Genomic DNA, 72089 nt, shown 5'->3' on the forward strand with positions numbered 1-72089 from the left:
TTGGACCTGAGTAGGACTTAAAGTGTGTTCAGGGCTCCTATTTTTCATTTCACCTGTCTTTCTTTGAAGTCTACTTTCACTTTTTAAGTCTTCAAATGAAGGCAATTGGACTGTGACTTTGGGGCTTCGTCTGGCAGGGTCTGGTGCCCAGTTCCTTGTTCTGACTCCCTTTACCCCTCCTCGGGTGGTACAAGGTGCTGGGGCTGGACTACTGAGACAGGAGCTTTGCTTGGGCACCTGTGAGGCGAGAACCTTGAGTACCTTTCCGTGGTGGGATGTTCTTCAGTCCTACTAGTGCAGGGACATAACTGCGAACATTGACACAGTTAAGGTTCATGGTCTAATAGGAGCAGAAGGCACTTTAACGGCAATGACACCTTGCAAACTGGCATTCCCTCTGCCTCAGAACCACCCAGCCTCAGCACCATCCCTGGGCTTTCTGGGAGAGGCAGTGCTTTGCTCTCAGCTCACATGACTAGCATCATTGTTAAGTGCCCAGGGCCCGCAGCACCTGTCGCAAAGCCTGCTGAGGCAGGAGACAGAAAGCTGACGTTTCCAATTTCACCAAGGCAGGGAAGCCGGCTTGGCTCCAAGTTCATCTAGGGTGCAGTTTCTACTCTGCGAGTAAGGTGACTTTTTGGGCGGCAGCACCAATGTCTCAGGTCACTTAGTGGGCATCGATGTACTAATGATTTTACTGTTAACCTTGGCACGTTAGCTAACACGCCCAGGGTGCTTTGACCTCAGCCACTAGGCATCATTCACTATTCAAGTAACAGTTAACGCCCCACATGAATCACTAACTAGTGTCGCATGCTGAAATTGAACTTCCTGGAGGAATTTTTCTCCCAACTAAAACTGAGTGAGAAGAACTTCGTTGAGTGTAATTTCTATTTTGGAAAAGGATCTGGTTGCCAGGATGCCACTAAATACTCTTGGGTAATTCACCAGCAGACACCCTGAGGCCGGGAAGAGTTCATGTCCCTTTCACACTGAGCTAGAAGCCACTCTCCTGTCGCTGTGACTTGATAAATGACCGATTTTACTATCCACTTCCTAATGGGGAAACTACTGTCCGGATCTAGGAAGTGGTCAAACCCACACCATGAATCACATATTCAATAAAAAAGAAACTTGTTCTCATGAAGCACAGTTTCCAGACACAAGCAAGCAGTGGGGAGATGGGGTCTGAGAGTCAGGCTCAGGCGGAAGTGGAGTTGGACTCCAGACATCCGCTCGAAAGCCCCCTTCTCTTTTTTATCTTTCTTCCTTCCCTTTCTATAAAGGTCCATTTTCTTGCCTGGGACAAGTTCTTGAACATTTATTGTGTGACGCAAAGTGAGTTCCGTGTGAGGGGCCTGGAGTGGAGTTGAAGTGGAGGAAACACTGGGTATTCTGGGGGTTTAATCATATCACAGGTGGGGTGCTGAGATTTCAAATACGTGGCCAGCTGACCAGCGTTTCCATTGTGGGGCCTGTGACAATATGTGACCCAAAGGAGCCCTCCCAGTGTGGCCCAGGCAGACTTTGGGGGGCACATACTGCCGACGGGGGGCAGGTGTCAGGACACCCCCCTGTCGTCCCTCATCCCCCCAGGTTGGCTCCTAGCAGTGAGGCAACATCAACTGAGCTGTTGCTACAATGGCCACAAATGTAATTTTACCAAGAAAGAAAACATATCCTTGCTCTGAAACTAAATCTTCCCAAACAAAGACAACAAAACATCCTCTGGGCAAGTACGAGATGCTGTGTTTTTCATTTTGCGTCTTCCCCATAGTTTACTCTGAGGACACCCACAAACAGGAGATCCCAGGCCTATTAATCTGTGTAACAGCCATTTCGCTGAGCACCTGGGAACTGAGAGGACACAATGTGAATCAAACATAGTCCAGACCAGAGCCTCAAGGAGCAAATCATCTACCGAGGGACTTACAAACACTAATTTTAAAGCAAGACCCAAAGATCCAGATCGAGGGTGAATGGAGTCAAAAGAGCTAGTCGTAACTTCTAACTGGAGAGGTCTGGGGAGGGATGGGGAGAGGTAGCTGCTCCGCAGGGGTAGAGGGCCAGCCAGATGTGTATGTCAGGTGGGCACCATGCCAGAGGATCTGGCCAGACGAGCAGGCAGTCCAAGTCCATCCTGATCCACAGGGTTTCCATCCCCTTGATCAGGAGGAGCACAGGCCGTGAGGCAGAAATGTCACCACAGGCCATTGTCTGCGACACAGGCCTCCCCTGGTCCTCTGTCCTGACACAGTGAATGACGTTAGACTCTGCCCAAAATCCTCTCAAAGGAGGTTCAGTGAAGTTAAAGGTGCGCTCTTAGATGACTGCTCTCTGCCGTGGCAGTGCCTGAGCATGCAGACGGCGATAGCAGGCACACCGTGCTCGCTCTCTGGGCAGTATGCCACAGGCTTTGGGACAGGTGACAGGCTGGGAAGAACTTTCCAAAATGCGAACTAAGAAAGCTGGTTTTGAGGAGGGGGATGTCAGCAATCTCAGTTAAGTGCTTAAACACTTGTCTTTTAAGAAAATGCATACCTACGTGAGAAGGTTGGCCACCTTGCTTAAAGTTCTGTTTATGTTTATACTAAGGGGGATAAAGGGACTGAAACGCGCTCCCACAAGCACTGCTGGAGCCGTGCTTTCACATTGGTTCATGGCCATGAGATCGTCCTGACTACACTGGACTGGCTTCATTCAGATGGGACTGCTTCTTTTTTTTTTTTTTAAATCCTCACTCAAAGATATTCTTATTGATTTTAGAGAGAGAAGGGAGAGAGAGAGAGAGAGAGAGAGAGAGAGAGAGAGAGAGAGAGAGAGAAACATTAATTGGTTGCCTCCCTCCAGGACACACCCTGATCGGGGATCAAATCCACAACTCAGGCATGTGTCCTGCCCAGGAATTGAACCCACGACGTTTTGGTGTTCAGGATGACTCTCCAACCAACTGAGCCACCCAGGCAGGGCAGTACGTGCTTTTTAGGAGTTTTTGCTCTTTAATTTCCCTCATCTAGGGGAAGCATGTACCATGGTTTCAGCTCTTCAGCCCCATCAGCATTAGGTCCATGTTTCTCCCAGGATCCTTTTCTCTTGACTTTGATTCTAGCTGTACTTTCCCCATAAAGTCAGTCACAGATAAAGAGCAATGCATTGAGTACTATTTGTTTAGTTGTATTTCATTCTGCCTCAAAGTATCACTGCAGCACAAGGTTAGGCAGGCATCCTTGGAAACATTGCTCCCCCGTCCTGCTTGATGGATGCCCGCATACTCTCGGAGAAATATCATCATCTATTTGGAATTGCATTTTGCTATTGTTATAGCTAAGAATTTCTTCCTAATGCTCATACTAATCTTCTCTGCTGTGGTGACTCATAGAATTCTTTTTCCTCTACTTAGAGAAATGGACACCCACTACCACATAAATTAGCATCATGTCTATAAAGCCAGAGTCCGGCCTGAGAAAGAACCAGTGCATCTATCTCTGTTCTGGAGGCAGAGAACCCATCCCTAGGTACCACCTTATGGTGTATGGAGAATCACAAAGGGCCCTGCTCAAAAGTTCATGTGTGAATTTGCACAAATCCATCACTTTGTGCGGAAAGCCAACTCTAGCCAAACATTAAGTTATTAATCAAAATGACAGGTTCCATTGCCAATAATATCACCTGTTTGTGGAAATTATTACACAGCTTTTTAATATTTTCTTCTCTGGGTTAAATATCCCAAAGATTTTTACCCTTTCTATTTAGAATCAACTCTTAATTTTTCGGATCATTTTTTGCTTCTCACCTGATGTGTCTTTAAGTAGTTTCCTAAGCCCCGTTAGGGCTAAGGTTCAGTATCTATGACCAATGCTGAGGACTAGCCAATGCTGAGTGTGGTCAAGACACTTTTTTGGTCTCTCATTGTAGTGACCATATATTTTTGAATCTCAAATCAGGGAAAAAGGTGGAACAATGAATTTATGTACTATATTTGTATGTAAGAATCAGTCTAAAATACACAGGCTAGCTGCTCTTGTATTAGAATTTCTTGAACATTATAAGAATTTGTGAGACCTCTGCTTCCAATACTGTAATTGGAAATAGGACTGTACTGGAAATCCTGAAATATATGAGTTTCCTACTGTGTTTATGGATCTTATTGCTACATTTTCTTTTCGTTTTGAATCTTACTTCCTAGACAACAAGAGGATATTTTTTTCAATGTACAATTAAGCAACACCTTCCAAAATCATATGGCTGATATTCAACAAATATTTAGAAGCAAAACAAATGTCCTAAGTATATTCCATTGTACTTCGATTCTTTCCTTAGAGGATGAAGATTGTCTTAAGATTTAGGAATCCAGTTACCCAGACACACAGGGGGTTTACTGAACCCTTTACCCCCCAGGAGCTATACCAGGCGCCCCAGCCTCAGCTGCCATCTATCAACAGGCAAACAGACCTCTTCCATGACTAGGGCCCAACTGCCTGCTGTTTTCAATTACTCCATTTGACAAGTGCAGTGGGAGCCGCTTATATAGCTTCTGTGAACACCACCGTGTGCAGGAAGAACCTTCAGGGGTCTCCCCACTGTGAGGGGACTTTCAGAGGCATCTGTAGTGACTGCAGGGGAGGGGCCTGGGAAGACTTTTGATCTTAATGAAGATGTCTTATGAGAGGGTTTGCATTGGCGCCCTGAGTTTCTCCAGAGTGATTCCTATTTTTGGTTTTTCACTCTTCGTTACAAACAGGAAGACATGCATCAGGGATCTCCGATGAGAAACTCATGTTTTTCAAGCTTCTGCATCCTACAAGGAAAGTGGGTGAATGGCTCGTTGGAAGTGTTTGTCGAGGTTGTTTGCTGCTCTGTTTTGGCTCATTAAGCCTTGAACAACATGACGGAACATTTGTGTTGCCCCTTCTTGAGAAGGGACTGCCAAGTGGATAAAGAAAGCGGGGAAAATTGCATTAAATAACAAGGATATTGTGTTCTTCTGTGTTTACCATCTTTTGTTGTTGTTAGTTAGTTTTTGGAAACTAGTATGAGAGGATAGATATTCAACCTCAGTTATATGGTGTTGTGTTTTATTTATATTTATAGCATGGATATTATAAATGTGTGCACACACGCACACACATCCAGAAGGCAGTCTATTAGAAAGCCAGAGGCCCCTCCGCCTCTCTCCCACAGAATCCGAAGCAGGAATGACACTGACTGGCTTCTTCCTCCATGGAGCAGGGTCCGACCCCACCCACCCCATAACACCTCATCCGTCTAAAAGCAGCAGATACAGAATGCATTTCCCCATTCAGAATCACAGCACCCCAGAGTCGGAAAGATTCTTAAAGATCACATAAGGTACCTCTCTTGTTTTTCTTATAAATCAGGAGCTGGACCCAGGGCGGTGAAGACATTGGTCCGAGCACAGCACCCGATGGTTGGCTGAGTGAAAGATGGAGGTGGAAAGCCCTTACCCCTGGCTGGATGCTTTCTGCTCACTGCAGAATGGCGCTTCTTTGGTACTCAAGGGCAGCATGAGGCCTGCGGTCTGCTACCCTTGGCCCCCAGGCAACAAGATTGCTTCATGGAGAGGCCGAGTAGAATTGTCATGAATAAATGGTGATAATTATTGTTACCCTACTGATGGCTAAAACAGTATCAAGTACTTAGAATATTTATACACTGGGCCAATCACACGAATCGTCTATTTTAACTTTCATAACAACTTCATGAAATGAATACCCTTATTATTCCATTTTCAGATCAGGGGAACGAGCCTCTCAGGGTTGAACTTGCCTCAGTTTACACAGCTAGGCAGCAACAGTACAGAAATCCGAGTAGACATCATGTAGGCCTAGAGTAGCCTCTTCTGAATTCTTACATGTACAAATGGACAGAGAGGAGAAGGCAGGGGAGAATTTGTGGTGGAAGATACAGTGCATGCAGAGATGGTCGGGGGAGGAGAGCAAGTCCTGCTTGAGGTGCTGTCTGTATCCCATGAGGCCACAGCCCAGGTGTGCAGAGTGAACCAGGTGGGAGGTAGGGGTGGGGCCGGGAACATTGAGACCTTCAATAACAAGAGACAGATCATGAGGACTCAATAAATAGCATGCTTGGGAGTTAGAGTTGACCTTAGGCAGGAACACTGGGGTGATGGGAAAAGGACCAAGTCAAATATTTTGGAAATAAAGATAAAGAAGACCCGGTGATTTCCTGTCCATCCAAATTGCCTTCCCAAGTGAGACAATAGAAGTCATCTCACCCTTGTACACATTGAATATCTTTCACAGTAAAAAGACACCACAGTAAAAATATCAATAAAGATAAGTGACCAGCTATAGAAAATATATAGAAATAGTTTCTCAGTTTCAGTCTTGGTTACAGTGGTCTACTTCAAGTTTAACAAATCTTATTAGAACAAACACATATTCTCCAAGTCATGTTTCATTTTAACATTGATTAGATTGTGGGAGAGGGATTGTCTAAATGGAGAAACTAATGAGGCAGTTACAGTTAATAAGCTTCTAAACCTTGGAGCGGAGGTGTTGTACCCTCCAAGAGATGTTCTATTCTGATAGGGAGATAGCCTTTGCCATATTTTTCTTGATTACATTCTTTGCAACATGAACGTGAGCAATGGAAACGGAAGTTGGAATCGGTACACTGAGGACTGCTTATTATTTATGAGATGGGAATAAACTCCTATATAACCCAAGTCATTAAGGGTCACAGAAAGATTTTCCCATCTTCTGTGGACACAATACTGTAACAAGTAAATTACATGTTCCCTGAGCACATTCAACTCTGAACCCGGTTTATTATCCAGGAGTGTGTGGCATTATCCTGACCCAGGACCCCACCCACCCACCCCGACATCCCAGCAGTAGCGTCCCCAAACCTGCCTGCAGGGATCAATGTGTGGCAGGTGGCACTTGCAAGTTCGTGGACCTGGCCCAGTGCACTGGCAACTGTTTCTGTGCACAAGGACACCGCCAACCCCAAGGTCAGCTTCCACCTCTCCTTGGCTCCTGCCCATCCCACAGAGTCCCCTGTGTTCCAGCTCTCTCTGCCAGCCTTGGTGTCGTGAAGTGTTTCCTCCCAGCCTTGCAGGACAAACTCCAGCTACTAAGTTCATGGCTCCAAAATCCATCAGAACTGCATAGAGAATTGTGGATACAGATAGATATAGATATATAGATATACATACACATACATACATATATAGATGTGTGTGAGAAAAGGATCAGTTTCTCTTATCAGATTCATTAAGTGGTTCATGAACTAATAAAAATGATTAGGAATCATTGATCTAAGTTAAAAATAATTTTATTCTCAAAGAAAGCCAGTTTTTCTAACACTGCATGAAAACCCATCCTTTTCCCTAGTATTTAAAATGTTAACTTTAGCAACAGCTAGTCCTCTGATGCCAGAAAGACCTGCATTTGAGTCACAATTGGACCACCCACTAGCTCTGTGACTTCAGGCAACTTAACCTCTCAAGCATATGTATACTCACTCTCTTTGAGCATAATACAAACCTGGCTTTAGGATTAAATTAGGCAATACATGCAGAGTATTTAGAATTTGCAGACATTTGGTCCAAAATGTCTGTGCTTGGAAAACTTCTCTAGGTTCTAATAGGCCATAACATTTATTTATACTTTTGGTATATGGGTTAATATGAAAAAGTAATTGGTATCACTTTATTGGTCCAATAATTGCGTTGCCTTGGCAACCTAGCTGGTTGGGTCAGTGAGTTAGGGTTAGAATCTTGCAGAAGAATGGAATTTATGTTACCTGTGGGCCAAGTGTCTCCATGGACCTTTTGGCGTGGACCCGGCGTCTCAGTGGATGTTTAGGCACAAACCAAATACCCAGCAAGAGTAGAGCATCAACAAAAGTTAGCACTTATTAAGGTAATTGTCATATATAATTGGTTCTGGTTTTGAATTCTCTTTATCATCCACTGATGTGAATGTTTGCCTGTTATCCTAAGATCTGACTTCCAAGGGCCCTGGTGATATTGTTAAGTTGCTTTCAAAAAAACCTGTACCTCCCCATCTCCAAGGCAGTTTCCCAGGGTCACGTTTCACCCTCATCATATGCAGCATTAGCATTTTAAAGAAGTTCTGCTTATTTGAGGCGTGGAAAGTGTTCATCTGTGTTTTGTTGGTTGCTAACGGGGCTTACTGTTTCTCCATGCTTCCTGACAATGTGCGTGTCCTCTGTAGGGAATGGCAGAGGGGGCCGGTCTCTCCTTCATGAGAACAGTGAAGCTGCGCACAGGCCCACACAGCTTATCACCAAGAAGACAACAATCCAATCAAAAATGGGCAAAGGGCATGAATAGACACTTCTCCAAAGAAGACACACAGATGGCCCATAGGTATATGAAAAAATGCTCAACATCACAAGTCATCAGAGAAAAGCAAGTTAAAAACCATGGGGAGGTATCACCTCACAACTGTCAGAATGACTATCATCAATAAATCGACAAACAACAAGTGATGTGGATGTGGCGAGGATGCGGAGAAAGGGGAACACTCATGCACTGTTGGTGGGAATGCAGACTGGCCCAGCAACCGTGGAAAACAGTGTGGAGTTTCCTCAAAAAATTAAAAATGAAACTGCCTTTTGACCCAGTGATCCCACTTCTAGTAACATATCTTAAGAATCCTGAAACACCAACCAGAAAGAATATATGCACCCCTATGTTTATAGCAGTGTTATTTACAATAGCCAAAATCTGGAAACAGCCCAAGTGCCTGTTAGCAGATGAGTGGATTAAAAAGCTGTGGTACATTTACACAATGGAGTGCTACATGGTTGTAAAAAAAAAAAAAAAAAGAAGAAGAAGAAGAAGGAAATCTTACCTTTTGCAACAACATGGATGGACCTGGAGCTTATCATGCTAAGTGAAATAAGCCAGTGAGTGAAAGGCAAATACCACATCATCTCACTCATATGTAGAATCTAATAAAATAAACTGATGAAATAGAACCAGAGGCATGGATACAGGGAACAGACTGACAGATCTCAGAGGGGAGGGGGTTGGTGAGAGGGTCTGGATAAAAGAAGGGAAAGCCATTAGCCAAAGAACATATATGCGTAACCCAGGGCCACAGATGATAGTGTGGTGAAGGCCAGGGGAAGTGGGGCAGGGGCTGAGTGGAAGTGAACAAAGTCGGGGGAAATGGGAGACATCTGTAATAGTCTCAACAGTGAAAAAAGTCACAGAAGAGATGAATATATGTCCTTAAGCCTGGGATTAACCAAAACCACAGGGACAATTTTTTTTCTCTCATTTGGAAACCGTTTTCTCAAAATACTGAATCCCAGGAAGGTCAGACATATGAAGATAGACTGAGTCTTAACCTCTCAAGTGAGAAAACTTATGTCATGGGTAATGATGTTCCATTCGTTTTGTTAATTTCAATATCAACAGCTTCATCGAAGTTGTCACATTTCTTATCTGCTACAAAATCAGAAACTAAATCAGCTTTGACTGTTGAGTACCTTGTTGGGGGTGAACCATGAAGAAACCTCAGCTGCAGGGTACTTCATTTTCTTTTGATTACAGAATGCCTGGGAAGGTAACAAAATCTTCTTTCTAATTAAAAGAGTAGAATAACTAAATGTACTTTATTATAAGTGTAATATATACAAATACATGTGTAAGGGGGTTTGTGTATTCATTTTTTTCCAAACATTAAGGACCCCAATGCAACTCCCTCAATTACAGAGGAAGATACTAAGGTTAAGACTATAGTCTAAATAGTTTTTATTCCAACACGATATTAATAAAAATGGTCATATATCCTGAATCATATTCATGTACTATTAGTAACGTTTAATATACTTTGTAATATGCAATCCATGTACTAACAGTTTTAAATGATACGAAGAAAATCGATATAACTAGGTATTCTTATGTTGCCCTTCCCAACCCCAGTGGGTCATCCCGAGCACACGCACACACCCACCTTGAAACAACCACCTGAAAGTGTTCATTGCCTCGTGCGTGGTCACCTGAGGGGTGGAGCAGAACGAGAATTGTGGTCTTCTCCTTCCAACTTGCATTTGTGGCTGCTATATGGACCTGTTTCCTTCCAAATATATACTTGAGTGAGAACTGGGCCAAAATCGACTGGGTGAATAGTTCCCACTCCTGTAAACTCTGTCCTTTGAAATAGCATATTACCACAAATAACTGAACTTTAGATTTCAGACTACCGTTAAAGGCACACTTCTGCTAAACTTAGAAACCCTGAAAATGACTTTAAGGTTATATCAAAGGGAAAGCTCCCACTTATTAATATCCTGCATAACCCTGGCTTAAACCTCGGGTGTATTCTTAGAAATCACCCCCACCCACCCCACCCCTACCACCGGGCACTGGACCAACCTGGAAAATCCTGAAATTATAACACAAAAACATTTCTTTAGAAACAGAACTTGAACTTCTTGCTCTTTGGGTAAAAAAAAGTAGATGTGTTTTCCTAACCCACTTCCCCACAGTTGCAAATAGCTTTACAATTCCACAAACTGAATTTCTGAGCTATATCTAACTTGATATGAATAGAATTCCTCTAAATGAAATGTCCTAAGACTGGTGCGTTTGTACTTTAGCACAAGCTAAGAAAAACAAAGAAGCTATAAGATTCATGGACAGTTATTTTCTTGACACTTGGATGAGCCCAATTCAGTATCTTCACTGGAGCCTCAGGCACAGCATGTTCTGTTCCCACAGGCTCTGGGTTTCACAAGGCAGGTGTACAGTTAGAATCTTAGGTTCTGAGCTCTCCGTAAGGATTTTGTGGGTGCAGTGTGGGTGTGTGCATGTTTGCATGTGTGTGCACACACTTCCATGGGACGATCATCTGGGCTATGTTTGTGTGCTATGCATTTTTTGGATCATCTAAGAGTTCTCTCTCTTTTTTTCTTAGATTTTATTTATTTATTTTTAGAGAGAGAGGAAGGAATGGAGGGAGAAAGGGAGAGAGAGAAACATCAATGTGTGGTTGCCTCTTGCGCGCCCCCAACTGGGGACCTGGCCTGCAGCCCAGGTGTGTGCCCTGACTGGGCATCGAACTGGTGACCTTTTGGTTCACAGGCCAGTGCTCAATCCACTGAACCACACCAGGCAGGTGAACGGTCCTCTTAAACTTAAGTACTACCATGCAATCTGGGGGCTCGCCTTGGCATTTGGGTGTATGATTGGAGCAACGCTGAGTGGGCTGCTCTTGTTTAGGCTGAATGAGTCACGACTCCATTGCTCATGGTCAGAACTCATTCCAAACTAGCTGCCTTGCAGGAGAGACATGGACACCGTGGATATTGACACCACAGGTCTCGTGTCCATACAGTTAATTGCGGGGAAACTCTTCAAGTCAGAGCAGCGGAGTACGCACAGTGCCCCAACTTTTGTTCCTCCAAGAGATGCGCCTGGGTCAGGCAGTGCTGGACTTCCCTAAGCGTGAGGTTCCCACTAGGCAGAGCCCCCGCTCCTGTGAGGCTCTACACATCTCCAGCGGGACACCTATGTGGCTAGGTAACAGCGGAAGTGTCCCGCTAGAGAAATTGGTGTTGTCAGGAAGGAAGCAGCTCAGGGGCCCAGGGCCCAGTGAGAGCTGTTTGCTGGTGAGCTTGCTTAGACCTGGAAAGCCAGCTCTCTGCTGAGCTACCAAAAAGGCCCAAGAAAGAGATTCCGAGGCTCCCTGGATCTGTCGTCCTCACTAGTGTGAACTAACTGGTGGGTGATTGGCTTCCCTGACTTGGAAGATCAGGAGTCAGTCTCACTGCAGAGACCTCATCCATGTCATGGAGACTGTTCGCCTCTTTGTTCCGTTGCTTGTTGTCTGTGGACCATGCCAGCGAACAGGTGTTCTCAGGCAGAGTTGGGGGCAGATCCAGGGTGAGGTGTGGTAGGGATGGCCACATAGAGGAGCGGGCTTACCACAGCCATGTGAGAAGAGAGAAAGAACTTTGTTCTTACAGCCACCATGTGTAAAATACCAGGGTGGAGGTCTAGCTGGGCCTGCTTGAATCACTTGTCCATCCAAATGGCGGGACAGCATGAATCCTATGTGTGTCTGGGTCACATGGGCACTCCTTCAGAGGGCAAGTGACTATACTTTGCTGCTCATCGTCACGCAGGAGGTAGGGAAGAACAGTTATCTAAAAAGACGGATAGTAGGAAGAAAAGAATCAGCTGATGCTCTATACTTGGGCAAAGAAGAAGAGAACAGAGCAGGCAGTTCAGAAGTGATGCATTTGAACTAAATAAATGCCAGATGGCATTGCAGCCTGGCTTATGATGAAAGGTTTTGCAGTGGTTTGCACAGAAAGAAGTGGTAGCAAAATTAAGTGAACTCCTGGCACATGGTGACATACCAAGTTTATTTTTTTTAGATTTTATTTATTTATTCTTGAAAGAGGGGAAGGGAGGGAGAGAGAGAGGGAGGAAAACATAATGTGTGGTTGCCTCTCGAGTCCCCCCAATTGGGCACCTGGCCCACAACCCAGCCACGTGCCCTGACTGGGAATCGAACCAGTGACCCTTTGGTTTGCAAGCCAGTACTGGTTTTTTTGTTTTGTTTTGTTTTGTTTTTCCTATTGGCTTTTTGTATTTAATCAATAAATATTTTGTTTTATTTTTGTTTGGCCATTGTGTACCTGATTTATGTTTTATGTATTTTGCTAACATAATAGTACAAATAACTTCAGACATACTAGGCTTGAATATTCGTTCCTTATAACATCCATACATTACTTGATTCCACGAACAATTGCTAGCATATTGATTTCACCTGAGACCCCCTTGCTTCCCCTTTTCAGTCTAAACTCTAGAATTCCTTCAATCTTGTTTCATATGATGCGTTTTTGGGGTTCCTTTACAGGAGGGGTTCCTGAATAGAGAGTGGTATATTAAGATATTCTGGGAGGTCTATTAAACCATGTCAGGGGCTCTACCAATACCACAGGTGTCTCTAACATTCTGAAATGTTATGAGGGAGAATTCTCCATTTTTGAGAACCAATGTCAAGGTAATTCACTTTAGCAATGGAATCTCTAATGTGCCTCAGAGTACTGGAGTAGAAAAGAGGGCAAAAACCATGGCTTTAGGGTGCTAGTCTTCTTAAGGTTGGCACCCAGAACTTAACAGAATGGTCTGTGTATGGTCTACTTGCTAAAATGCAGAGAGAACACTTCTATTGAATCTATAACTCAATTAATTGCCTATCGGGTTCTCACTTTGTCTCTCCCTTGACTTTGAACCCCCAATTCTAATTATGGTAGACATAGCATGGGCTGCCTAGGTCTTCTTCCCAGGAAGGACTTCTGCCCAACTGCCAGCTTCTGTGGGGTCTGCCTGGCCCAGGCCCCTGGCCTTCCTGGACTTGCCTGCACCTAGTGACCATTCTGGCCAGCTAGGGACATTCTGATGGGCAGTCTTTGCTTTAGAGCTCCCCGCCAAGTTGGCCAAAGCTTCTCTGGGTCTGCATCGCAGTTCACTGTCTTCCTCTCCCACTCTTGCTTCCTCCCTGTTAGGCACTGAGGGCTTGTGTCTCCCCCAGATTCCTACATGGAATGTTAATTTCCAGTGCGGTGGAATTTGGAGGTGTGCCTTTGGGAAGCAATTACCCTCATGAATGGGATCAGCGCCCTTGTAGAAGACCCCAGAGAGCTCCCTCGCCCCTTCCACAGTGAGTAGACGGCCAGCTAGGAACCAGGAAATGGATCTCAACAGACATCGGCTGGCACCTTGATCCTGAACTTCCTGGTCTCCAGAACTATAAGAAATAAATGCCTGTTGTTTGTAAGCCGCTCACTCTATGGTGTTCCTTTATAGCAACTGGAGTGGGCCGACACCCCGCCCCCCACTTCCTCTCACACTGTCTTAAGCACTTTATGTGAATTAATTCATCACAACCACATTGTTGATACTAATATTACTCCAGGGTCTTAGGCAAGGAAACTGAGGCAAAGAACATCCCCCAGCTGGTGGGTAGGTAGAGCTAGGCTTTAAATTTGGGCGGTTTTATTTCCGAGCCCGTGGTATCAATCACCTTGCCGGTGGTTCTTAAACTTGGGCATGAACCAGCATCACCTGGATGACTTCTTGAAGCCCACGTGGTGGCCGCACTCCTAGGACATATGCAGAAGGTCCAAGGTGGGGCCCAAATACTTGCATTTCTAACAAGGGTCTGGGTGCTGCTGGTGCTGCTTGCCCCGCTCAGGCACCCTCTGTGCTAGACAACAGGGCCTCTCAATAAAATGACAGCTGCTTCGTGTGCAAGGCATGACATTTTCCACACAATAAATACGTTTCCAAATGCAAGGCGTTTGGGGGAGACTAGCTGGGTAAACGTGTCATGGGTTCTCCAATGTCACGCACTTCTCATCTTTGGGAGCTGGGTCCTTCTCTGGTGCCCATGTGTGGCCAAGTACATCTGGCAACAGCAGGCTGATCACAAAGCCGAGCATTGCTTCCCTTGGATGTTGGTATGAACCTATAGTCAGCAGGTAAAAGCTAACATACCTGAAGCATGCATATTACTTAGGCACCATAAACAGACTTTTAAGAAAACAATGGTTATTATTACCTCCGCTCATGATAAGGCCCCAAAAATGCACAGCATAATCTCAAATGTAGTATTTTAGAAAGTTGGCTTCATTAGGTTGTGTGAAAGCACATCTATTTAAAAAACGACAGTAAAAAATGTGATACTTTTGGATTTTGAAAACAACAAAGTAATCTATTAGACTATTTTTAACTGTGAATCTTTTATTTGCTCATTAATCCATTCAATTAATATTTAGTAAGTACCCAGAAGGCTATGATATTGCTTTTGCAGAATTATATATCACTAAAGTTTCTATCGTACTCATTTTCTCAGGAAACTTAAATCCTTCCCAAACTTTAGCTCATTGATTTTCACATCATCTATGTGAAGTGAGATGGCTCTCTGTGTTGCTGAGTCCAGTGTGCACCCCAGAAGGCTATGAACCCAAGAGTCAGTATGGCCCCAGGCAAACCCATGAGGGACCCGCAGTAGAAGTCACAACCCTAAACTCTGGCAAACAGTTTTCTGTCCCTGCAGAACTATCTGTTGTAGGTTTCTATGATAAAATACTTATCTCTAATTTTAATTTTTAAATAAAGAAAATAATTTTATTGGGAAGTTAAAAAATAAATATGGGTTGGGTCTCCTGTGATTCCACACAGGAAGTCTATTGCACGTACAAGCCTCAAGCAAGGAACTCTGCTTTGCCCTTTAAAGGATTCTGTAATTGATAGCCTTCAGAAAAGAATAGTCCAGAGAACAGTAAGGAGGTAGAGAGAGGAACCACATGCGTTCGTAGGGATATAATATTATTATTCTCTTTACTTAGTGTGCAGACAAGCTGGATGAAATTATCTTTGACTTTTTAAAAAGACTATGACTTCTTAAAAATCATTGTTATATAGCTACAATTTTCCATTTATTCACCATTTTACTGGAGACACTATCAAGTGCAGTAAGATAAAAAGTAAAAGGTATAAGATTTGGGAAGGAAGAAACAAAAATGTAAGTTTTACAGATGATATTTTATATATAATAAATAAAAATAAATTATTAGAATTAATAAGGGAGTTTAGCGAAGAGACTGGATATAAAATCAATATTCAAAAATCAATTGTCCTTCTACATATCAGCAACAGTTAAAAACATAGTTTATTAAAAAATGTCTTTTATCATAGGAAAAAATAAATAGAGTACCTAGAAATAATTTAAGGAAATCTGTTCAAGACATCTATGGAGAATTACTGAGACATTAAGAAAGCCTAACCAAATGCAGAGATGTGTCATGTTAATACAGAGATTTTCAACTGGTGTGCTGAGAGAGGGAGTGGGAAGTGGGGGGAGAGAAATATCGATGTGTTTTTCCATTTATTGATGCATCATTGTTTGGTTCTTGTGTGTGCCCTGACCGGGGATAGAACCCATAACCTTGGCGTTTTGGGACAATGCTTTAACCAACTGAGCTATCTGGTCAGGGCAAGAATTTTTAAAACATGCAATACCTGAATATTTAGTCATGGGCACTGACCTCTTTTCCCTTAGATTGTCAAATAAAAAGTATATATATGACAACAGTTAACACAAAATAGCTGTTCAGTGCAAATGAATCAAAATTATAGCTTTTTTTCTTTTTTGTCAGATCTGCAAAAGGTATTTTTTGGAATTTTTGGGATTAGTTCACATGTGCCATGAGAGGAAAAAGGTTGAAAGTCGCTGTGTTTATATATGAAAGATCTGATAATGTTGACATGTCTTGATTTTTCCCCACACTTATATTCTAATAAAAGTCTCAACAGTGCTTTTTCAGGAACTTAAATAAACAGTAAAATAAGTATCAGAGAGTAAAAGTCTAAGATTAGAGAAAGTATTTCTAAAAGGAAAAATAAGAGGGGATTTTTCTCTCCTGGATAGTAAGATTTTTTAGAAAGTTATAGTAATAAAGACAGTATTGGTATTGACAAAAGAATAGACAAAATAAATAATAAAAATATTAGAAAACTAAGAAGCAGAGCTTTGTGTACATTAAAATAGCATATGCCAGAGATGGCATTGAAAATTATTGGGGGAAAGGTTGGACTTTAAATAAACAGCATTAGAACAATGGACTGTAGCGAAATAATAAAATCAGATTGCTATATTAAACCAAACATAGAAATCACTTCTAAATATATTCATGTGTAAAAAGCAAAACTTAAATCATTTTAGAAGAAAATACAGGATAATATATTCTATGACCTTAGAGTAAAGAAGATTTATTGTACAAGACAGAAATTATTAATAAAAACGTAAAGAATAATAAATTTGACTATATTATAATTAAGAACAGCTGTCCATAAAAGTTTACTATGAGGAAAGTTAAAAGAATCCACAAACTATAAATATTACAAATGCACATACCTTTACATATATATTCAAATTAATACACACATACACATAAGCACATGTGTTTATTAAACTCTTATAAATTAATAGGGTAAAGAAAATCTATAGTAAGACAATCAAAAGATACAGAGAGATAATAAATATATCATTAGATGTTAATTTCACTAGTAATCAGAAAACCACAAATTAAAAACGAATGAGATACTATTTTTTATCTACACACTAAGAAAAAATAAAAATATTGATATTATCCTAAGTTGGTCAGAATGTAAATTGACCTGCTACTTTTGGATAATAACTTTGGAGTATGCATTGAAACTAAATATGTAAGTACCCTTTGACTTAGGTATTCTATTAATCAAAATCTATCCCACATATGTACAAGATCATTAAAAAAGAATTTTGTTATTAATGCTAATAGTCCTGAGCACATTTCAGATTGGAAAGGGGTCAAACTGTATAGTTTCACTGGCTCTGCTGTTGCAGAATTCAGAACCCATCCCAGAAGATGATATGAAGGCATCTGGGAACTTCAAATAAAGAAGAGTCAGTCAATTCTAAAATATGAAGACCATTACAATAGTTTACAGCCCCCAGGTTTTGCAAATATGCTCATTTGACATACTCAGATTTTACCAGGGTGTTTTATCAATATATAAAATATTTGTTTTCTTTAATTTACAACAAGTGCCAAGTTAAGTAATTTTTGCATTGATTGACATTTATATATGAACACCCAATAGAGCTACTCTTTGGAGGAAATCTTTGGGTCAGTTCAGCCTGCCAATATACGTGTATACAGAATTTCTGAGAGAAGCAACCATATAACAGCACTCAGGCTTCATGGTTTTTTATTAAGCACTCATCAATAAAAATGAGACTTTATGGTTTTTATTCCATTGTATTTGTTAGTTTAGTTGATAAGGTTTAGCATGATTTAGACCCCATATATCTTTCCCGTTCCCTCTGAATATACATGAATTAAGGTGATGACCTTTAGGTAATCAGGCCTTAGCAGTCAGCTATGACATAAAATCTAAAATCATGAGGAATATAAATTATAATCCAAATTTATAGTGAATGTTTTCATAATGACATATATACTACTGGAAATTTTAAAATCCCCACAAAAAGGATCATAAAGTTTTCCTTAGGAAAAATCATAAATTCAGAAATCAAAGCAGAAGCATCTAGGATTGGGCACAAGAAAGATATTCACTAACAATACAATTTCAAGGGTGAGGACAGCAAAATACAATATTATTTATTCACCTTGGAAGACATTTTTAAAAACCTTGTAAGTGTATTTTAATTATTATTTGAGAGATGTAATAGTTATCATTCATAAACATCCCCAAATTGTTAAATTAAAGCTCTAAAGTGCCTGGGAGAACAAAGGAGCTATGAGTAGGGCAAAGGGGAAAAGTAAAAAATGGAGGCAGCATGGGGGCGCAGTGTGGGTGGGGGTCTGTGCACGGAGGCGCAGTGTGGGTGGGGGTCTGTGCACGGAGGCGCAGTGTGGGTGGGCGTCTGTGCACGGAGGCGCAGTGTGGGTGGGGGTCTGTGCACTGAGGCGCAGTGTGGGTGGGGGTCTGTGCACTGAGGCGCAGTGTGGGTGGGCGTCTGTGCACGGAGGCGCAGTGTGGGTGGGCGTCTGTGCACGGAGGCGCAGTGTGGGTGGGCGTCTGTGCACGGAGGCGCAGTGTGGGTGGGCGTCTGTGCACGGAGGCGCAGTGTGGGTGGGCGTCTGTGCACGGAGGCGCAGTGTGGGTGGGGGTCTGTGCACTGAGGCGCAGTGTGGGTGGGGTCTGTGCACTGAGGCGCTGTGTGGGTGGGCGTCTGTGCACGGAGGCGCAGTGTGGGTGGGGGTCTGTGCACTGAGGCACAGTGTGGGTGGGGGTCTGTGCACTGAGGCGCAGTGTGGGTGGGCGTCTGTGCACGGAGGCGCAGTGTGGGTGGGCGTCTGTGCACGGAGGCGCAGTGTGGGTGGGGGTCTGTGCACGGAGGCGCAGTGTGGGTGGGGGTCTGTGCACGGAGGCACAGTGTGGGTGGGGGTCTGTGCACTGAGGCGCTGTGTGGGTGGGCGTCTGTGCACGGAGGCGCAGTGTGGGTGGGGGTCTGTGCACTGAGGAGCAGTGTGGGTGGGGGTCTGTGCACTGAGGCGCAGTGTGGGTGGGGGTCTGTGTACGGAGGCGCAGTGTGGGTGGGCGTCTGTGCATGGAGGCGCAGTGTGGGTGGGCGTCTGTGCATGGAGACGCCGTGTGGGTGGGCATCTGTCCGCACAGAGGCGCAATGTGGATGGGGCGGTCTGTCTGCACAGAGGCCCAATGTGGGTGGGGTGGTCTAGGCAGACCCATCTTGATAAGAGGACTTTACATGCTATGGGGACACCGTGAATGGGACGCCTCATGTGTCTTGCCATATGACAATTTTTCCTGGAACATTTAGCAAAGTATCAGTTGCCTCTTAGTTATAATCATATCTGGCTGTCATGTGATGAGAGAAGCTGATTGGATGTGTTTGAAAACTTCTTGTTCGGATGACTACTTAGGTTTGTCCTCAGGTCCAGAAGAATCACCACAGTCCCCTTTTCTAGAGTTTTCCACTACTCAACTTCTTTTTCTCTGATCACATCCTTCCCCATTTAAAATTTTATATTGTATTTTTAAAGTATATTCCCTTATTTAAAAACCACACAAAATTTACCATCTTAACCATTTTTTTTTAGCATATAGTTCAGTAATGTTACGTACATGATTGTGAAACAAACCTCCAGAACTTGTTAATCTTCTAGAAGTGAAACTCTGAACCCTTGAAATAACTCTCCCCCTCCCTCAACCCCTGGTACCACCACCCTATTTTTTTGTTTTGTTTTGTTTTTATGATTTTGACTACTTTAGAAACATATAAGTGAACTCACATAGTATTTGTCCTCTTGTGACTGACTGGCTTATTGCACTCAGCATGATGTCCTCAAGGTGCATCCGTGTGGTAGCCTGTGTCAGAACGTCCTTCCTGTTTAAGGCTGAATAATATTCCAGCACACAGATACACTCTTGGTTTATCTGTCTCCTGTTGATGAACATGTGCGTTGCGTTCACCTCTTGGCTTTGTGAACAGTGCTGCTGTGAACATGGGCGTGCAAGTGTCTTTGCAAGATCCTGCTTCAATTCTTTCGGCTATATGCCCAGAATGGGGATTGCTAAATCCTATGGTAGTTCTCATTTTAAATTTTTGAAGAACTGCCTGTATAAGTCAGCTAGAGCTGCCATTTTCTCACAGTTCCAGGAGCTCTTAAGTCCAAGATCAAGGTAGAGGCAGGACAGCTTTCTGGTGAGAGCTGTCTCCTCGGCTGGTAGACAGCTGCTTTCTCAGTGTCCCCATGCGACCTTTCCTTCAGTGTGTGCACTCCTAGTGTATCTTTTTCTTCTTATAAGGACCCCAGGCCTATTGGATTTGGGCTGTGCGGTAATGACCCCATTTGGCATTAATTACCTCCTTAAAGGCCCCATCGCTAATATGCACTTAAGGGGACAGGGAGGGGCATGCAATTCAGCTCATAACACCACTGTACTCTTTTCCATAGCAACTGCATTGTTTTACAATCCTGCTCACGGTGCCCAAGGCTCCAATGTCTCCTCAACCTGGCCATCCCTGTCATTTTCTTTTTTGTGACAGTAGCTGTCCCAACGGGTGTGAGGCGTGGGGACTGCGCAATGTGAGTGGAGTAGCCACCCCTACCTATGGATCCTCTCTATATATGGCAAGCACTACTGTTCAATTATTTGTCAGGCTCTGCAGGTGGGAAGTAGAGAAACAAAAGGGAAGACAGACATTACAAAGAGAGGGACGAACAATTCCAGAAAGTCCCGGCTAAGTGAACATGGATCTGTTTTTAGCGGGGCTGGATTCCATGGGAGGTGGCATACACGTCCAATACTCGTTTAAAAGAAGGCAGAGCTCAGCACCGCAGAGTGTCACTTACACCCTCAGCTGTGGCTGCCGCAGGGCCCTCCCCTGCTGTTGGGTGGGCACTGAGCAGTCGCAGTGAACTTCACACCTGCAGCCTGAGCAGAAGAGAACCTGCAGAGTCCACATATCACAAAATTGTCCCGGAGAGCAGGGCACTTAATCCTGTTTACTTTAATCTGACAACCTAAGGCTTCTGATTTAGTCAACCATGACTTCAAAACCTAAGGCAAATAGAACACAGTAGGGTCTCTTTGAAAAGGCTCGAACATTCTGTGAAGTTGCCCTTGGCTTTATAAAACACCATTCCATGCAAAGAACAGTGCAAATTGGGAGGAACTGTAGCTTTTTTTTAAATATTCACTTTGTAAATTTTTAGCTCTGGATATTTCCTAGACACAAGCAAGGGATGTAAGAGATTAGATTCTTCAATTACAAATACATCAAATATATATAAATCCCATGTACAGAAGCAAGGCACTGTAAGAAATAACATTATCAAGGAGCTTAGAGAGAACTAGTGGCAATAACTCATGTGTTTAAGAACAATCCTACAAAACAGAAAAAAGGTTTGCAGAAGAGATTCAGGGCTGCGGGAAAAGAAAGCTCACTTCTGGTTAGGACAACCAGGAAAGAATTTCAAAAAGGTTTCTGAGTTAAACTTTAAAGAGAGAGATCAATTCTGAGATCTGTGGAAGAAAAGTATTCTAGGCAGAGGAGAAGCAGACTGAAAATCCAGCACTGCGGACAGGAAACGATGTGTATGAAGGAGGAAGAAGCACATGGCTCCATTTAGATGCTAGAAATAAAGGTGAGAAAGTTGTCTGGGATCTGGTCTTAAAGGTTCCTGTATCATCATTTAAACATTTGGAAATGTCACTGTATATACACCATGGTGTTACCAGGTGACAACAGTACCTACGGAGCCTACTTTCCTTTTGAAGTTCCAATTCCAACCATGATAAACACATGCACATTTTAAGAAAAAAAAATTTTTTAATGTAAATTGTGCCCTAAAAGAGCTGGTGGAAAGTTAGAGAAGTAAATTAAAAGACAATATATACCTACAAAAGGAGAGGGGAGAGGGAATCTCTGCTGTAACTCTACAGAACCACCTTCATCCATTTAAGCGGCTGACATTGAAAAATGAGGCAGGATCAGAAGGAATTCCAAATATGCTTGGCCTTTAAGATCTATACATAGGAGGTGTGCTATTTATATGTAACCTACTTCCAAATCCCCCTTAGTTAAGTGGCTACCTGGGACAGCCATCAGAACTTAAATCTGGGCAGTCCAGAAGCTCACAGCTCCACAAGGGACCCTGGTCACACCTGGTGGATTGTTTCCACAGCACTGACGTCCAGTACTAGCTCCACGGTCACAGGTTCATGCATAAAAGTAGAGAAAAGAGGAGGCAGAGGAAATAGAGAAAATAGTGTAATGAACTTACACAGACCTATGACAAAGATTTGATAATTATCAACATTTTGCCACATTTGCTTTACCTATTTGATTTTTTTTTTTGAAATCCTGAGACATTATGAAGTATTCCAGGCATTGTCATTTCATGCCTACTACTTCCGTAGGCATCGCTTATAAGCACAATCATTTTCTTAAACAATCTTGAGATTAATACATATTCTTCTGTATCATCTAACTCCAGTTTATAATTAAATTGCCCTACTGTCTCAGACATGTTGTTTTTTTAGATAGCTTATTTGAGTAAGAATCTAAAGAAGGTCCACACTGGGCATTAGGTAGTCATATCTCTTAAAACTCTTAATTTGGAGGAGTGGCCTACCCTCCTTCCTTTTTCTCCATGTCTTTGACTTGTTTAAACTGGGTCAGTGTTCTCATAGAACATACCATGGTCTGCATTTGTCTCTTAGCTTCCCTGTGGTATTATTTAACTGTACTCCAAAATGCGTTTTTGTATTGAATAGCATCAGTTTCTATATATTCATATTCTCCATGGGCTCAGATGAGTAAGCTAAGGGAATGATTAGGATAAACACAAGCTTTTTTTTTTTAAAGATGGCAGAACTGCATTTTAATGCTAGCTGACCACTTACTTGTGTAAATTCATATTTGTATACATTATTTAACTTCTCCAAGTTAGTTTCATTATGAGTACCTACTGATTTCATTAGTCCTGACAATATGGTAACTAGGTCAAAAGGCCTAACAGTGTTTATGTGCGTGGGAGAGAAGAATTCATGAGTTAAATTAATACATCTTTCAGGCCACTCCCATCACTGAAGGCAAGTAGTTGCCTGTCTGGGAAACTGGTAGTCAGTCTTCCCTGGATCAGAGCAAGGGCACTGGAGTCTTGGCAGGCAAGGTTCAGTCTGTTCATGAGGTTCCTTATCAATCTATCCCAGGGGCTTTCTGAAAAGTCTTCTGAGTACTTGAGTGGTTTGTTGCTGCAGCACTGACATCTCTTGGCCTGGGAACAAGTTGACAGTAATGTTTCATTGCTTAAGGCCACCATTTCATTTCCTCCATTTCACATGGAAAGCAAAAAAGGGAACGATGATTACATGAACGCATAAATCATCCTGCTATTCTGTGGGCTTGATGATAATAACATTCTATGAGTTACAAACTTCACAAACACTAGAACAGCTGTCTGCAATGTGCCAGGACCTAGGGGGATGGTTCTCAAAGAGTAGTCAAGGGATTCCCTACATCAAAATTGTCTGGAATGCTAGTTAAAATGTGTGTCTCTGGGGCCCTGCTTCAGACCCAGTGAATCTAAATCTCTGGGAGTAGAGCCTAAGAATCTGCATTTTAACATACACACTGCAATTTGAGAATCTATGAGCTATCCTGGGAGGAAACTTCCCAGGGGTGATGAACTTGGCCCAGAGTTACATAGTTATCAAATGGAGAAGCTGATACTGTAATCCACACTTCTAGTTGCCAATGATGGTCACATAACTCTCACTAAACCACTCCTACCAATCTGTTGGATAAATTCGTGTTTTCAAGGCCTTAAGATGCTGTGTGATTCCTCTTTTCCATTCCTTTTTGGAAGAGAGATTCATCAGAGTGGGGCAGGCATCACTCTTCCCATTTACTAACTAGTAGTTCCTTTGCTCACCCCCAAATTCCCATCTTCTCCATTCTCTCTCACCTGCCAGTCTTTCTCTTTTTCCTTCTTTAGTAAAGGAATTTCCAATATCAAGTCCTGGCAAGTTTACAATACAACTTAAAAATGAAATGCAGAGGTTTTGTACCAATTTACAGAATTTCTTTAGGTTATTTGCACTTATTTATAAGAGCTGTTCCATGGCTGTGATATGAGAGGTAATTCTGTCCCTCATGCAATGACAGCATCATGCAAAAGCTATAATTCCTCTATCCAGCAATTTCAACACATAAGGGGATGAAAGACAAGGAACAAAGAAAAAGAGATCCACATTGAAACACTGCACACATTCTGAGCAGTAAAGTCATGTCCTCTTTACCAATAATAGCAGAGGTCAAGGTGGATATTATTAAAGTTCTGGCTGCTTCCAATGCTTAAATTGTGTGAAGTGCATTTGTAACCCAGTTAGAAGAAACAGAGCTATTTTGCTTAGACTTCAGAAGCCTCTAATTGGCTTCTAGAGCAGCATGTCTTTCTACCTAGGCTTTTAGGTCCTGAATGAATGACTGTGAGAACCTGCTTCTCCTAAATGAAATCTTCTTGCTTCAGGAATACAATATGTATCCAGAGTCCTGAAATACAAGCCTTTGAAAGACAATGGGGCCAGCCTATCTCTAAACAATTCTCAGAGGTAAGGTTTGCCACACCAGTCAAGTGTTCACAAGGGGTTTGTAGCTACAGTAAAGGGGAAGGGCTTTAACTTGGCCTTTTTACATTTCTGTTTTTTAAGATCGCAGATTGTATTTCCTGTATTTTTTCCATTTTCCCTTTTCTCTTGTTTCAGCCCTTTATTTTTTATTAAATTTTCCATCCTTTAGTTATACTGTTTAAAAAATAAGCTTTATTGTTTTAGAACAATTTTAGGTTCACAGCAAAATTGAATTTTGCACATTATCCTCACCCAAAGCCCATAGTTTACGTTAGTGTTCACTCTGGTGTTGTTATTCTGTGGGTTTATCATTGCATTGTGAAAGTTTTTGTATATCTTGAATAAGTTCTTTATTAGATATGTCTTTTGAAAGTATTCTCTCCAAGTATGTGGCTTGTCTTTTCCTTCTCTTAACTGCTTTTTAAAAATAAAATGGATGGCTCTTCCATTCTTTCTTTTTCAGTAGCAAAGTCTTCACCCAAAACTTCCCCAGTCACCAGATTCCAAGTTCTGCTATTACCGATGTGTCTTCTACCTGCCCTTTCTTTTTCATCTCCACTGATTCCGACCAACTCAGGCCACAAAGCTGTCTTAGGTGGCTGCAATAGCCTCCCAAAAGGTCACTCTGAATTCATTTTCCTGTTAGAATCTTGCCTTTGCATGTGTACGGATACATTTCCAAACATGGATATGATCACACTTATTCACTCAAAATAACTTTGAATAAAGTCCAAATTCCTTACTATGGCATTCAAGGCTCTCTGCTCTCAGCCTTGATTTCAGCCCAGCTGCCTCGCTCACTGAGGTCAGAAGTCTGTCTCCTTGAAGATCAGGGATGCTGCTGTAAGGTCTGACCCACCCCTGGGGGCGTGGGGTGTGCATGTGTGTGTAAAATGCGTTTTGTTGAGTGGAATCACTAGCATTATTCTCCTGTAGGTGATCGCTCAGCTGGAGATGCGGCCACAGTCACTCGGTTGCTCCCGTAAGTACCGACGGAGGCTCCCGGCCCCTTGGAAGCTGCGCCACCATGTTTCCGGGAGACGAGCAGCCAGAAAGGCCCGACTGCGGGCAGTTAGCCGGCTCTCTGTAGCCCGGGCTCTGGAAGGGAAGCCCTGCTTTACTTTAATAGTCTTCAGATAGATCTGACCCGACCCCCAAATTGCAGGGGATCTGCAGTTCTAAAAACATGAGCAAAACAAAAAAAATTAAATATGCTTAAAAAATTTTTTTTTATTTTGCTGCTCATAGCCTTGGTAGTCACATGAGCAACTGTGTTAATATGAGCCTAGAAGGCAAAAAGCATGCAGCAGAGGAAACGCCCACGGCAGCCACAGGACAGCACCCCGGGGGCGACCCCTCGGGCCCCACGCGCGAGCAGCCGCCGGCACCGCCTCCCTCCGTCTCTCGCGAGAACCGCGGGCTTCACGTTCCCGGTCCCGAGACCGCGGCAGCGTCTCCAGGGGCAACAGCAATGGCGGCCCCCGTGTCCGAGCGGCTCTTCTCACTGGAGCTGCTCGTAGACTGGGTGCGTCTGGAAGCCGGGCTGCCGCCGCCGCCGCCCGCAGCCGAGGTGGAGGAGGAGCCGGAGAAGGAGGCGCTGGAGGAGGAGGAGGAGGAGGAGGCACTGCCGCCATCGCGCTCCTGGTGCCCCGCCGTGGCCTTCCGCCTGCTGGACTTCCCCACGCTGCTGGTTTACCCTCGCGGGGGCCCCGCCGCGCCCGCCCCGGAGCCCTGGCCCGGCCTGCTCAGCTTCGGTCGCGGCAAGTCCTGCCTCTTCCGCCTGCACCCCGCCACTCTGCGCCGCCGGCTGCTCGCGACCCCGCTGTACTGCTTGCTGCTGCAGCTGCCCCCCGGACGGCCGACCCCTGCCCCCCAGCTCCTGGGCACCTGCAGCATCTCGCTGGCCGCCGCAGCCCGCGAGGTCCTGGGGCCGGTCGCCTCCGGCTGCTCCCATGGCCATCGAGGGAACTTCCCTGTGCATAACCATGCGGGGGAGCGGATTGGGGACATGTCACTGGCCTACCGCCTGACCGACCTGGGGAGCAGCATGCTGGGCCGTGTGCGGCGGCCTCTCACGTCCGTAGAAGGCGGAGAGCAGGGTGCAGAGGTGTGGGAGGCAGCGAACGGCCGTCCCCAAGCCCCGCAGGAAAAGCAGCAGCCGCTGCCAGACTCGGACTCAAGCCCAAGAGATGCTGATAGGCCAATGCAGAGTTTAAAAAACTCACAGGCGCAGAAGGATTCAGCGGTAACAGTTTTCCCCAGTAAGGCAAACTCTGATAACAGGGGTTCTGTGCAGAATGGCAAAACCTACTCTGTTTGTTCAAATGCTAGTGGCATGGGGAGTGTCAGCCCCCCAGGTCAGGAGCTCTCAGAGTTGGACATTGAAATGAACACATTTTGCCCTCCTCCTCTGTATTACACTCATATGACTCAAGAAAAGAGGCCTCCTCTACAGGGTAGCATCACCATTAAGCCTCAAATGCATGTACCTGAGGAATTGGATGGTATTTTTCTGGAAGAAAAACTTGTAAATCCCACAACACCTGCTAATTTTCTAAAACAGACAAATCCTGCAGCAGAACATGAGAGTTCTGCAGAGCTTAATCCTCCACGTGTTCAGGATGTAGCAGCAAGTAAGCCCAGTACATGTCACCCTCAAACTGAACAAAGTAGAATTACTACAATAAGGCAGTTGCCTTTGTTAAATGCTTTGTTGGTTGAGTTGTCCTTGTTGTACGACCAACCTGTGGCGAGTCCTACTCATGTACATCCTCACTTAGCCTGGTTATATAGAACTGAGAATAAGAAGTCCCCAGAATCTTCTGCCGAATCCACAGGCAAATCTGAATCAAAGAAAGATAAGCTTTCTATGAGGGAAAATGAAAAGTCATTAAGTCTTCAGTATAAAAAGAACAAATTAGAAAATCTTAAGAAAAGTAAGTATTTTGAAAAGAACAATGGTACCCTTCAAAAGAAAGTTCCAAGGGGTAAGCTACTCTATGGCTTAACAAATACACTTAAACTACGTTTAAAGCAGACAAATCCTGGTATGTTAGTAATACATGAAAAGAGAGAACAGTATAGAAAGATGCAAGCACAAATGTTAGGTGCAAAACTCAGAATTCCATCATCCAAAGTTAAAATACTCAGCTTTGCAGAACAACACCAGAAGTCGCATCAACTGCCTAAAGATAAGGATTTAGAATCAGATACATCTTTTGCTAAAAATAGTGATTCCTCAAAGCTAGTTAGTGGCGTTTTTGATGACCCCAGTACAACCAGAGAAACTAAACTGAAATATGCAACTGAAAAGACAGTTAACTATGGAGGAAATAGTACCAATAATGGTTCATTGGAAGAAAATGTGAGTCCTGCAAATTCCATTATCCAAGAAAGGTTTGTTCACACAAATATTCTGGAAGGAAAAGTGGAAATGAAAGTACAAAGTCCATTTGTTTTCCAACAGGTTGCAGTTGTTGACAAAATTGCAATAGATGAAGAACTAGATGACAAGCAAGTCAAAACCACTAGTAATGACATCTTTACTGCAGATGTGAGTGAAAGTAACCCAACTAAAAATAGTTGCTCTGAAAGCATCTCAGAACTAAAATATTCAGATGACTTCACCAGCCCCTGCTATTCTGAAGACTTTAATACTACTGAGGACACCAGCAGAATTTTAGAGGCTCCTGATGGAAGTCCAGGGACAGGAAATCCAAAACATAGTCGGTATACAAGGAAGCCCAGTGAAACAAGATTGTGCATAAGGAAAAACAGCAGTGAAAAGAGTTTTATTCTTAGCCCGCCATTTTCAGCTGGATCACCAGTACACTCGTCTAAAAGATCTCATATTTCAAAGGCTCGAAATAAAAGTTTGGAGGAAGCATCTACTATCTCTACCAGTGATTTATCTTCATGTTGGGCTGAAGAAAAAGAAAACCAGGTAGACCAAAATAGTATGCATAATTCTAAAGTTATAAAGAGGGGTCAAGACATCTCTATTAAACTTAAAACAAGAACTGATTGCAAGTCTTTAAAAAAAAGCCAGTCAACTCGGACATCTCAAGTGAGTTCTTATCTGCCATCCAATTTGTCAGAACACAGTAAATCAGGTAACTTTGAAGAAGATAACGATGAAGTTGGATCACTAAATATCTCCAAGCAATGCAAAGATATTTGTGAATTAGTAATAAATAAACTTCCAGGCTATACAGTGTAAAAATGTGCTTTTTACAATATTTAATTCTTTTATAACCCATGTGTACTGTTAGTGAAACAATTTTTAATAACTTTTTAGGTTATTTTTATTCCATAAATAATATGAATAGTTCTTTTTGATTTTCAGTGTGCTACATTAAATCTGACAGTATTGATCATGAAATCACCTTAACTTAGGTAAGATTTAAATTGTTTAATTGTATAAAAATAAAGTGTCTCTTTCCAAACTGTCTGTCCTAAAGTATCTGTTCTGTCTTGATCATCCTAAAGCTGACTTCGTGTATATCATTGTAAAAAGAAGACCAGTTATTAAGAATAGTCTCAGATTTTAATGGGAATAAATCATTTAACAAATATAGAAAATTTACTGTGTGAGATACAGAAAGGTACAAAAATATTTAAGACATAACCTCTGCAGTTGTAAGATCTTATTGTTTTAAATAAATAGGAATTCTTTAGGGAAATCTTCCATGGAAATATCGTTGTCGTCGTTGGCAGCCGTCCGTCTCGAGAGACGATGGTGTAGCTTCTTAAGAGTCTATCTGCATCGCCGAGAATGGCTGTGCAGTCCGACTCGGGAGTGACACGGTATCTGTCTCCTCCCGTGTTGAATCGACATCTTGCGATGACGCTGGAGTGTCCTCTCCAGTGAAGCTGAAGCTACAGAGCCTGGGCAGGGTGATATGGAGGGTCTGCTGTTGCCCATGCAGCAGACCCCCCCTCTCTTCGCAGCTGAAGGATCCAAGGGAAAGACGGAGTCAATACAGCTTGGCTTCAGGTGCGCCGCAGGAGTTGCCGGTGTTGACTACAACGTCAAACCGCCTTAGGGACTTCGGCTCCGGATTTTCTGTCGGGGTTTACTCCCTTAGCCTTTCCCCTGAAGAGGTATGCCGCAAGGCAGCGGAGGTTTTTTGGAGTCAGAGTTTTCCTTCTCTGCCATGGAAATATACACATCTCATATCCCCAATAGGTTAAGTCCTTTTCATATGTTATCATGGTGCTCCATACACTTTGTTTTAACCGTCATTTGTGCGATGACTTGATTAATGCTTCTCTTCTTTTAGGCTTAAGTTCCATGGTGGGAGGGAGTCTATCTGTTTAGCACACCAATATAGTCTTAGTACGTAGCGCTTAGTCTCTGGCATATTGTTTGGGTGCAATAAAAATATTTGTTGAATAAATTAATGAAAGTCATGCATTTAAAATACCTAACAGGAGGGAATAGAATTAAGCAGTGAAAACAAGCAGAAACCCTAAAAATAAACCAGTAGAAAATCTTTATTGGAGACATGATGATTTGACTGCAATATTTTTGTTTAGTTGGATATAAACAGCCTTCGGGTGTTCTCAGGTATATTGAGAAGAGAACTAAAAAAGGTGTCTTCCTATATAGTTTCTCGTATAAACATTTATTTTGTTGTCATTTCAGGTTGTTGAATCGTTATTTTTAATGTATAAAAGTTTGTTTTTATGAAGTCTGGTGATCATTTCTTTGTAATTTCTTCCATTTTTTTTGTATTTAGACCTTATTCTGTGTTCAAATATTTACGTATATTTTATTCTGTTACATCTTAATTTTTACACTTATTTATCTAATATTTTTGGATGTCTGAGATGAGGCCCTAATTTTCCTACCTTTATAAGTAATTAAATAATTATATAAACATCTTTTGAATGATCATTATAGTAGAATTTAGATGGTAAGAGATGAATGAGGATGTTATATTTTCAGCACAATATGAATAAAAGGATGATAGGAATGAACTTGATGTATTCATGGCACCGTGAAAAGGTTATCTTGATTGGGATGATAGATTAGTGCTACAAAGTGGTAGAAAGGAAATTTGTTGAGTAAGAAAAGTCCCAGATTGTAGGAAGTTTTGAATGCCAAGCATAATAGTAAAGTCCAAAGCAACAGAAATAATATTCTGTAATAAATGAGCACTAGTAAGTAGTCATGACATTTTGAAAAATTTTTATTGAAATTATTTCTAAGAGGTACAAAAATTATTCCAGTAAAAGTCTTGACATATGAAATGTTTTTAAATGGCTAGAGGCTATGATCTTAATTTTTCAGTAAATGTAAAGCATGTAGTGTATCTCACAAAATAAAAATAATCTAGGTATTGTAGCTAGATATTCAAAGGTCATCAATTCTATGTGTAAGTCATTAGCAATTTTTCATTACCATGGAAGAGACAATATAAGCAATTATATCAGATTCATCAGAGAAATTTTTTGTGAAAAATTACATTTTTTCAATTAAATATACTGCGGTGACATTGGTTAATAAAATGATATAGTTTTCAAATTACAATTTTGTGATAAAAAACCAGCTGTTTTATTTATTTGAGAATAAGTCATTATCTATTTGAGAATAGGTGAGGAAAATGATGAATTCATTGTGGCTAAGGTACAACAAAAACTAAAAACTAATGTAAGAACCGAGTCATTCAGAGAACCACAAGGATGCAGCGAGCAGAAGAAAAGAAGTTTATTGAGGGAATTAGCAAGCGGGGAGGAAGCCATGCCGCCAATGGCCTGACTCTGGTGTCCTAGGGAAGGAGGGGCTGTTTTATAGTTGGGGATGAAAAAGGGACTGTTGAATTCAGTCGTTATCTTGCAGCTGTGAGTCTAGGGCTGATCAAGTCCAAAGAGAGCTTCGGGTTGATGTACCCCTCTATCATGGGAAACGCCCAGGCGGGCGGGGGCAGGGAGAGGGCATGGGAACCAAGGCTGTCAACTAATGTACTGTAAGTTACAAAACCGAGTAGCTGAATACGCCTCTCTTTGAGTTATTTCATGAATACTTATTTCTAGAGTTATGATGTTAGTTTTTCTAGCTTAATTCTAGTGCACATACCTGTTTTCGTGTACATATTTATTACTTCCTATTTGCATCCTCTCTTCAAATTCTACTTCATGATTTAATTCTCCGATCTATAAACTTAGCTTTTAAAGAATATAAGATAGGTACTACTCCTGAAGCTTTATTTATCTCCTTAATTGCTTAAAATCATTGAAACATGAAATAGTATTTCAGGGTCACAAATAAGGGAGACCTATAATTTAATTGCTTTTAAAACTAAGTTAGAATCCAGCTTTTCTGAATAGCATAGGTGTTGAAAGGCTGTAGGCAGAGTGGCATGGGAGAGAAGCAAAGTGAGTCATGGAAGTGGTGTTAGGACCTACCTGTGCGTAGTAGTAATACTTGCAGCGTAGGAGGCAGCTGTCAACAGTGATGAGTGGTTTGAACTGTTACCATAAGCAGATTGGACTGCTGATGTAGGCAATATGTTTTTCCCTCCGTTTCATATGCATGCTCTTGGGTTTTAGATACAAAAGATGATGATTTTGAACTTCTGACATGCACTTTCTGCAGCTTTCTGTTTAGAGCCACTCCTTCAATTAATTTACATTTATATTTTTTCAATTCATTTATACGTTTTCTGCATGTACAAGTAATGCATTTATTGTGGCATTAAATTTAGGAATCAAAATTTTTTTGTTGCAAATATATAGGTCAACATCATAAGCTAAAAAACAACTTTTTAATTACCAGACCGTGTTGTTGGTAAAGCAAAGAGACATCAAAATAAAGCAACATACCAGTAAGATAAACAATATTTACATTTGTCCAGTCATAAACTGCCATTGGGCCTAGTGATACAGCCATCCTTCAGACTATTCATATTTTAGCTTGGATTAAAATATCTCGAGTATTGTACAGAATGACAGTTGATGAGCCAAGACTTGCTGGATCCTTCTCATTTTTAACTTAAAACAATACAAGGAAGACTGACTTGGTCAAAGACCAAGGTATTTTACTGTTTGTTGCCCAGAGAGCTCACTGTGGTGCCAGGAAATAACAGACTTCAGGGTGAGCATGATTAGGTTGGGACGCCAAACCCTAGTAGTAGAGATAGTTATTTATTTTCCAAATACTTCTTACATCTGTTATACAAATAATACTTAGCCTAGAAAAAAATAGAAAATTTAGAAAGTTAATTGCTTCAAAATTGTTTAAGGAAAGTTTATGGTCCCTCCCTTCCAAATTGCACTGAAATGACGAAGAGGTGTAAAGATAAGACGGAGCCTGTATTAGCCTTGGAGAACAAGGGAAATGCTGGTGGACAGACAAGTTGAAGGACGTCTGAAAGATAGCAGATGGGATTAGGTTGAGGAAAATGGGTTAGAGATACAGAGCCCCAGATAAACTTCAAGCTCAGTCAGCAGGTCTTGAGAATAGGAGCTGATCATGGGACAACGGGGGTAGAAACAGAACCCTGTGAGGGAGAAGGAGGGGCTGGGCTAATGGTTATCTCCTACCAAAGGTGTAGGGCCCAGAGAAAAAAACTAGTCCTTTTGTTTCTGAAACCCAAACATATTCCAAGTGTCTCAATTTTATTGGGGAGACCACGGACCCTACTGAGAAATTGAAGTGTGGTGATCCATACTGGGCTTTGGGGACAGGTGCATGGTGTTTGCATCCTTGGTTGTTTTCTGTTATTTTTTTGTGGTTTATTTCTTCTCACTGATGTGAGGAATGAATCAAAGCATATATGACAGTGAATATGGGTGTGAGGGTTGGGGTGTGCATTTAACATTGTGTACGTGCTGTCTGTATTCCTGCCCTGGGGAGGTATATTTTCAACTGAAACCTCAGTCAGGAAATTAGCTCTTCCTTCCAAGCAGTTTAACCCTAAACTTCCCATGGTAGAGCAAGGAGCCCTGGAGTCAAAAGAAGCAGCACAAAGACTTCAGGTGGGTAGGAAGGTGGGGGTGTGGGGGGAGGGGGCGGGGAGAGACTGTTTAGGTCAGAGAGCAGAACCACAAAACCAAGCCGCAGATGAGGCAAAGTGGGGCATCTGGCTTTGTGCAGAATTATCAGCAGGGAAGGAAGGAACACAAAACTTCCTTCCCATCCATTAAGAAAGTGAGCTCTGAGCCAGAGCGCATATAAAGACACGTTTTTCCTCAAATAGGAAGCAGTGTATTGGTGCAGGGAGGACAGTGCTTCCGCACAACCCCAGCTGGTCCTGCCTAGAGGAGGCTACTTACAAAAACCTCTAGCCCTAGCTGGTGTGGCTCCGTGGATTGAGCACCAGCCTGTGAACCAAAGGGCTGCTGGTTCGATTCCTGGTCAGGGCACCTGCCTGGGTTGCGGGCCAGGTCCCCAGTTGGGGCATGGGAAGCAACCGATTGATGTGTCTTTCACACGTTGATGTTTCTCTCCCTCTGTCTCTCCCATCCCCTTCTTTTCAAGATAAATAAAATCTTACAAAAACAAAACAAACAAAACCTCTTAAAAGATTTAAACCTTTTTTTTTCTTTCTGGATATTTCTGATCTTTCCATAGTAGGTGCACAGAAATGTTTGTTCCTTTTCTTTAAATGCTTTGGCGCTGGGGATGGGGTAAGTGGGGAAGGAGCTGTCAGTAATGCATCATTATAAAAGAGCCAGAAGCTTCTACGTGGAGTAAGTTGGAAAGAGATGAAACTTAGCTTTCAGACCAGATATTGTAACTGAGTAGAACCCTGGCAGCAGGAGTCAAGGAGCAGGTTGGGTTTGAATAAAGGTCTGCTTGTCTAGGCACAGGCCTGGGTAAGGACTGGACAAGCTCTGAGGAACAGTAGCACAAGGTAACAGCTGAAGGTCCTAAGTTGGGAAGTTACAGTTACAGACTGTCCATGAGTCTGTAAATTAATTATTGTAGGATCAGAAGAAACGTATTCTTGTGAGATGGACTATTTAGAATATTGTGTGTTTTGTTTGCTTTTTGGTTTTTTTTTTTTAAGGATCTTTTAGTTGAGCTGTAAGAGCAATAGGAAATGGATTTGGTTGTAGTTCATAACTGACTGAAATCCTAAAAGAGCAGTGTACCCCTGGTACAGAGCGAAAGGGGTTCTTTCACGTGGCGCCTTGGTGTAAAACCCAACAATAGTGCTGAGGAAAACAGGTCTTTATTTACAGCATTCCAGCCTGGGGAGGGCAGTGAGCACTTCAGCTCAGAGCCCTGATTCCCCACGGGACCCAGCACTTCCCTTGCTCCCCAAAAGGCTATAAGCCAAAAACATGCCCAGAAGTTCCCCATCCCTTATCTGTCAGCTGTCTCCTTCAGGAGCTGGGGTACAATGTCATCAGCCTCCGTATAACAGTCCAGGAAAACATGTGCCGTATCGCACTGGATCACACATGGTTCTCCCTTTGCCCTTTCAAAGCCGCATGGTATTCTCCCTTGTCAAAACTGCATGGAGAACTTCCTCTAAAATGTCTGCCGCTTATTTTTAAATCCTTGACTGCATCCTCTGATGCAGTGATTGTGGTAACCAGTTCTGACCATTCACAGAACCCTGCGCAGGCCCTGTATGCTTTTTGTACCATTCCCTGGTCCAAAAACCCCTCCCATCTTCTTGGGACCTTGGAAGAACCAAAGCCATTTGTGTAACAAAGACACTAGCCACTAGCCACAGGCATGTGAAGGCATCTTAAAAGCTGTTTCCTTTTCCCCAGCCCCCAACCTGCAGGCTCTGCGGATTTTTGGAGACCCCCATTCTGTAACACCCGTGGGTCTACATACTGAAAGGGGGAGAAGCAAGATATATGGGTCCTTGGTCAACTCCTCTTTCCTACCCAGAGATATCTCCTTTGGCTGTAGTCTCCTAAAAACCTTGAAGGGTTTTGCTTTTCGTTTCCTTGGGGGAAGCTGTTTGATTACAGAGTCTCAGCCCCACGACTGCCTGAAGTACTGTATTTCATAACTTGTGATTTTGATGTCGAACCTGTGAGGTAGATTGGGACTGAATCCTGGATGCAGAATGACATAGAAATAATGGATTGCTTTAGATATGAAGGAACCTATTGTCAGGAGATTTGGAGTGAAAATTATTGCTAGCAAACCCAGAATTCTTAAGGATATTTCTGAGTACTGAGGGAAAAAATCTTTCTAATCTTCTGAGAAAGTCCAGAGCTACGAACGTTGGCTGCTTGTTAGCTGGTACACCATAGCTTCAATATGGTCTGTAATAGCTGGGAGGCAGACATTTAGGGGTCAGAACTTCTATTTCTAGATGGAACTTCCATTCTTGTGCTGCTTTTCTGGAATATATGATTTCTCAGTGCAGTCTTTCTACTTCACAGATCACAGCCTGAGCTCATACTGTCAACCTCAAAACCCAGCGTTAGAGGGGATTTTAGTAAAATCACTGTCTTGCTTTTCATTGGAAGATAGGATTGCTAAAAAGAAAAAAGTGTATTTTAGTTGTGGTCTCCATCGTTGTCACTAATTTAACAACACTGCCTCCTGAGACTGCCTGGCACTCAGGCCGTGAAGGACGGCCACCCCCTCCCTTCATCCTCACTTCAATACTGAACCCTGAGTTCAGTGTTGATGTGGATGAGGAAGCCGGGGATGTTTTCCATATTCATTACCTTCCTCACTTTCATAGAAAAACTGAAGGGTTCTCGGTACAAATCTCAGGAAGTTAATGTTCCTTCAGTACGCATAATTACCAGAATCAGATGGATAGCAATAGTGTATAAATAGTTAAAATTCTCATTTTAAACACTATAAGAACTGCTGTATTTTAGCCCTCTCTGTTGTCTCTGTGTCTTTTTTTTTTTACTCTTCTAACTCAACTGTTTTTACTAAACCAGGTGTATGCTTTCCTGCATCAAAAAGGAAGTATCTGTTCTCTTGTGCTGAGAATATGATTACACTATCATGGAATCCAGGTGTGGAACTAAAAAGCAGAAGAAATTGTTAGACAATTCTTGCAAGAAAAGAAAACTTGAATTCATAGGCATTTGGAGCTAGAAGATAATTTAGAAAGCATGTAGTTAACTCCCTCATTTTATAAATAAGGAACGTGGCCCAGAAAAATGGAATTTGCTAGTGGCTTGCTCCACTACAAGATTTTTTTCGTTAGAAAATGCCACTTTGTTTCAAATTGCGAACACAGCTCACCCACATTGCGCCTGCAGACATTCCATAACATTTATATTGAAAAGACTAACCAAAAACTTCACTCCTTTAGAGATGTGAAAATTCATCCTCTTTCTCTCTTCCCCTCCCCTCCCCTCCCCCACCGCCTCTCCCTCTCTTCCTTTACATTTTGAATGTGTTTTATGCAAATTTTTACTGAAGTGTAACATTCACACATGAAAATGCACAGATGACAAGTGTGCAGCTCTCTGGATTTCCCAAAGTAACCCTTTTATGTAACAGCACCCAGGTCAAGAAGTGAACCCTTACCAGTCCTGGCTCAGACTCCCTCCCTTCCAGCGGCTGTCTCTCTACCTCCCACCGGGCCCTCAGGAAAGAAGATGCTCCCCTGAAATCCAACACCTCAGCTAGCTCCCCAGGACCTACGTCGCATCCGCTGCTTTTGCTTAACCTTATGTCTGTGAGATTCGTCCACACTGTGGCGTGGAGCTGAGGTTCAGCAGTATCCCCATTTTATAGTTTTCCATTGTGCGAGTGTGTTCTTGGTTTGTTTTGCAGATGTTCTAGGGATCTGTATGCGTATCCAGTGTGGCCTGCTCCCCTAGTCTGATGTACAAATGCAATGATTCTCCTTCTGCTTTCCAGTAGACTGTGCCGGCTTCACGTATTCATGTTAAATTCAGCGTCAGCCCTTCATGAACATTCTATCATCCCAAATGCCCAAGGCTATCATCCCAAATGCCCAAGGCCCTCAAAAGGTTACTTGGTCTTATTTAAGTGGCTTCTCCTGCTTACACATGCCAGGCCATGGACCCTGCCCACCAGTTGGCCTTGGCTTCCAGCACAGTTCGAGAGGGTGCAAGGTATTCTGGGTTTTACTCCCAAGCTCACCTTGACAGGGTGGCTGGATGTGGCGTTGCATGAAAGCCTTACCCACTGATGATCTGGATACTCTGTGCAGAGCAAGGATCGCTAGGACAGGTTCTAACTTTTCTCATTTTCTTTGGGGATCCTCAGGGTCCTTTCCTACCAAAAAAACTTGACTGACACTATCCTAGAACATCAGAGTCCTGATACTTTTGCACATCTCCAGGGAAGGAGTCCTAGGCTTGGTCCTGTCCTCTGGAGTCTACTTAACCTCATGCATATTTGCTTTCTTTCTCTTAGTTTTCACTGAATCACACAAAGGTTCTCATTATTAATATCGATGGATATATATTGTACTTAGTTACATATCTAAGATGGACCTTTGTAATGTTGTTAGGAGAGTCCAAGAGCTTTTCTAGAGTTTTCTGTGTCCCATTAGGGAAAGGCAGTTGGAAGCATTGGCTCAGATAGACAAATAAGGCAAATTTGACTGTGCCAGGAACCTTCCACATTTGTGTCTGCCGAGAATGTCTTAGTATGGTCTTCCTCCCTCGTCCCCAGCAAGGAGCCCACCCGGGTGCTTTCACGGAATATAAGCTTAATGGATGTCAGAGGAAGTGAATAGATACAGTCATTAAAGCTAGGTTCTATCGCAGTTTCTATATTTTATCTGCCTCACCGCCTAGCTGAGAGCTCCTCTGCCGCCCAGAAATTTTGGGGCCAGGGCACTGGGAATGCCAGTGTGTGAAACTAACATACTAGCTCTCCTGCCCTTGAAGGAATAAACAAAGACTAAAACCGCTGATTCCTCCAACCCCTTCATTTGGCTGATAATCTTTAGATCTACCTGGGTTAAGCATGGAGGAACAGCGAACCAAGGAGACACCCCTGCCCATTCTGATCTCACCTCTGGTCTCTGAGTTTACTCTCAGGATCGGTCTATGCAGCTGATTTCCCAGAAGCCTGGGTGCACGTTTGTAGTGGACGTTTTCCTGGCCGATCACTGTTCCAACATATGGCGCCTCCTAAGAAGCAGCAGAAGACTGAAATATTCTGATCTCTGTGCTTTGCTGCATTTCTTGAAATAGCTGGGTTATAAAACTAACAACAAATAAAACTTCCTTTAACACCCTCAGAGTGTCAGGAAGAGCTAGACGGTGGTGTGTACTTAGACCACTTTGTACCTGAATTTAAATTTTTAACATTCTTTTATAGACAACCAATGTCATTGTGTACATTTTAAAAAACAGAATGCAAATAACTATGTTTGATCTCAAAGCTATGAACCCATTCACTTGTTTTTATTATGTAATATTTTAAACATCAGAAGAAAAAATGATACGACAAAGTCCTATGTGTCCATTACTCAGATTTGACCAAGCCTTGGTTCTGTGCTGTGCTTTCTGTCTGTCTGTCTGTCTTTCTCTTCTGTCTCTTCCTCCCTTCCCTCCAGTTCCCTCTCTCCCTTCTCTGACACCCCCAACCCCGCCTCTCCTTCTCTTGCTTCCTCTCCCATAAACAAAACATGCAGATACAAGAGAAATCCCTTCCGTGTTGTAACCATCATTCTGGGGGTATTGTCTTCCCTTCCTATCCCATTGGGGCACATGTAGGTAGTTTCCAGATTTTTCTTTTTACCTACAGTGCTGCAATTCTTGTTCCTCTGTACACGCGTGCTCGAACTCCCTTAGGACTTTCTGTGCAGGCTCAGGATTGCCAGGTTCCATGGTATATGCCTGTCTTCAACACTGCCCCAACTCCCTCCAGAGGAGCTGAGCACTTTGACTGTGCTGCCAGCACCACACGAGAGCTCCTGCTTCTCCAAATCCAAGCACAAACTTGGTAGATACTAGACACTTCGATTATTGTTGCTCTATTTAAGCACCGTAGCTTCACAATAAGTGTGGCTATTTAGAAAGACAAGTCTGCTTCCTTCTTCCTCTTTTATGTTGCCTCAGTCCATTCTCAAACTGTTGGGTCCCAGGGACACTTCACACTCTGACAGTATTGAGTACTCCAGGGAGCCTCTGTTTCTGTGGGTTATTTCTACCAATATTTACTAGAAATTGGAAGTGAGACGTTTTAAAATATTGAGTTATGAATCTATTTAAAAGGGACATTAGTAACCCTATGACATGTGAACATGAATAACATTTTTAATGAAAAATAACTAATTTAAACAAAAAGATTAGAAGAGTGGCATTCTTTTATACCTCTGCAATCTCTTTAATGCCTGGCTTACTGGAAGACAGCTGGATTCTCATGTCTGCTTCTGCATTCAGCCGGTTGTAACATTACCTGTCATGTAGCCCCTGGAAGGCTCCATAATACACTCCTGAGAGAATGAGAATGGAAAAGGCAGATAATCTTTCAGCATTATTATGAAAATAGGTTTGACCTCCATGCACTGCCCCCAACACCTGAAAGAGTCTCAGGGACCCCTAGGGATCCCTGGATCATACTCTGAAAATGCTTTTCTTGGCTATTCTTGGTTCTTCCATATGAATTTTAGGATCAGCTTATAGAGTGTCATAAGGTAGGCAGAAAATGATATTTGCATTGCATTGGGCTTTATAGATTAGTTTGCTAGAACTGACATATTTGTGATAGTGGGTATCCATAAACATAATCTATCATCTTATAGCTTTAAGTCCTTTTCAGTGCCCTTCGATAATGCTCTAACACTTCCTTTCTTAGGTCTTATATTTATACATTGTATTTTAATTAGATAATTTATGTGCTTTGCTGTTACTGTGAATAGACCCTTGTAAATATATATTTTCAGATTGGCTGGTTGCTGGTGCATGATTGAAATCATGATGATTTTTTGTACATTGATGTTGGTTCCAGCAACCTTCCTTAACTCTTCTTTTTTCTTGTGGTCTGTCTATATATTTTCTTGGCTTTTCTATGTAGATCATCACATTGTCTAGGAATAACAGCAATTGTGAAGCTCTTATCTTTTGGGGGTGGGTTGGGGGAAGATAAAGAATCTATTGTGTTGATGAGGACTTCTTCTTGTCTGGTATTTGTCAAGAGTTTAGCTGTTTTGCCAGGCAGGTGTCAAGATGATCACTGAAAATAGGACAGAATTAAAGTAACAGGCCATGCTGCCATAGTTTAAGAAAGAATCCAAACAGGAAAGGGGGCTGGCTTTAAACAAGGAGGGGCCAGTGTTTAATTTGTCCCCACAGAATGCCACCAGGTGAGGGTCAGATGTATCAGTGTAGATGGAGGATCATTCCAATGCAATGAAAGCGCCCCCCCCAAAAAAATGTTTCCTGCTATTTATGGACCTAGATGGCCAGGAAAAAGAGGGAAGTTGGGGTATTGAGTTCCCTGACTCCATTCCTACCAGCCTTTGCTAAGCCTGGTAGAGGCTGCATTGCAATATAGATAGAAGGTCACGATTTTCAAGGGACATTCTTCTATAGCTGTGGCTACAACTGCACTCTCTCTGAGTGTCAGGAACTGAGCACTCTCTCGCCTTTCAGGGCTAGGGAAGGTAATGTCTCTTTGCATTGCCAGTCCTGGGGTCCTCCATCATCCCCTGTTGGTCTTCCTTAACTCTGCCACATCTTCATAAGTGATCCCGTCAGTAAGCTTTTCTCATTGTCCTGTTTGGACATGCCATCTATTTCCAGCCGAGATCCTGACTAATGGGACTTCCCAGTGCCAGTAAGTCACCACCAGCTCTCCAGTTGCTCAGGCCAGAAAGCAGGCGCCAACTTCCCTTCTATTCACCTTGCACATCCATTAGCCCATCCTGCTGATGCTACTTCCTACCTACATGTTGAGAATAGCCACCGCTCTCCTCACCATGACTAAGTCGTGGCCTCTGTACTGGCCTTCCCATGTTAGCTCATATACTTTCACTGCTTAAAACTCATTAATGTCATTCTCCGATTTTAAGTAAAATCCAAATTCCTTACCATAGGCCTATAAAGCATTGTATGCGGGGTATCTACCCAGCTCTCCAAATTCATGTCATTCCTTACCCAAAGGGCCATCTGGTGCTCTAAGTACACCCTCCTCACCACTGTCCCTTAAACTCATTCACAGCTTGGGACCTTGGCTCAGGCTTCTCCGTTTATAGGAAACACTTTGTTCCCTATACAGGACATCATGTACTCTGCTCTTCACGTGTGACTCGGGTTTCAGTGTAAATGTCACTTCCTCAGAGAGGCCTTACGACAATTCTATCAAGTTAGGTTTCCCTCCCCCTCTTGACCACACCCCATTAGTTTTTATCATTGCACCTTGTTGATTGCTTTAGAGTTTATAACAAGATATAATTATGTGAACAGCTCTCTTTGATTTGTTTTTGTTCTTAGCCTCTTTATTTCGATCTTTTTTTGCCAGGCTGTATCCTTATTGATGACAGAGACTTATGAGTGTTTTGTTCACCATTATATACCCAGCTTTTAATACAGCTCCTTATATTCTGACAGAGTTGTACTTGATAAATATTTGCTCAATGAATAGAAACTTAAATATTCAAGTGGAGAAAAAAAAGCACAAGTAGTGTTTCCCTAAGAGGTTCACAATAAGTGGCAATGGAAACCAAAGAAATAATTTTCTTAAGAGAGAGAGACACTCCATATATATCTGCCCCACACCCAGGGAATTACCAACATGTAGGTGTTCTTAACCTGTTGAGGATCCAGAAAAACCACTTAGCTGCAGAGGAAATTTCATTACATGGTGAAGATTAAAGTTTCAGCACTTGGAGATAATTACAAAAATGTTTTCCATTATATATGCTCAAGAAAAACAAAAGAAAGATGTGAAAATCCAATGGAAAAGCATTTCAAACAGTAATCAAAGTATTACCTTTATTGCAGTCACGGGGAAATTATTTCAAAGCCTCAGATCTTTGGTATAAGGCCTGAAAACTAATCACTTAATAATGTGGTTAAAAAACTCAAGAATTTACCTCCACAAAATTTAGATTGGGCAGGAATATTTTAAATCATCATGTTGTTACCAGACTCATTAAATAAAAGGATGGCGTTTGGCTAACATATAGCAGTATCCTCCTCTGAGACTCATTTGTTGTTATTTGTACAACAACCATTTAATATTCTTAGCCTTTAATTTCACTATTTGTTCATGGATCTGTGGCTTATTCCTCACTGCTATGTGATACATTTTGTGGCTAGGGATACGTATCAAACTTATTTTTATTGCCTAATAATCTTCTAGTGGCTGTGGTAAACATCTATTAATCATGCTACTCAGAATCCATTCATTTTCTTTGGGCAAAATGTTTACTGTCATCTTCCTCTGGGGGGACCCCAGGACCCTGCTCTTGAGGTTAATCCCACCCCCACCCCCCAACTAACCTCAAGCAACGACCATATTTCCTCTCCTAGGCAACATAATTAGATGGGCACATGATTCCACATCAGGAAATGTATTAAAACTGTCTGGGGAAAACATTCTTTTTCCCATCTGGGTCTGAATGACATCGATGGTGGAAGACATCTTGGAAGCAATCAGGAGACAGAAAGTCTTCTGGGAGAAACAGGAAATCGGGGCCTGGTCACGTGTGACTTCTGGGTCACCCATCTGAAAACAGTTAGTACTTGGGCTCTGACATTACATGAGCCAAGTAAATTCACTTGGAAAAAAACTGAAGGCCATTTTGGGTTGATGGGTCTGTGCATTTCAACCAAAATAATTCTTGTACATGGTAGGCACCCCATTATTGCTTATGATTAGTTTTTTACTCATTATTATTCATTTCCAGGTTTCTTATAAAGATCTAAAGAAGTTCTCCTGATTGATTAAAATAAAAAAGGAAATCTTTGCCATGGTAAATGTCCCTTAGTTCTTCTAGATCAATCAGCTCTATTTGAAATACCAAATATTATTTATTAATATATTATTATTTCCAGGCCATTCCTGGTGTCTGGAAAACTTTCCCTCTGATATTTCTGGGGGGAAAAAGTAAATCTCTGCATTTTATACCCATTTAGAGTTATAATGTATTTCTTTATTCTGAATAACACTCTTCTTCAGAAAATTAGAAATGTGTTTCTTTGTTTTTGTTCAACAATTATGTTTATAATCGAACAGGCCAAGTTCATCTGATATTAGACTTTATAAAAGAGTAAAACTATTTAGAAACTAGACTTAATTTTTTTTTAGAATTTAAATGTGACAAATACTTCTGTTGAATATTAAATGATTTAGATGTGTAAATGGAAAACAAAAACCTCTGATAATCCCATCCTGAGATCACCACAGGTATTTTGTCACCTATTTTTCTAAATAATTTCTATTTATAGAGACTTTTGGTTAAATGGAAAAGTAGAATTGTCCTATCTACACTTCCTGTAAGTTTTATAATAATAATAACAACGATTATAATGTGACAGTCTTTCCATGTCAACATGGATAAACATCATTGTGCATGACTTCTTAGCAGTCATTGTATGGACACACCATAATGTTCTTTTAAAAACCCCTTCCTTGTTAATGAAAATTCCAGTTGATTCCCTAGCTTTAGTACTAAAAATGAGGTTGATAAACATCACATATTTAGATACTCTTTTAAGAAAAAAATCTAAGAAGTGTAATAGCTGTCACTTTTCAAAATCTGATACATAGTGACAAATTACCTTCCAAAAAAGTCACATGATTCATCTTTCTATATAAGCACAAACCTTGGGTAAGAACATTCTTCTTTATTTTTACCTGTCTCACAAATGATCAATGGTCATACTTTGCTGGCTTAATTTGAGTTTCCTTAATAACACATGAGGTAGAATTTTTAAATGGGTGAGCTATCAGTTTTTTATTGTTTAAAAATCACCTTAACACTTCACAGCTGCTCCTGACTCCAGCTGTCAGGCAGGTGGTTCTGACAGGGCCGTGTTGGCTCCGTTAGCTGCAGGCAGGGTGGGTGGCTTTGCTTCTGGGTTTGACTGTCAGTCAGTTGGGCGTCCTGGCTTTCTTCTTCCACACGATCCCCCGACATACAGCAAGAAAGCCCAAGCCGATGCACACCATAGAGGAAGGTGCCAAGCGAAAGAATGGAATCACATCAAGCTCCTTGATACTAGGCTTGGAACTAGCTCAACCATGCATCTACATATTCCTACTGGTCAGAGTAGGTCACAAGGTCTGGTGAGATTCAAGGAGTGAGAAAAGGGACTTTGCCCCTTATGCAAAGAGCTACAAACTCACTGCAAAGGGACTTGGGCACAGGGAGACAGTAATTGGAATTGTTATTTTATTTTATTTTATTATATTTTATTTTACTGTACTTTACTTTTTGGGCAATCTACCATACATGCTTTCTTTAGATCAATATATAATAATGAGACCAAAACTTCCATTTACCTCTCTTAAAACAAGTTTATATTTTGGAAAGTATTCAGAGTTTTTCTCAATGTGAAAGGTAGAGCCTCATAGATTTATTTCTCTGGGTTAACAAAAGCATCGATTTAATGTCTTCTGTTGGCTGTATCTGTTTTCTGCCATACCAGTTTCCATTTCAGTTTAATTGAAGTGTAGGTTTTCCAAATTAGTTTTTGCTTAGGCACACTAAAATCAATCCATTAGCTTTGAATTTCTACCTATACACATTTTGAAAGAATTACTGAAAGGAGTAATAGCTTCTATTCAACTACACTTTGCTTATCATTTTCCAGGTTCTGATAGCAATATACTGCCCAATGGGAAAATGTTTCTCCTTTAATTGAATTTTCCCTTGCACTATGTACTGAAAATTGTCTTTTAAAAATTTTCCTGAATATTTTCTAGTGCTAAGATTCTGGAGTTTAGTGTTGTTGTTTTTTCTTTCAGGAAGTTATGCCATGCTTAGGCAAGATTCAGAATAAAAACAACATCTAGATGTGAATAATCCAAATTTTTAAATATGACACTTGCAGAGATATATAGTCAAATGACGAGGCTACATATTTTTTACCTACACATACTGATTCCTGAGCAATGTATTAGAGAAATTATGAGTTTTAAAATATTCCAGCTATCTCAAAGCATGGTCTCCACCCCGATATTTCTTATCATCACTCATTTGTTCAACAAACACAGAGTACCAACCATATATCAGGGGTTGGGAAAGACACTAGAAACACACAAGAAGCAAATCAGATAGTTGACGTGCTGGGTGCCGTAAGATACATAAAATTAAGCAGGTCATAATTAGAGCATGTTCATAACAGTCTTTACTGAATTTCAGCTTCTAATGCTGGGTACTTCTGTAACATTAGAAAGTAACTACAGGAAAATTGCTCAAGTTAGAAGAAAATATTTATTTTCCTTTAGCTTGGGGGAATGCAAAGAGTGAACTGTGGCTTCTGACAGGTAACACATGTTCACGTTGCTGCCTTAAAGCTCCCTCAGGAGCAGAGTGCTGTCCCGTGTTCGGGATCCACCTCGTTTGCTTACAGACGCTGTGGCCTTCCTTCTGCTGTTTCATAAGTGCGTGATTTCAATCTTGCCAGACCCTGGCAGAAGAGCATGAATGACCTGGAGGAAAGGGTCGACATGACCTATCTTGTTTAATAGTTTGAAACATCCGTTTTGATAGGCTAAGCACAAAATGGCCTTCTTGAAGGAGACTTCCTCACTAAGGGGTTTAAAAACGTGTTTTCTGAGAACACAGTAAATCTCTCTGAATTCCAATTTCCAAAAACTTAAAGAACTTCTATTGAATAATTATTAAGTTAAAGAAATTGCCTGAAGTCCTGTTTCCTGTCTCTCCTGGATGCCTATTAATGTGACATAAATCTAATGGGCTTTTGCTTGTTCTGTTAAGAGTGCCGAGATGGGGCCAGGCAGAACACGATTTTCTGCTCAGCATTTGCTGATAAATGATGGTTACGCTAGGTACAGCCCCCTAGCTACCAACTACTCCTGTTTTGAGGCACTGCAGGTATTCTTATTTTTCACCTTAGCTTTTTTTTTTTTAATCTCAGCTTTTAAGGTTGAAGTTAAATATTTTGGTCAGCCCTTCGGTTTCTGGCGCCACATGCCAGGTACTCACCAACTACAAACTCACAATCGATTAAGTTAGGTAGGTAGAGAGAGAACATTTCTAATTTATAAATACAATTATTTAACGCAATAAGGAAACCAAGAAAACTAGTAAGGGAAATGAATACAAAGCTATAATAAATTCACCACTGAGATCCACACCAACGTCACCAGTGTAGTTGAGAGTCTGAAGTCTTCCTGCAGGTAAGAGTCAGACGGTTGGGATACAGACATCCGACGATTGACTCGCCTGTGCTTTGTCAGATACCCTTCCGTGCCTCTCAGTGGCTGCTCAGCCCGTTCCATGGGTGGTCGGGCCGACCGCTGCAACCTCATCACCGACCCATCGCTCAGCCTCGTTCCTCCAGGCACGGCCGGGCTCTGCCCAAGGGGTTTGAGGTGAGGTGTACGGAAGAGTGCAGTGTCTCTTACACAATCGGGGCCATCATGTCCTTCACTGGCTGTCTCTGCTTCCCCAGCTAATGCCAGGTGACCATCAGGGCTCGCCATATAATCGGCGTGCGAAAGTTAGTTGGCTTTCAAGGTGATCGCATGTGACTTTTTTGAGAGGTCTTCTTGAATGAAAGGGGCCTTCCCAGTACCCAAGTCCCTGACATCAGTTCACCCTTTTCCAGTTACCCCTACAGTACACACTCCACCCCCCAAAACCCCCACTGCTGTGCCCCAAATGACAGACCTCTTGGTTTAGGCCAGGATGGTGTCAAGCTCCACCGCTGTGCATCACTCCACCTGTTCCATGGGAAATTCTTGCATCCTCACACCAGGAAGTGGTAGGACAGGTGGATTCGTGGCCACCTCTCTCCCTGCTGTACCATTTTCTTCTACTTCTCCTTCCCTGTGTTTGATAGGCACCGACGCCAGGGGCACCAGCATATGTCTACCCAGAACAGAATCCATTCCCCGCTTTGCCTGCACGAGTAATCTTGGTGACTCTCCTGGGGGGCGTGGCTAGCAAACTTTTTCCATAACTCCCCAGGTTGTAAACACTGTCAGCTCTGTGAGCCGTGTAGTTTCTGTCTTCACTGCTCACCTCTGCTGCCGTAGTGAGACAGCAGCACGGGATGTATGACGTGAGGAAGCATGGCTGGGCTCCAGTGAAACATCATGTACAGAAATAGGTTGGTGGGGGTGGTGGGCCCACCCAGCTGTGGTGCGCTGACCTCTGCCCCAGACCATCCCCACTTGGTTTGACCCAGGAGCTGGGCAGGAGGGAGCAGGAAGTTCTGTCAATCAGCCCAGGTGGGTGTCCAGAGCTCTTGGAGCCATTCTCTGGAGCGTGCAGGGAAACAGGGGCTTCTTTGTCTCAGTGGTAGATCAAGCCCTGAGCACAAGGAAAACTGCACTCAACCACCCAGGCCACTCTTTCTTATCACGTTCTATTCTGTCGATCAGTGAATCCTACTCGGGAACAGAGATCCAGCTGTGGCTCGTCAGGGACCCTGCACATTGACTTGGTCCTAAACTCACCTGTCACACCTTTGACAGTGTTCTAATACTTGCCACATTCTAGTGTTGCTAAAATACTGATCTTAAAAGAAATGTAGCTTTTTCACATCTCAGTTTTCTCATCTCTTATCCTTCTTGCCTTTTCTTAATCCCGGCCCAGTTCAAATGACTTCCTTGTGTGGCCTTCATAATGACTCCCATCAGACCTACTTTTGTGGCTCTACTTCCCTGAATACATATTTTCTCATCAGCCTAAGAATAATATCTTTCAGAAATGATTTTTTTCCCGCTTCTGCAGCCAATCTTCTCTGGTCTCGCTTCCCACCGTCCTGTTCTTGCTTTCAGGCAACGGATAGCCCCACGTGCTGCCCCTGGTAGCTCTGCTCACCTCCTTTATTTAATAATCTTTGGCTCCTAATATGGGCCACACTGTCCTACATACTGGAGACACAACCATGAAGACTTCCCTTCTGTCTTCTGGGAGCTCACAGTCCAGGGAACTGAGAAGAAACACGTACGACACGGGACAAATTAGTTCTCTTCTTGGTGGACGTGTCTGTAAACTGGGTGTACTTGTAACTGGATAGGGGAGAGTCGGGCTGTGGTATGTTATTGCACTTCAAGACCAGTACAGCAAGGAATGGCACCTCCATGACACACAAGGCCTGGCCGAGATGCCGTCAGCTTGTCACTATGTCACAACCCACTTCCATCTCAGTCATGAATAGCCCTCCCATACCCCCACCCCAGAAGAGCCAGGAAGAGCCCTATTGTGCCTTTTATGTCTTTTTGCACAGGACCTAGAGAAGGTCACAGGCCATGCTGATGTCACTGGCCCACTGATGTGGAGACTGTCAACGGAAAGTGACAACAGTCAAAACAGATCCCAATTCTTCTGATTGTTCTGTGCTAGGTGTGCATGGGAAAAATACGATGTTCCTGCCTTCAAATTGCTTGCGGTCTGTTTAGTAGGAAAGGTCATCAGAAAGCACAGAGAAGAAACAACCCAGTAATTTTCATGGAGTGACATTATCAGCCAACACATATGGTCCACCAGGGTAAGTACTGAGAGCTGGTGAAGCTGCCCTGGGTGCCTTCCGGGGAAGAACCCTGGTGTGAACGATGTCATGTGTTGTCAGTCTTGGCTAGTCCATGAGATACATTATGATGAGCCTGCCAGAACAGAAATCTGTTTTATTTTTCTCAGGACAAATGTCCCAGAATGCAATGACCAAGCCAAACAGGTATCAGGGAATAAACATTTTAATTTATTTTATTTTTTAAAGCTTTTATTTATTTATTTTTAGAGAGAGGGGAAGAGAGGGAGAAGGAGAGGGAGGGAAACAGCCATCAGTTACCTCGTGTACATGCCCTGATCCGGGATTGGAACCAGAGACCTTTTGCTTTGCAAGACAACATCCAACCAACTGAGCCACACCAGCCAAGACAGGGAATAAAGTTTTGTAGAGATTTTGATGGCTATTACCAGATAGCTTTCAACTGCTTCCTAAAACAGTTATATAAATCTGTCCTCCTCACCTCCAGCCATCTATAAGGGGCCCACAGCACAAAAACTTAGCAGCTTTAGTATTTATACTCTCAAAGAAGATCTCTCTGTAGGTGCAAACAGCTAATTTTTTTCTTGCATTTTCTTGAATACTAGTGATGTTGAACAATTTATCATGTTTATTAGTCATTTTTATTTCCTTTTTACCAACTAGCAGTCTCTTTTAGTATTTAGGTATCCACTATAGATGAGTTAGATAACAGCAAAAGAGTAGCGCTAAGCTGCTGTCCTGTGTGATTTGTAACAGGGCACTGATCAGGAACTCAAGAGCGGAAAGTTACCGCTCTTAGGACAGATTGAAAACTCTATGCTCCTCAAGTCAGATGAAAAAGCAAACATTCTTAGAACAGGACTGGGTGCACTGGAGTTCTACTGGAAACACAAGGAGGTTTATAAAGTATCAGCAAGCTGCCCGAGCATATCTGCATATTACTCTCAAATATGGTCAAAACTCTTGGTGTACAAAGGGGATTTCTGTTAAAAAGTTAATTTTTATTTAAGGACTAGTAGAATCTACCAAGTTCATTCCAGTGGAAAGTCCTACAGGTCTGCATACGAATTTAGTAAAGCTCATCTCAATTTGGGGAAAAAAGAATTTAGAATTATTTTTAGTTTTGTAACATGTCAACAATGTGTTTATTTTTATACATCTAGGTTTCTACCAAGTCTTGAAATAAGCCTAAATACTAATGAAAGCTGATTTTTCCATATTTAGGTATTTTCATTCAAGCTTTACAGACATAATAAATTTGCATTTTTAATTTTATGGAAGGAAAGGAGAAAAATATGTGTCTTGATTATTAGATTCATGACCCTTCTGGTTGTTTCTGTTTATTATTAAGCTATTTCTGTATATATTTAGGTTCTTTAAATACCATAGCTCTATGCATAAACACCAGTCAGAGTTCTATTTTTTTTATTAATGATTTTTTCTTTTCAGTTTTAAAAATTATGGTATAATACACGTAACATAAAATTTACTATCTCAACCATTTCTGAGCGTACAGTTCAGTGGCATTAAATGCATTCACAACGTTGTGTGACAATTACTACTATTCATCTCCGGGACTCCTTTCATCTTGCAAACTGAGCTCTGTCCCCATTAAGCACCAACGCCCCATCCCCCACCCCCTGTCCCTGGAAACCACCATTCTACTTTCTGTCTGTAATTGTGACCATTCTAAATGCCTCATGTAAGTGAAATCATACAATATTTATCCTTCTGTGGCTGGCTTGTTTCACTTAGCATAACGTCCTCAAGATTCATACGTGTTCTAGCACATTGCATACTTTCTAAGGCTGACTAACATCCTGATGTTTGCACAGACCACATCTGGGTTACCCATCCATCCAGTGATGGCTATCTGGGTCACTTTCATATTTCAGCTATTATGAATAATGCTATAAACAAATTTGTACAAATATATTCTTTTAGACTCTGCTTTTCGTTCTTTTGGGTTTATATCCAAAAGTGGAATTGCTGAATTCTATGGTAATTCTATTTTTAACTTTTTGAGGAATACCATACTGTTTTCTACACTCCATTACTATGTTTTTTGGTATAATTTTGAGTAGAGTGGGATAATTCTAGACTGAGTGATTTGTTTCTACACTTGGGGCTCTTCCAGAGTCCACAAGGCCTTGCCAGCCTACACTGTCATCTCAGGCTCCCATGATTCCTCCTTGTCCGGACCTTTTCATCCCTGGTAGCCCTGTTTCTATGGCCACCACCCTCGGGTAAAGATGGTGTCCCAGCTCTTCATTCAGCTAGAAAAGGGTATTTTTTCCTGTGGAAGTTCACTCATCCAGGATTACCTGTGCCTAGCACTCTTTGTTTACTCATGGAGAAATATTATTTTAGTTTTCTGAAAGTGTGTATATATAATATGGGGCGAGACACCTATATATGTTTTGTACATGTATGTTTCTTGTCCAATGTGTGTATATACAGTGTGCGTACACCTATGCACACAGACCAAATCTATTGCAACTCTTAAAATGGAAGATTCTTTAATGTGTTAGAATATCCTAAATCTAAATAGAGTTGTTCTAAGTGACACTCATTTTCTATAATAAAATTATACAGCAATGGAAGTATTTCAAAACATCCATTTTCAAGATGCTCTTTCCATGCAACAAATCTATTTTTAAAAGAAGCAGTTACTTTCCTTTTTTAAATACAATAACCTTTTCTTCCCTGCAGGGCAGATTGTTCTTTTTCTTTAAAAACTATTACCTGGCCTGCAGTATGGCGACAATCTCCAAATTGATCGTAATTGTAAAATGCTCTCTCCTGTCTGCTCTTTGTACTGATTTCTCATGGGCTTCCCTAAAATAACCCTGGAGCAGTCCCACCTGGGCCTGCCCTTAAAAACCCCCCACTGATGGGCAGTTGGCTTCAGGATGAATGCTAAAGTCCTTGGCATGTACGGACTCCTTCATAACATTCAAGGTCATTTACACACATTTTTGGTCCAGCCTTACTGTTCTTTTCACTGATCCCCTGGGTCTGGATCTTCTTTTGAGTCTGCACTTTCACGGATGCTGTACGCCTTTGCCTGGAATACTCCTCTTCCTCTTTCTATCTAAGATGTTTCTACTCATCTCTTCAAGAGCCACTGTAGACGTCAGCTTTCCTGAGGACATTGTCCCGACTTCTACAACCAGAGCTGGTTTTCCCCGCCATATAGCAACCACTCCTCCTGTCCGGTCTGAAGTGGGATAACACTGGGCTGTGCGGACCTGCTGGCAGGACAAATCTGTTTCCCAGCCAGACAGTGAGCTGCGTGAGTGGTCTTACTCGCCTTTGATCCCCAGCACTTAATAAACAGACCGGGGCCAGGTAGAAACCCCAAAAATGTCAGATGAACAAATGAAGCAGGCAGATGATGGCATGTGAAGAAAATGTGTCATAACAATTTTTAAAAATGTTTTACTTATATGTGTTTTATTTCCTTCTATGATGAAGCCAGAAGGAAATCACATGAGGTCAGGATATCAGATTGGACAGTCCATTTTCATTCCAGGTTATCCCACCAAGAAAAAGACCTAGTTCTCATGTTGGGCTACAGCTGCTTTTAGTTTAAGTTTCTCTGTTTCCAGCAATATGTATGATGATTAACTGCTAGAATCCAATAATGAACAATGAGATTAAGTGATGACTGAAGGTTAATTTAAATACAGAGTCTTAAGTTGAATGAGGAAAAGATATACATATTTGCCAAAAGTTGAAGTATTATTTATGGTGGTATAACTAGGAATAATAGATTAAAATTAAGAAAGGAACATTTTTAGAGGAAGATAAGAAAAATTCTCTAGACACTGAGAACTACTAGACTGTGAAATAGGCTTTCAAGTAAAGTGATAGAAACACAGACCCTGGGGACAGTCTAAGAAAAGGACATTGACTAGAAGGAATTCTGCATTGAGAGCTGGAGCAGGAAGGGGAAGGGGGCAGGGAAACAGGATGGTGACCAGATGTGGCCACACAGAGGCTTCGTAGTCTGAAGAGAGGGCAGTGGGCCGAGATGCAGGGAGGAGGGGGGAGAAGGAGAGACAGCGTCAGTAATGGGCGGAGGAGCATGAGGAGGATCAGAATTAACACGGAACACAGGCAGATATGTACAAAGGCCAGCTGGAACCAAACGCTGGCCATGGGAAAGAAGTTCAGACGGAGACAGTAGATCTAGATTAAAGAGGAGCCTGATGCATTGAAAGAGCTGAATCTTGATATACTGAATTATAGGAAAGCTAATGGCACTGCTGGACTGGGAATGAGCCCTGCATTTTAGAACATACCTGTCACAGTGCCTCTCCTTGTGAGAGGAATGGCTGGGTGGGTGGGGACAGGGACAAGCTGTTACTTGTTTCCGTAAGCACAGTATCTAGCAGAGGAGGACTACTTGCTGAACATTTGTTGAAGGAAGGAACGAATGCAGAGATAAGAGTTACATCATCAAAGCACTGTTGTAAAGATTAGTTTAGCTATAGGGTGTGGGACCAGTTAGAGGACAGAGAAGCTTGAGTTGGGGACAACCATTGAGAAGCCTCTTATAGCATGACATAGCACAGTGGCTTTCAAACATTTTGTGCAAGTAAGAAATATGTGTTGGCCCTGGCTGGGTAGCTTGGTTGGTTAGAGCATCATCCTGATAAGCCAAGCTTTTGGGTTCAATCCCGGGTCAGGGCACATATAAGAATCAACCAATGAGTGCATAAATAAGTGGAACAACAAATCGATGTCTCTCTCTCTCTCCTTCCCTCTCCAAAATCAATAAATAAAAAATATTATTTTTAAAAAGATATGTGTTTTGTCGTGACTCATTATACACACACATATGTATACACATCTGTCACAAAACAATATACAAAATACTATCATGTATGATGTAGTTTCAACTTATTTTTTATATTCTGTTTCATTTTTTAAATTATATTTTATTGTCTATGCTCTTACAGTTATCCCAATGCCCCCTTCACCCAGCACCCTCCCTCAGGCCATCCCCACACCATTGTCCATGCCCATGTGTCATGCGTGTAAGTTCTTTGGCTGCTTTATTCCCTGTGCTGTACTTTACATCCCCGTGGCTGTTCTGTAACTACCTATTTGTGCTTCCTAATCCCCTCACCTGTTCCACCCATCGCCCCTCACCCCCTCCCATCTGGCAACCATCAAAACTTCTTCTGTATCTGTGATTCTGTTTCTCTTCTGCTTGTTTGTTTATTTTGTGGTTTAGATTCAATTGTTGACAGATCTATAGCTGGCTGGGGTACAGTTAACTGATTTCACCACTCTGTAACGCTAATGAGTCACAACCTGCTCTGGTGATCAACACTATAGTCCACTGAGACACAGTAAGCAGGATTCAGACTGGAAGAACCCGGTGAGCACAGCTTTTCTTAAGTGGGAAATTCCCAGCAGCCGCTGCCCCAGGTTGAACCAGAGAGCTGTGGTCAGTCACGTCAGTAAAGGCCTTGTGACCTCAGAGAAACCAGAAATTGTGCATTTGAACCTGCTGTTCTCATAGATTCTTCCAAACACGAACTCACATTTTTAGGAAATTTATTAGGGATACTAGGTGTGGGACTTGGTTAAATACCCGATGGAGTGTTTTGATAACTCAAAATAGTGCCTGCATACAACAGAAATCTCAAAAGAAAAACATACTTTTATTTTTGGCAGCAAATTTATTGAGAGCCTTCTAATCCAGGACAGAGTTGAATTGAATTTGAGGGTTAAACATTAATCACACCAGGCTTGTCATAATCCAGACTGTTTTCTCAACAACGATCTCGTCTTGCAACCTTTACAATTCCTTGTAGCCCAAATCTCTTGGACAAACATGTTTATAAATTGTTCTAGTTTTCTGCTGCTCGTCCCACTGACAGACGTTTTGCTGTCCTTGCTTCCTAATGGGTTTGTTGATGTCGTTCTCCCTTCGTTTCTTAATGGGTTTAGAACGATTCTCTCTGGCACCCATTTTTCTCCTGACAGGACAATAAACAGGCATTTACTTCCTTTATCCCTCTGGCAGACAATAGGCTCTTCTTGTCCTTCCTTGTTCTTAACTGACATTGTTTATACCCATAGGGATCCCTTAAGAAAATCACCTACGTCCACACTTCATTGGTCTCAGGAATTCCCTTGTGAAGCCTTGCTGGCAGTCACTCTGTTTCTTGTCCCTTGGAAGCTCTTTTTCAATCTTGGCTTCCCCTCTGGGTCTTAATTATGTGTTGCTGAAAAGTCTTCAGCTTTCTTACAGATTTGTGCTTGGCAATCCAGTGGGGTTTCCATTAAAGGATCCTCTAGGAAGGAAGACCCTTATAATCCACGGTGTTTATATTTTTTAAAAGGCAAAATAAAATAATTGCCCTAAGTCTTAGGAAACAGTGTTGGTTTGCTTTCTGGGCACAGGGGGAGCAGATGGTCCCTTACCAGCTTCCTTAAGAAGTGGATAGCGGCAGTACCGGGTCTCTGTGCGGTTGAGCTGGAAGAGTATGGGTTGAGAGGTGGACAGGCTTGGGCTTTAATAATGGGTCTGCCCCTTATTTGCTTTGTGAGTTTTTGCTAGCTATTTAGTCACTCTAAGCCTCAGTTTCATACCTGTAAACATAACGCTATTTACTTGAGTACAATAGAGGATTTAATGAAATAACGTATCTAAATGCCTACTATAGTGGTTTCAAGCTTTGATATGTATCCTAATCACCTAGAAATTAATAAAGAATACAGAAACCCACATGCATTGAGGTAGAATAAGATTCTTTGTATTTTTACCAAGAATCCATGTGATTCTGATATGCACCAAAGTTTGAGAAACAGCAATCTAGTGTATTATAGAAATTCAATATATATTAGCCCTTTGCCCCATTTTCACACTCAGAATAATAGATGAAAAGTAATCTTAAGCAACTTAAAGGAAATTAATTTCCAGTTAACCCTGAGTTGCAAAGACCAGAGATCTGGAAAGGAAAGAAGTTATATTTGTTACCGAACTAAAGGGGTTCATTTGCCTGCATTCACCAAAGCCCAGTAAGATGTGAACAGGAGTTTGCAGCCAGGCATACAAAAGTTTATTTAAGGAAATGGTGCCAAACCAAGAGGCACAGGTGAGCCTGTGTGCTAACACCTGGCTCCTCGATGGCTTCTAGGTGGTGGGTTCTACAAGGGATGAAGGTATTTGGGGTCATGGTCTCTAATGATTGATCAGCTCTAGGGTAGGGGGAAGATGATCAGTGCATCTGGTCCTGATGTCAGCATGGCGTCCTTCTGTCTAGTTTTGCAAGGGGGTAGTTGGTGGGATCGTTCTGATTTTCTGGGTCTGCAGCTAAAACACAACTGAGGCCTAGATATTATTTCTAGTTTGACTGAAAATGTTTCTGTGGTCAGCAAACCCAAGTCTTTGTTCCTAAGATTATATGATGCTGACCTGAACCTCGTTGTCCTGGGGGCTTCATGATTAAGGAAGTGAAGATGCAAGGGAGAGGGAGGTGGGTGAGTCAGGGCTCTGGGTGAGGCCAGTGTGACTCTAAAGGAAAGGAAGGGGAAAAGATCATGTTAAAGAAATGAACTTTCTGCATGGCTACACATAGAAGTTAAATCTATTTCGTGTCTACCAATCTGTCGCCTTGGCTAGAGTTTTGGCCAGATAGTTCAGCCTACGGTTGCAGCTCCTACTGGTAGTTGCCATGTTATGCATATTGACAGAAAAATATACTCTATAATTACGTAGCGTTATAATTTCAAAATTCAAAGCTAAACCTAATCTTAACTTTCAGTTTATTTTTGTTAGCTGTCTTTCGTAGTTTATACTTTTACCATATTATAGTTCATATTTAGTAATATTTCTAGAACATGGCCTCTGTTTCCTGTCATTTTTAACATACCAAAACATTGTATATTGTTTGTACCTTTGATAGAAATATTTTGTTTTTTTGTGTTGATTTTATGTTATTCCTCATTACAAAAGGATTTGAGAAGGCTCACAAAAAGGTATATGACCGTTGGGTTATATGAACATCAGATAACCTACAAAATCTTAATCTTTCTTGAGTCTACCAGAGAGCTGAAGGCGCAGGGCAACCAGCTGTCTGACATGCAAGATCATGAGCTCTGGCTTATCTGTTAGAAAGGAAGGAGAACTATCATAGGAGTAACATAAAAGATTTCAGCTACAGTTTTGAACAGCTTGCTAAAGGTCAAGGATAGGCTTAGCAGGAGAGGAAAGAGGTCCAAGAGGAGTCCCACCCACCCGTGGACCTCACCATGTCCTAATGAGAAGGATTCAGGGTGAGCAAAGGCCAGAGGAAGTTTCACTTAGTGGTGCAGGCTTGGAAGAGGGAGCAGCCACCATTCCAGAGAAGACATGAAGTGACTTCTCCCTAGACGCCTCCTCCCCATTTCCCTCAGGAAACAGAAGGCCACAAATAGAAACTTCTTGTCCCCTCCTGGCTGCTAGGCTACTGGCTTGGTTGAGCAGTTGTTGGCTTTCAAGGCATCGGAGGCCTACAGAGAAAGTTCTGGGGAAAAGGCAACTTAAACTATTGCAAATATTACTGTTTTGACAAAAAAATGAATCAGTCATTTTTCTTGAGTTTTTTATTTTGTTTTAATATTTTATTTTTCAATTACAGTTGACATTCAACGTTGTCTCAGTTTCAGAGGTACAGCCTAGTGGTGAGACATTTGTACACCTTATGAGGTGACCCGCTCATACCTACCTGACAGCACACAGTTACCAAAATAATAATGAGCGTGTTCCGTAAGCTGCACTTTACATCCCGTGACTGTGTTGCAGCTGCCGATTTGTCCGGCCATTTTTCTTGAATAAATGCTCTTCGTGTTATTGTAAGCTTTTGATGAACTTCCAGTGCTCTCAGAATGTTCGTGTGACCGTTTTCCAGTGTTACTGCTCTGACAGAGAAGCAGATTTTCAGACATTCTTACTAGGTCATTCCTACTTCCATCATGGACTGTTGAAGCTCCTAGCCGGACATGACCTTAGAATTCGGACTAGTCCATCTCTGACTTCACAGATGCACAGTAGGAAAATAGAAGATGTGGCTTCTCTCTTCTAAATTTAAACATTGCAGGATTTTCTTATCATGGAGATCCTTAATAGCTGGGACTTTTTCTTTTCACTGTTTATTGACAGATGCTAGTACTGGGTCTGGCACATGTCAAGTGTGCAAAGAAAAGAAAAGGAAAAAAAAGGCTACCTTGATTGTTTATTCGTGTGCTTGAGTAGTTCCCTTTCCCCTGCGCCTTGTGGTTTATAATTCAGCCAGAAAAGGGAAGGTCTCTGGGGTCAACGACGGGCTGTGCCTGGGGTTAAAGTCCGTTAGCTATCTGGCAGGTTGTCAATTATGTATGGGAATTTTACAGACTTTTCAGTTTTGGTATACTTTTTAAAAATAATTGTTGAATGCCTCAGCCTGTATCTGGTTAGTATAGATTTAGTTCGGTTTCCTGAATCTCTGCACTTACACATTTACAGTAACAATCACTTTAATAATGGTGTTGAAACTCCTTAAAAGCCTGAAGTGCATTCTGAAGTATATCTTTAAAATAATAGCGAGAAACTATTTCTTTCAAGATAGTTTTATTGTGTTATAATTCTTTGATAAGTGTTAAACCATTCACTCATTTCTTCATTTATTTACTTAAAAATATTGATTGGAGGCTTGCTCCGTGCCCAGCGTTATACTAAGTGCTGGGGACATACTGGTGGCTAAGACGAACATTGTCTCTCTCCAGAGGCAGCTTTAATGGCTGGCGAACCGGGCGTGCGCCCGGGCCCTGACTTCTGAAGGGCCCCTCAAAACCCCAAGCTTACACTTTTTTCTAATGACACTAAGTTTGGTTTCATTACTACATTGCATAAAATATGGTTAACATGTATTTTTATTTTCCTTGTCTCTCTCTCTCTTTTTTTTCAAGGGGCCCAATATTTTCTTCTGTGCTTGGGGCCTCAACCAACCTTAATCCGCCTCTGTCTCTCTCCCCCCTGGGAAGTTAGGGGCAATTCAACTCCCAAATGGAAGTAGAGTGACCAGACTAGATCACTTACAGCCATTCTGGACAAATATGGAGGTAGTAACTGCAGTAATGTTACTAGAGTATCTTCTGGTAGACAGCCAGTTCTTAATGAGAGATAAACATTTGCATATAATTTTCCTGTCTTCCTCTCCTTTTTCTTCATCGCTTGGTATCCCACTTCTCTATGAATTCTGGTGTGGATTTTCCATAACTTCTGTGTCGTCTCTTTTCACTTTTTCATTTATTTTTTCTTTTTTAAAAACATTTGTTTTTAATGCTCGCCAGAGGACATCTTTTCATTGCTCTTAGATAGAGAGGAAGGGAGAGACAGAAACATCACGTGAGAGAGAAACATCAGTTGGTTCCTTCCTGTTTGTGCCTGGACACGGAATCATATGTGCCGGACCGTGGATTGAACCCACAACCCGTTGGTTATGGGACGATGTGCCAACCGACCGAGCCACACCAGCCGGGGCATCATTTACTTTGTTCTTCCTCATTCCCTCCAGGAAAAGCCAGATGGTATGCTTCCTTATTTAAGTGCTTTGTTTCTCAAGTGTGGGGTTCAGGATGAGATGTAAGACTACATAAAGAAAGCCGTCAAGGGGGTGGTACAATTTCAGGGACTCAGGACGTCTTTTACTCATCAATGCCTGATATTTAACAGTTGGAGAACCTTGTTCCAGAATGGTGTGGACTTGGGCTAAAATGTAAATACCCCTGGGGAAATCATTGTTTTTAGTCTCATAAGTTATTTCTATATTGGGTTGAATCAGTTTATTTAAACCTTTTCTGAGAACAGATTTTGGGTGGGAAAGAGAAAAACTGTGAGCTGTAGATAACTGAAATTATTAGAGGAGGAAAGAGAGGGAGGTTGAAGGTACCATTACCAAGGAGAAACAAATCAGCTTTTCAAGCTGAAATAAATTTACCATACATTCAATCTACATTGTGAAGTGCCTTTATGCTCTCTGAAACAGGGCATTACAATCGAAATTAGCTTAATGGGATGTATTCAGATATCAGCAAATATAGCACTTGGGGTGGCATGCCACTTGGTTGTATGAAAAGATTTGGACTTCCTGTCCACATTCAGTGCCTCTAATGTAGGCCTTCCTGCTAATCCTTCCCACCCCAATCTGAAGGGTGAGAATCCTTGGCATTCTGAGTAGAGTGTGTGAAATCGGTGGACTCGAAATAAAGATTCATGAAAAACGGCAAAGGGGACTTTTTCTAATCATCCAAGAAGCATCACTTGTTAAAATGTGATACGTGCGGTATATACTCTGCCCTTTCGTAGGTCGGTCCCTGCCCTATACTCACGGACCTAGATGTTTCTGTGCAAGCGTCCTCACTGTCCTCAAGAACACACTCGGGTTTTAATCATTAAATACTCTTTAAGTAGGATGGTTTTAATTATTTCTATAATTTTAATGATGGACTTACTGTCATATTAAACAATAAGGTTTTTAATGTGAAAGAAATGCCTTAAATGAGTGCGGCGTTTAAATGAATAGCAGTTGTGTGAAATTGTGTATGATACCATCCAATATAGAATATGTAGACATAACCGCTACACACCATCTGTTAAACTGGCATCCTGCTTGTACAGGAATGAAATTTCAATTAAGTTTTATTATCAGGAAGTGCAAATGACAGATCCCATACGAAAGTCCATAGCCAGTAAACTGTCTAAATAAAGAGAGGGATGTCATACGTTAATGAGTTGGATTAGGTTCCCTGATTACATACTTTGTAAATAATGTGTTTGTTCACCAGCTCTTGGAAATGTGCGCTGCTGGGGAACTAGGTGGCTGTTTTTAAAGCGATGCCCATATGGAAGGTCAGTAGGAATACTGAGCGACCCGGTCCAGAGCTGTCTGGTTAACATGGATTCACCACTTTATCTAGAGAGACTGAAATTAAATCACGCATGAGATAAAAGGGTGGTTTGAAAGGGAAGGTAAAAAATTCATATCTACAAAATCTCTAATAAATCTGATATTAGGGAAGCCATGGAGCCACAGCCTGATGACTAAGTCACAACTCCAGGGAACTGATGTCACAAGCCAGAAGTGGCTCAGCTGTGTTTTGAGTCGTTCCAGGAGGGAGAAGGTGTGACCCACCACCAGCAAGTCTCAGGACAGCATCTGGATCATTAAGGGAGAACTAATGGGCTCAGACTTTTAGCGGTAAAACGTGTGTCATAATTCATAGAACAAGCTCCTCATTTTCTAATCTGTCACTGCCATTATTATCTATTATTGCAGGCACGAGAGAGTCAAGAAAAAAGAAATAATATACCAAAATTTGACTTGCTCAAGTAGTAACCTGGAAAGTTGTCAGAAAGAAGTCTAATGTTCATTCTCATAAAATAAGCTAAAAATAATCTCAGCCATTTCTCTTCAGTGCACTTCTGAGAAACATATAATTAAGTAGAACTCTAATTCATCACGGAAGGCATCATCCACAGCTGTGGAATCGGAACGTTATTCAGACTCTTCCAGGACTTTTGCTGAGTAATGTCTGTGTGATTCAGTAGCCTGGGCAGGATTTGCCTGAGGCACCTGCAGGTTGGATGACCTGTCTGTCCCCTCTGAGCCCGGAGAAGTTACTGAATGGGGATCATATCTCAGAAAGTGAATTCTTTTTTGACTTTTACTGTTAATTCAGCTCTTCTAGGTTTTCACAGAAAGTGGGCCTGCCCTTTCCTCCCTCCCTTCCTCCCTCCTTTCCTCCCTCCCTTCCTCCCTCCCTCTCTTCCTTCCTTCCTTCTTTCTTTTGGTATTACCTTCTGAAAAAGGATGAGCAGATGACAAGGGCAGGAAACGTAAGCTTCTATCTGGATTGAGGCTGTGTGCATCCCTGATTGTTTGGGGAGGTAGGGAAGGAACAATAGTGCACCATATACCTGCAATGAGACATTGGGGTCCCCTGAGATACTAGGAGGTGTCAAGATTGCAGATGAGTTTTGCTTTAATTTTTAAGAAATTTTTTATGGAGATGTAATTTACAAACAGTGAAATGCACAGGTCTTATAATTCAATCATTTCTTGACAAATGATGCACCCACATAATACACACCCTTTCAGTTTATAGAACACTTCCATTTCAGCAGAGTTGTCTTGTGCCCTTCCTCACTCTGTTTCTCTGCTCCACCTCACCCCCTGCCAATCAACCAGTGATCTGATTTTATCACCACAGATTTATTTTTCCTGTTGTAGAATGTCATATAAATGGAATCCTACAATATTTACTCTTTTGCGTAAGGTTTCTTTTATGAAGAAAGCTTTCCTTCTGTGAAAGAGGTTTTAGAAATTAATCCAAGTTACATATAGCATATTTCAGTCAGTCATTCATTTTTATTGATGAGGAAAGTATCCTGTTATATACATATACCAACAGTTGATCTATTTTTCTATTAGTGGACTCTTGTTGTTTCTAGTTTGGAGCTATTATAAATAACACTGCTATGAATATTCTTGTATAACATTTTGTGAATGTTTTATTTCTCTTGGATTAATATGTAGAAGTGGGATTACTGGGTTATAGGCTAGATGTATGTTTAACTTTCTAAGAAGATTCTAGAGTGAAAAGTGATTGTACTTTTTTACATACCCACAAGTTGCTCCATATCCTCAGCAACATTTGATGGTGTTGATATATTTTTTTAGTTTAGTCTATCAAGAGAGTAGGTAGAAGTCGAGTTACTTTCAATGGATTAAAAAACAACAATAACCTCAGTGCTCTAACTTCTGGAGTCTGGAAATAAAAGACCAGGGTTTGAAGTTTGCAACAGCCCTTCAAGGGTCAAGGCCTAGGAAGGCCATGCTTTAAAACGGGAAGATTTGATTCATGAGACGAGGTCCAAGGTCTTCATCCATATCTGAGCCAGATGCTCAGAAGTCACCTCACTCCCTTGGTCCCTGCATCTATTGGGACACCAAAATCTAGGCTCCAAGTCCTGTCAATGCTGCCTCCTTCACATCTCCTCTTCAGTTTCCAATGATCCCTTCTTTCTCTCTGAAAACATTTCTCCAATATTGGGTAAAGAAAAAAACAGGATTATTCAACAGTCAGTTGCCCAGAAATCTTTCAGCCTCGAAGACAGAAAGGAGTGGGACCTGTGCAGAGACTGGAACCAGGGCCTTGTTGAAGGAATAACAAAGGATAGAGAGGAAGGGAGTTGTCGCTGGTCACGGTCAGCTGGAAGACCATAGAACAGCTGGGCTGAGAGCAGGTGATCTCCAGGAACTTTCTTTGCCTCTCTTTATGGGAAAGTAGAATATTCTTTCTGTAAGTATTTGTGGGTTTGACAAAAACAGCAATGAGCCTGGAAAATCATTAATTAATTTTGGCAAATCACTTTGTGAAGTAATATTTTAAAATGGCAGAAAGAGAGTGAGGGAGAGTGAAATAGAAAATAATGTAACATGACAGGGGACTGTGAATTGACCCATGAAGATAATGTCTTAATTAATATATAATTGGATACATTATAGAATGTAATGATTACTAAAACAATAGGTATTTTATTTCATGTTCTTGATTGAATATGCAAGTCCAGTCTTAAATTAGGGGTGTAGACATGGGTCATTTAGTCCATAGCAAAAATTTGAACAATTGTATACAAATTGCCATGGGATTTACTGAAAAATGCTAAAGGATTGTAATTCTATAATTTTCTGCTTTTGTTCTGTTGGGATGGATTTGTGGATGCTTGCCAATATGGTGGGAAATCACTTGGAATGGCATTGGGGGTGGGTGATCTGCTCCCCAGTGAATGTGGCGGCTGCACCTGTGAGTCCTTCTGGAAGAACGCCCTGAGCCTGGGTTTCCAAACTCCACTGCCTGTTAGAGTTAGAATCATCCGAGGGCTTTTCACAGCTGTCAGTGTCTGGGGCCCACTCTGCACCAGTTAACTAGTATTTGTGGGGAGGGGACACCAGGCATCGCTGTTCTCGCAAATCTCTCCAGGTAATTGTAATTTACAAAAGGAGTGGAGGACCATTGCCTTTGGGAGCAGTCAGACAGCCAGTGAAATTTCCTGGGGACGGACTGTGACTAAAGCGCAGAGATGGGACCAGAAAAAATAAATATAAGAGAGAAGGATGTGGCAGGTTTCCAACCGAAGAGCCAAAGAATGCTCACTTTTGGTCCAAAGTAGGAACATTACTAGAGCGTGTCATTGTCTGCCACCCTGAAGCCCAGACACACAGGCTAAAAGCTGGGCTCCTGTTGGATTCTGGGAGCAGAGTGGTCCCTAAGAGCTTTAACCCACAGTGGACAATGGTCCCTTCAGACAAAGATCCTGAAAGTCTTTTGAATTCCAAAGAACTCTAACGAATGCCAAGACAAGCTGAGATTTGAAGAACCAGGATTTCTCCGCAGGGTAGCCATGGTCCCCAGGCAGACAGACCACGTTTTCCCTGCAAGCAAAACTTTCAGGGAGAGAAAATTCCAGTGGCTGTGGTCTTCCACAGGCATGTATGCATTCAACATGGCATTCCAGCTATGGTTGCCACAGAAATCATGGGACATCCAGATAAATTCGAATTTTACAGAAACAGTGAGGAACTTTGTAGAACTGCATTGGACATACATACTTATACTAAAAATTAAAGCATTGTGCTTATCTGAAATTCAGATTTTACTGTGCATTCTCTACTTTTACTTGCTAAATCTGGCAACCCTTGTTCCCAGTGACTTTCTACTAATATTTTCTAAACTGCTGGTCTAAAAGGCAGGAAATGGCTGGCTAATGGAGCCAGACCCTCCTGGGCACCTGAATGAACAGAGCTGGCTGACAGTGCTGTATAGTGTCTGATGGGGAAGACAGCTTGACCAATAGCTCTTATCACTGCCTTTCATGCTCACTGTGAGTTTCCAAAAGGGATGCTAGTGTCTTCTATGAGAAGACCTCATAACAGGAAGGTGCTCTGGAGTGTGCAGTATGAGAACCTCCCTGGTTCGCCGTCACTAGGCTACCAGCTCTGGTCCCAGGAGAAGGCTTAACAAAGAGCCAAGTAGGGACCCAGACTCTGCAGAGTGCTGGGATCCTAGACCAGGACCGAAAGTAAGGGTACAACAGAAGCTAGGTTAGTAGAACTGGGGTACCACTACACCAAAGGGCAACTACACGCATACTTCTCTGTCTCTTTCTCTGTCTCTCACTCTGTCTCTCTGTCTCTCTGTCTCTCTCTTTCTCTCTCTCTCTCTCATACCTTAGAATATCACCTTAGGAACTGGCCTAAGGCTTTCTGCCTCAGACCAGAACTGATTCTGAGGATGAAGCACATCACTGAGCTGCTGGCAAGGGTGCCCTCGTTTGAGCCATGGGGGAGGGAACAGTCGCAAGACTTGGGATGGAGTTGCACAGCCCAAGCTGGTAGTACCTCTGTAGGTTTCACGAGCATTTTACGAAGCAGACCGCATAAAATGTCACGATTCTTATCTGACAGTTTAAGCAGTAGCAAATTAACATTTTGCTTCTCTGGCTATGCCCTGAAAGTGCACAAATGCCCAGTGACAGAGAAAGGTCTGAGATCCCTGACTGCTCAGCCTCATTGTAGGGATGACTGGTGAGTGACTGGGCAGAGCTGGCGTCTGTGCAGGATGGTGTCTGCTTGATATCACTTAAAGAAGCCCAAGAATATACTCAACTGTCCAATGAGGAAAGGTTCTGTGTAGGAACGCCATTCTTCCAAAAGGCCATGTCTCATTTAATTTGTAATTGTTTAATATTTAAGGTTTCCAGTAGCCCACACATTCTCTGTTCCTTACAACGAATGCTTGTCATTGGCCAGACCTGTAGAAATCTGAGAGGTCTGAGTTTCAGAAACGGTAGAAAGTGGATTCTAATAACAGTATATAGTCATCGATTTAAGCAGTAACTTACTTCTTGGCTCTCTGTGAAACCAGGACAGCACTGAGGGCCCAGGATTTACTAAGTCATACATAAAATAAAGCAGATTTTGGATCATTTAGGATCAACCCTAGGATCTCTAAAAGCTCTAATATCTATGATGGCTTTGAACTTGGGTCTGCATTGCTCTGCTAAACAGGTCATTTCAATATACATGGTCATGTCGAAGGGCTAAGTTAACGGCTTGATATAAAGGCAGGACAATCACTGCAGCTGATTAAAGTTTTCTATTTAATAAAACATCTTGAAGAAGGTTTTTGGCTTCTATCTAGGTTATCTTTGTAATAGAATTGAATAGTATTGATCATATTAGACCTCATTAGCAACTTTTGATATCTTCTACCTCTAATTAGGTAATTAAACATAGGCGATCCACTTGAGGTATGCTCTAGAAGTGGATAAATTTGTTTTATGGTATTTCTTATATTTAACAATGGGGGGGGACTTTGTGAAGTATATGATTTTCTAACCACCATGCTGTATACCTGAAACTAATACAAAATCATATTGAATATAAACTGTAATTGAAAAAATTAAAAAGAAAAGGAAAATTAAATGACCAACCTAAAGTCATTCAGTTCATAGATGACAAGGTTAAGATGAGATCTTCTGTTTCTTCTTGAATCAGTTTTGTGGTTTGTGCCTTTCTAGAAATGTGTTCATTTTGTCTAGGTTTTCTAACCTGTTAGGATACAAATTTTCTTGGTTTCCCGATATAACAACTTTTAACTCTCTAAGGTTAGTAGTAATGCTTTCTCTTCCATTCCTGATTTTAGTAAGCTGAGCCTTCTCTCTCTTTATCTCATTTAGTCTAGTTAAATGTTAAATGCCAATTTTGTTGATCTTTTTGAAGAGCCAACTTTTGGTTTTGTTGAAAACCAGACATTTAAAAAAATATGATGTGAAAGCTCAGGAAGTCAGATTCTTCCTCCTGCCCAAGGTTTTTTGTTGTTGCTGTTCATTATAGTAGTTTTTCAAAAATTTGTTCAGTGACTTATCTGATGGGAAAAAAAAAAAGGATGGCACAGTTCTGTTCTCTTTAAAATTAATAAGAATGAAATGCTCTGGCTGTATGACTCAGTTGGTTAGAGTGTCGTCCTGTACACCAAACAGTTGCGGGTTCGATCCCCAGTCCGGGCATTTACGGGAAGCAACGGATTGGGGTTTCGCTCTCACATCGATGTCTCTCTCCTTCCTTTCTCACTCAAATCAATAAACATACCCTCAGGTGAGGATTTTTTAAAAAGAATGAAGTGGTTGACTGTGTTCTGGAGTTGTCTGGCCCCACTCCCTTGAGCTGAGCCAGAAGAAGAGCTGGGCAGCATAAAACCTGTAAAAGGGTGACTTGTAATCAGGGCAACAATGGCCTTAGAATTAAGAGAGTCCCTCAGTTCCCTTATTTCTTCTCTCGCCTGTTGTATACACCGGAAGACAAATCTACAGATCATGGTACTTCTTTTGTAACTGAAGTAGCACAAGAAGTACATTCTGGCAACATCGGATACCACCTTGTTAGTTTACTTTGCATATCTATCACTGTCGTAACCAATTTAATCAGCATATAGCTGCCAAGTTTTCTGATCTCCAGATTCTCTCTGCATTTCCCATCTGCTCACACAATGGCCAGAAGATGTTTGCCTTCCTGGATATAGAATAATGCTTTAAAACTGCTAGAGGGATCTATTCATCCAAGCTGTTTTAATAAGGTTAAGTGTATAAATTATTCATTTCACAGGATATATACCATATACTATCATATCATTAGTCACACGAAAATGGACATTTCATTACTCTGGTGTCGGAAGCCCATCTCTATGGTTAGAATACAAGGGACTCCAGGAATTAGGCCGCAAATTGTTCATCCATGACAATGTCTGGACCTAGAACACAGGCCTTCCTCTGGGCATTTTGTTCATCCATCCACCTCATCAACCATCTCAACATATTTGGAGGCAGATGGATGCCATGCAATTCTACATAATACTCTTAACCATCTCCTTGTAGGCTATTATAGATTCTTTAACACATTGAAATTCTGTCCTCTCTTCAACAAAAGCCAGAAAAAACGCTGTTGCTTAAATAGCTGCAGTAAAAAGACCATAAACTATTCATTGGAATCCTACCTACTTTCCACTCTTTCTAGAGTCAGGAGTCCTAGCCCAGCTACAGGTTGGCCAGTAATGAGAAATTACATTCTATGTGCAGGAAAAAAGAATTGTCGATCTACTAAAAAGCCTTATAGTGATTTGCAGTCATGTTTCTCCATTGAAAGTCATCACTCAAATTTGACACTTAATAGAGAGAGAATTGGTAAATGTATCGTTAAGATTATGCTTTCCCAGAAGCAGAATTGTTTGTCCTTCCTGTTTGCTGTATTTTAAGTCAGAATACGTACCAAATAGTCCATATTTATTCTACTGCAGATATTACTATACATGCCTTTAGATACATGTCTATATTTCTATTTATACATACATGTATCAAAGAATACCTACTTAAATATTAAAAGAATTTGTCTGTAGATGCTATAATTATAGGCAAGTTTTATTTCCTCCTATTTACTTTCAGTAGTTTAAATTTCTTTTAAGAAGAATATACTATACTTGTGTAATAATTTTTAAAATGTCACTGCATGTCTATCCCCATGATAGAAGCCGTGGGGATGCACAGACAGCCCCCCATCCCTCTGCCTTTCCACGGTGTGGCAGCAGCTGTACACACGTGGGTGTGTTGCACCATGTTGCCCCGTGAAGCCCTGGCAAGCCCTGAGGGAGCAGCACTGGGGGGCTCAGGCTGAGCCAGGGAAGGCTTCCGCTTAGATTTTCTGAGAAAATCGTGGTCGGCAAGAACGTACGGTACAGGAGAGAGCAGAAAGAAACTAACGTTTAGTAAGTGCCTAGGAGACTATGGGCTGTCTCATTTTTTTCCTTCAAAATCTGGTGTCGCTCCTGTTTCACCCGTAAGGAAACTGACGCTGAGCGTCTCCCGGTGATTCACTGACCTACGGCACAGCCGGCGCTTGACCTGATGCCGTAACCGCAGCTCTTTCCTCCGTTCCCCGCTGCGCTATGGGTCCTGGTCCCTACAAACCGTGGCAGCGTGATGTGGCACGGGCCACCTGCCAGCCACCCATCACACTGCTTCTCTGCTGCTTTCCTGTCGTGATTTCTCTTGACACTGGGAAGTAACTACCCAGAAAACTCTGTCTAAGGTCATTCACTCATCACCCTCTTAGTTGCAAACCCACCCAATGAATAAAATTCTTTTGGACCTTTGATTAAAAAAAAAAAGAAACCTGTGTAAACATTGAGGTTCCAATGTCTACCATGTGCAGTATGTGTTAACTAGCTTCCTATCAGAAGGAAAAGAACCATTCAAGGCAAGTCAAGAAATCCTTGACATGAAGCCCCTTCTCCTTTCCCAGCACTGACTGACCCCCAGGGAATGGGTAAGTATAGAGTTAATCTTTGAGATCCTTTTCAATCAGCCAGCTGATCTTGACCTGGTGCACACCAATGTGAATGAAGCTTGACTTGGAAGGTGCTCCAAACACAGGCTGGTCAATTGGGCCAAGCAGCAGCCCTACAGACAGTCGCCATGGCAACCCCGTCAGTGACGGACAGACGTGGAGCCCTGTTGTGGGAACTGCTACAGGTTTGAAAAGCTTTCCTCTCCTCAGCCCGCAGTCACCACTCAAAGTGAACGGAATACAACTCTTCTAATGTTTGCAACTGGTATCGGGTTTCCCGCTACTATCGCCCCTTCCCCAGGTTGAACTTGCAGTTTCTTTGAACACATCTAATCTAAAGGAATTGTTATTGAGTGCTTACTCTCTGTTCTTGTCCTTTTCTCTTTTCTTTCACACACGTCCCTAAGGGGAAAGTATATAATGGTTTCCAGACCCCTCTTCATCCTCGTCACACTCTGTGACTCATATTAGAATTAGACAAAAGTCTCAAAGTGTGGTGCTTATAATCTAAAGTTAACCAAGGGAAAGTTTATTACGCTCACCTGTTTCCCCTTCAGTCTGACCTGGTAATATCACTTTTGTGTGCATCCTCTCACGATTTGATATACGTAAATCTTTGTCCCTGCCTCTCTCTCTCTTTCTTTCTGATCATATATTCACACATCAGAACAATGTAAACATCCTTGTTTTGTGTCTTTTAATAAGACTTCATAGCTTGTTTCCATGGGTCCTGCCCCTTTGCTGCTAAATATTATAATTAAGTTTAAAATTAAATTAAATTTAAGTCTTTTAAGATTCATTTTAGTTCTAACATTCAAAAGCCTCTATTATTTAGACTAGTGCTTTTCAAACCACCACCATTGGAATCACATGGTAAAACACTTATAAACATACACATTCCTATGTCCCCCAAAATCCACATTGGAATCTCTGGGGATGTACCAGAGACTGGAACGTAAGTGAGTTCCTATAGGTGGTGCCTATATGCACTGTGAGGCTGAAGATTGCCCTGTACACGTTTCCTGAATAGGACCAAACAAGCAATCCCTCCTGGCCTGGCCCCGGCACCTCCACTGGTCTTCTTCCACAAGTCCATGCCCCTGTCTCGGCTGTGAGCAGTGAGCAACGAGTGACCGGTGCCTCTCACCGGGAACATGCCAGCATCTTTCAAGATGTGTTCTTACAATGAGCCAAAATGGCTAAGCCCATCATTGTTTATGCTGGTGAGGCTGCAAATAGCAGCTACCAAGAAATATTTTGCCCTTCCATGTGGCTTCTTAAAGCATTGCAGCTCTGCCTCATCTAGGGGAAGTGCTAGGCCCGAGGGTAAGCAGACCCCCTAATTGGGTTAGGGCGAGCTCCAGGACTTCTCATGGGCAGGGGAGTAACGCCCACCACACTTCCTTACTGGGGAAATTCACTGTGGGCTGAGACATGATTAGCCCCACTCAGGAGAGCTCTGGTTTCTCCCTCCCCAGCCCCCTTTTGACGGTTGTGTTTGAATTCTGCGACCTGATGAGGTGTTTAATCACAAGGGATGTGGCAGCGCCCTCCCCTCCCAGCAGGCAGCAGCAGCCGAGGTCCCACGGAGCCCCTGGCATTCGTGTTGGCCTCTGGATTCGAGTTTGGGCACTGGACAAGTTCCAACAGCCCAGCAGGAGCTGATGGCAGAAGAAGAACAACCCACCCCTGGCCCAGCCGAAAAATCAAGACAAACATGCTCCAATCAGAAAGAAATGCAAGTTTCAGAGAAAAACTCACACCTGGTAGGTTGGGCCATGCCCATTGGAGCCACTGGGGACCTTTTCAATATGTTTCACCATGTATTTTATGGTTAGCAGACAGCCATCCGCTGCCTGTAGGCAAGGCTCCCAGGTGGTCGAGCTGAAATCAGCACTGAGCCTCTTCTGCCGTCTGAGAGCGGTCAACAGCGTGGCGTCCTTCACTCAGCCAGAGCGAGGGGACCTGCTCCTTTCAGGACCAGAGGAAACTAGATCACAAGTGCACACACACACACACACACTCACGTGTTTTAGACGCCCCCTCATTTTGTTACCTACGTTGCCTTGTGTTATTTCCTGTCGTGCTTTTCATATTCATACTGTTTGTTTCTTTTAAATTATGCTTTCAGGATGGTTTTCTGGTCTGTCAACTTGGTTAGGCTAACCTACATCCCCTAAATTCCCTTCCCAGTGTGTGGGAAGGGTGGGCTATGAGATATACACCTTCTCCCAGGCTTTCAATCAAATGCTAACTAAGGTGCTACTCTCACAGGATTTCATAGATGCAATTAAAGTCTTCAGCCAATTGGCTTTAAGCTAGGGAAATGAGCCAGGTGGGCCTTCTTTAATCAGTGGGAAGGTCTGAAAGGGGCC

At 42.1% G+C, this 72089-nt stretch overlaps 1 protein-coding gene across 1 annotated transcript; it reads left to right on the forward strand.

Annotated features, from left to right (window-relative positions):
* Positions 1 to 26141: 26141 nt before the first annotated feature.
* Positions 26142 to 29088, forward strand: MAP10 (microtubule associated protein 10). The gene has a single exon (XM_090263319.1). The coding sequence runs from the start codon at positions 26181 to 26183 to the stop codon at positions 28926 to 28928; it is 2748 nt and encodes a 915-aa protein (XP_090119445.1). The 5' UTR covers positions 26142 to 26180; the 3' UTR covers positions 28929 to 29088.
* The last annotated feature ends 43001 nt before the right edge of the window (positions 29089 to 72089 follow it).

This window comes from Furipterus horrens, unplaced genomic scaffold (genome assembly GCF_987537825.1).
Source record: "Furipterus horrens unplaced genomic scaffold, mFurHor1.1.pri manual_scaffold_15, whole genome shotgun sequence".
Classification (NCBI taxonomy): domain Eukaryota; kingdom Metazoa; phylum Chordata; class Mammalia; order Chiroptera; family Furipteridae; genus Furipterus; species Furipterus horrens.

What these genes read in the sequence shown, in the direction of transcription:
- MAP10 (XM_090263319.1), top strand. Translation starts at nt 26,181, where the DNA reads ATGGCGGCCCCCGTGTCCGAGCGGCTCTTCTCACTGGAGCTGCTCGTA.